At 40.5% G+C, this 72,089-nt stretch overlaps 1 protein-coding gene across 1 annotated transcript; it reads left to right on the top strand.

Moving 5' to 3' along the window:
* The first annotated feature begins 33,284 nt into the window (after positions 1-33,284).
* Positions 33,285-66,351, top strand: LOC138625674 (multivesicular body subunit 12B-like). The gene is made up of 10 exons (XM_069706764.1): positions 33,285-33,310; positions 34,894-34,995; positions 40,274-40,369; positions 42,222-42,312; positions 43,340-43,469; positions 43,603-43,707; positions 50,178-50,239; positions 61,275-61,330; positions 61,735-61,794; positions 66,000-66,351. Exons 2-10 carry the CDS (start codon positions 34,903-34,905, stop codon positions 66,039-66,041), a joined length of 735 nt encoding a protein of 244 aa, XP_069562865.1. The 5' UTR covers positions 33,285-33,310; positions 34,894-34,902; the 3' UTR covers positions 66,042-66,351.
* Positions 66,352-72,089: the final 5,738 nt, after the last annotated feature.

Below are 72,089 nucleotides of genomic sequence, written 5' to 3'. Positions count from 1 at the left end.
TATCAACATAATAAAATGGTGTTTATTAATGTACATACCAAATGACAAAATACTGATATTGAATGTATTTGCAAAATATTAAGTGACAATCCATTCTATTTATATTTCCAAATACAACAACTGTTTGTAGCAGCTAAAACATTATTACTAAAGCACTGGCTCCTCACAAGTGCCAAAACCTCATCATAAAAATCACAGCAATCACAAAACTTGGTTAAGACTGGAGTAAAATCGCAATATTTGTAAAATACTGAAAAGTCAACAGTAACTTAAAGCTATAGTGCGATTTATACATTAACATTGTTACATTCAAGCCTTTGGCAAAGGAGTTCACACAATGCAGATTAAGACCATCATCACACAGGCCAGATGAATGCATCCTGGGTATTCATCTGACCAAGCACGCCAATGAGCCGGCTGGCTTCCGGTTAGGCTTCTCTAGACTTGTTGGGGATGTTACTGGACCAAAGGAATCAAGTTTATAGACAAGTCCTTTCGCTGGGGTTGAGTCACTCAAAACAATTTATTGACCGTTTTGCAGCTGCTGCAACAACAGCGACGTAAAAGGCTATATGGCAGAGCTCATGACACACGCATGTGTGGAGAGTGTTTTTGTAATGACTCTCAGTGGCAGTAGGGGGAGACAAAAGTTCCGCACTGCAGGTTTAAGACAAAAGGATATGACGGTTTTCTTAAACTTGAACTAAAATCACAAACCTTCCATTACATAAGTAGATTTGCTGCCTAACCATACGTTGAAGTCAGGATGTGAACCAGGTCACTATTTAGTCCTATACACGAGGAAAACCATTGCCAGGGAACAAAATCCAGGCTGCAATTATGTTTTCCCATAAAACATAACTGGAAAAATAATAGGCTATATGCAGTTAAAAATAAAATTAACAAGGATATTCATTCACTATAAAAATGTTGTTAAGTGGCAGGTAACCTAATTTCCCCCAGTGTCAGTGTCTGTAGTTCTTCTCCATCAAGAGTTGCATCATTTTGTCTCGTATCTATACTGCAGTCGTCTGGAGGTTAAAATACTTTACAACACAAAAGTGATTAATACATTTAAGAAGAAATGCATAGCTGTTACAATAAGTGACATCCAGCAAATAGTTGTCCATTTAAAAAGTCCCTCCACTCAATTGACAATTCAGTTCTATACACTTGTTATTCCAACACAAATTGAGGCTTTAATCAAATCAAAGTTGAGCCACACAACCACCAATTATGATGATAGGTTAGCTTTACAAATCAAACTGTATACTTATGTTGGCTGAGTGTTTGCCCGATCAAACAGCACTTCATGAAATGCCAGTGAATGTCTGGAGTTTGCATTTATATTGTTGCTAATTAAGTCCAAAAACATGTCTGCTTTTGAAACCTTCAGATTTTTTTCCATTGTTTCCATATTCCCTCATATAAAGAAGTCCCCAATCTTCTAACTCCTCTTCCACACATCTATCCACCGTGTATCCTACATATTTACAGGGCAGCAGCAATAACAACTGTAAGTAATGTTGTGAGTTTTGTCTGGTTTGAATTAATAAGTCAGAGAAAATATAAAATATCTGCATGTCAAAAATGTAATCTGGAAATTTGCTGTATTGCAAACCCAGTTTAATTCACAGGTAGCCTCATGATAGCTGAAGCAGAAATGCAATATGTCATGCAAAATTAGTTCAGAGAGAATAAGTTTCAGAGGGAAGCAAAATGTTATGAGGGAGTCCATAATGGCAGAGGCAGCTTTATCTGTGCTGCTCTCACACACACTCTAATTACATTTCACAGATTGTACTACAATAGCTGCTGGTAACCTTTAGTGGATGGGCTTTTCAATAATGCAAAGTACACATTTTCATATCTATTTTTCCCACTGTGCTTCCCATTTATTAATTTGCTGAACACAATAAAACAAAGACTCCACGTAACGTGCTCCTTTGCTCAAAAGGCACTCAACAAGATAAAAACACAAAGCCATCTCTCCATAATGAAGAATGGGCTAGGATGCACACCAGCAGCATGGTGTCTGATGTTTCCAATTTGAAAGGCCATTTGGTTAGTAACTGTAAAACGGCTCCTATTGTTTCTAAAACTTTTTTGGGGTGTATTTATCTCCCTCTTCAAAATCATCCATATTCATGCCATGAATTACATTGTAAACCCAAATATTTACTGCATTATATACAGATAAGACTGGAGCATACATCAAGTTGAAATTCAAAAGCAAAAACTTTATGTTAAAGTACAACAATATTGTTTGACATTTGAAGGCAGAGTGCTCACGATACAAAAGTTAAAAACTGCCGGCAAAATCAACTTTTTGGACATTTGATATAATTTTAAGCGCTTGATGCGAGTGCATTTAAGGCGTATCCATTTTTTTCTAGTTTAATGGAAAATAAACTGAGCGCAAACTAAGATGCATGTTTCGAAGGGGTTATATTTAGTCATCTAATTAGTAATAGCTGTGCGTTGGTCGCAACATGAAATAAACCAGTGTGTCGACTCCCATTCCCTTTAAAACCAGGCGCTCTTGCATCTTGTGGGATTGTTAATATACCAGCAGATTTGCCAGGAAGTAGAAGAGAATGCTTCACTGCAGAGGAAACAGATCTGCTTGTGTTCATACAAGCACAGACTTGTATGAACACAAAAAAAAACAAGAGCCTTTCAGTCCCCAACACAGCTCTGTCTCCTACAGTTTATATCTGAAACTGCAGTCTGCAGTCTCCTGGCTTTAGTCTATAGAATACAGTGAGATGCACTTAAATCAGAGGTGAGTGTGGAAAAAAAAACAAACATGAATTACCAATAAAAAGTAAAGCAAAGAATCATTCAGAGCATCTTTCCAGCGAAGCAATCTGCAGGTACATTTATAAATCTCAGCAAAAAGACTGTTTTGTGGCCCTTGGTCTAACAGTTTGCCTCATACCACAAATAACATGTTCCTTTGATCCAAATCAACTATGGCAGCTGCTACAAGGGATTTTTAATTGAATGATTATTGTATTAAATAGTTGCTTTTAATGGAGCGTGCACCTCTGCAATTATTTCCGCTTTAAGAACCTGAACCCTGGGCAGGTCTTTACAGCCACAGGCATTTGGTTTGCTTCCAAATGAGCGGTGGCTGTTGGTGCAAAGTCAGCCTTTCACCTGCAACAAAAACATACACTAATACCGGACTGATAAGGAAACATATTTAAGCAAAGATTTATGAATACCCATACTGTGCGCAACAATTAAAAACACAGTTTATCCACAAATGCTTGGCCGTGACTTGAGCCTGGCAGCAACAGATTCACAGCACAGAAGGCCCTTTCAAGTATTACGGCTGTTCTGCAAGTTTAAAAAAAGAAGTCTAATAACTACTAATAGAACAAATCTGTGTAACTTCCCTAATCCTGTGATATTTTTCTCTGATAGGATCAATATTTGCCAGAACAGTTCCCTTATCCACACAGTGTGATGAAATATTGAACGTATGAAAGAGGTGATAATGTTAATCATAGTCATTTTCTAAAGCCAAGCACGATCCCAGATTATGGGATCATTTATGGAAGATTCTGCTGTTGTCTGAGAAGATACTTTCCCTGATAGCAGAAAGATGGAAATCCCACACGATCAAACATAAGACAGAAAGCCTCTTACAATATTGCAAGTGCAGTAAAGGAAGATTCAGGGCCAAATTTCTCTTCATTTTGACTCCTATCTATACATATGAATAAACTGAGACATGCTGTATATCCAAAAACCTCATATGGTCACATGCAAATGTTTAAATTCCGCGATAATCTTTCTACAACCTCTCAATCAAAAATCCGCAAGTGAAAGTGTGGAAATGACCCACAGTCAGGTAAAAGTGTGAGATAAAGAGCTACATCTGTCAGTTATCTGGCACAGCATCAGGCACCACAGTATTATTTAACATATCTTGGACACCATTGTACCTGTACTGTATATGTTTCACTATTTCTTCACAATTACTCTCACTTGGTTTTCTACCAAACAATCCTTAAGGCAACTTTCATTCAAAACCATGTATATTATATACACACTGAATGGCAATGTATAAAAGTCATTTGAGTTAAGTGATGTCAGGTTTTAGAGGATAGAATAACTAGAGACTAAACTCCAAGTTAATTGCCGTTACTATCCTCAGTGAAAATGGCTAGATGCTTGGGAATTTACTAAGAGTAGGTAATTATTTTCACATTTTCAGTCATTAAAAAATAAAAAATAAATTATATATCTTACACGAAACTACCACCAGAAGGTGGCGGTAATGCATTAATCCCATCTGTTATTAAACAACATTAGGAAAAGAAGAACATGGCGCAAGCAGGCGTCGGTAAAACATATTTTACATGTGACATTAGATGTCAATTCGAAGTGCAACTCCACAGAAAATAGAATTTTCATATGGAATTGTATTTTTGCTTGAAAATGCCCATAACTTTGCAATTGCCAAATCATATCAGTGAAAAAAAGAAAGTTGTATAAAAGACATCAAAGTCCCACTCTGTGTAAATATGCTACTGTGGAGAAGAGTGAATGACGAGATTTACATCCAGTGCTTGAAAATAAGCTGTCACATGACAGAGTTATAAATACTCTGGCTTTTTTCTTTATATATTTGGCACACTGAAGCAAATAATTCCACAACTACAGATAGAAAAACGGATATTTCTTATGTAAGTTAGAGAGCTTTAGGTGATTGGATCATATTACCTATTGCAGGCTTACTGTAGTTTTGGTTAAATTGCTGGGTTATGGTCTATAAATACATGTGTCATCATGCTTTCAACAAAATACTGCCATGCAAACATGTCCAGTTTGAGCAGACTTACTTTTCAGTGTGTTTTTGTTAGCTTGGCTTATACTGGGCTATCAGTCACCCCCTGGGGGATACAGCATGGCTGCTTATTTGGCCTACGTCTGTTTATTGAAGAGGTTGTTTTGTTTTTTTTACTCAGATAATAGCTGCCTCATGGATAACAAAGCATTCAATGTACTTATTACCAGGAGACAGCTTGCAAATTCTAAGTTGGCAAAATGTTAATTTTAACAGCCAAAGCCATATTTCAATTTTTACAGCATTGCATAAAAAAACACCTAGTTTTGCCAGGCTCAAACAAAGGTTGATTAAATGCACCAGTATACTGGATAATGGGAATAAATGGGTTTCACATTCCAGAGATTTGCCTCGCAAAAAGCAGCATCCTCTACCGAAAGCAATACTTTCACAACTGATCTCATGCTAGCCAAATACTCAGGAAGTGTTTTTCAATTTGTTCGAGTACCCCCACTCTTAAATAAAACATTCGTATTTTGGTGAACAAATATACCATTGATGTATACATAAGAATCAGAAATTTAGAATTTCACTGCATTGGCAAGTAAATAAGCCATCTGTATTGTATTCAACATGCCTGCGAGGCCATTGTGATGTACAGACTCACACATCTGCAAGAAAAGACATAGATGGGACACAGTACCATGGCTGCAGGGAATGAACAATCTGAAGGTGTTGGGCAGAGGCTCAGCTGACATGCTTTGGAAACTACGCGCATTCATGTGACCACAAAAGCCAAAGCAAGATTAAAACCACAGGGGACGAATTATGATGTCAAGTGAGAAAAAGAAACAAAGCCAACATGCAATCCATTTAGTGCATTTGCCTAAATTTCTCTTTTAGACAAATGGAAAGGACTGATATACATTCAATACAGACTTCAAATAAAAAGGTGGAAGTATATGGTGAAAACTTGAGAATGTTTAGATCTTTGGAGGTCCTGATATTTAAATCGGGTGGCCATGTTAGGTAGAGTGGCAGCCGGTGGAGCAGAGGTAACATTAAGCACAGACAGTATTATTTCCTTGGTACATATCTTTGGGTCAGACAGGACCCATTTCTCATTTCACTGTCTTTGATTTAATAATGCACCCATACTCTGGAAAATGAGGAACACGAGTGATCGCTTTCTTAGTTTTCTCTGAAGTTAGCTTGTCATCGCTCTCTCTCCTCTTTAACAGCCCTACCCAAACTTAAGTCCACCCTCTTCCCCCAGCCACTCTAAAATCCATCACCACACATCTCTGTCAGTGCCGGAGAGACTCGGGAGTCGGGTGCACTGAGTTGTCCATGCTCACCCAAGCACCAGTGGACCTGCGATGGGGAAATGCTTGGCTGCAGAGAAACCTGCACGAAATTAAATTCTCCACTTGGCTGACTAGGGTGACTCGTCCTGGTCTGCCGGCCTGTTCCTTCATTATTCCTGGGCTGATAACTGACTGAACGGGATGTCTTGTCTGTTTAATGCCAGCTCAGCTGCTTCATGGGAGGAATGGGCTTGTCACTCTCCACTATAACACACTGTATTACCATCTCCACTTCATTTATTTGGCTCAGATTTTGTACGCCCGTCAAGCCACCCGTCCTCCCCCCCAAAGACACTTGCAATTCACCACTGCTCAACCTTCTGCATCTTTTAGGAAACTATTCAAAATAACCTGTCTAAAATTTTCATTAAAATGTCATTTAGATGTCACACCGATGATTTAGATTGGAAACAATAAAGGTGACTTTAATTGTAGTTCTTCATACCCACATCTAGTTCTCTGTAAGTAGCAGTGGTTGGCTGATTCTTCTTCAGCAGATGAAAAACACTATCTTCTTGCATTAAGCAAAAAAACCAAAACAATAAAGTGTACCCACTGACCACAGCAAATATAAGCACAGAGGTTGCTGGTTGGTGCTGGAGCAGACAGTAAGCTTTGCTTCCCTGCATTTATGAGCATTGAGTTAAAGGTTTCTGCATGAGGGCACTGCATGATTGAATGTTGTGATATGGAAACACAGGCAGGCAGCCACTGTCAAAGACACGGCTTGCACTTGACCCCGCCAGCACTCAGCGTCTGGCCCCCACCACTTTAGAGGCTCCAGAAATGGCTTTCTCTATCCCAGATAGCTTTGTGGCATTTGCAGAATTAAAATGAGTATATCCTTTCCTAATGCACTGGTATGTAGTATACTAATCATAATTCATAGCCTTAATGTAGGCTTTTAAGTGCACATGGTGGTGTTGAGCCTTCAGTGCCCATAAAGGCTAATCAATTGCAAATGCTATTGTCTTATTGGCACGCAGTCGCTCAACGTAGAGCATCAAACATAATCGAAGGCTTTGCTTTAGAGCAAAACCATTTCAGAGTGAATAGTAATAAGTGTTTGGGAAAAAAAAAAAAAGAGAGAAATCAGTATTTGGAAGTCATTAAACATCCAACGCCCACTCCTTCTGTGTAACCACAAAGCCAATAGTATTGTGGGACAAAATGCTTTCCAATGTGACAATTGATTGCTTTTTGAGGTAGTTGTTGGTTGATTTCATAATTGGTATAATTTTTCACAAGTACATGAGTGTCATGCCATGATGGGCTTTAGAATCCTGGTAATGCAGTGGCCCGTAGTTCAACCTTAAGATCAATAATGTATTAAAACCGAGAGCTTATTGAAATAATAGAAGGGTTTTCGCCAGGGAAGAAAGGCAAGGAAAGAAAAATGCACCAACAAGAAGTGTTTGATTCTTCGCCAGGCCTTCGTTGTGAAGTGCATTGTTTTCATGCCAGTGAATTTACTCCAAGAAAATAAAAGGACGGAGAAAGTCTTAGTGATGTGAAAACTCTGGACTCGGTGTTATTGATGTAGAGGACAATGTGAGAGCAGCATAAAGCCGCACTTATTTCGGAGTCCAACAGAACTGCAAAACCAAAACTGTGAAAACAAACTGCTCATTTTTTCTTATTTGGATGGCAGTCAGCGTGTTGATGAAGTAAACGATCCCAGACCGTTTTGCCTACACAGGTCATTATTTGCAGAGCCTGATCAGTGTATAACATTTGGCAATCTGTGGTTCCCTGCTGCTATCTCTTCCTGTTGGATCTCCCTGTTTTGACAGTGTTTGAGAGAAGAACCCTCTGTGAGGTGTCAGGTGAAGACTATGTGTGACAGATTTGGAGGGGAAATCAAGAGAAGACAAACAGGCAGCTAAATGCCTGGGAAATGTCTCAGCGCTCAGACAGAAGGCGATAAGTGCTGTTGACGTGGACATGACAAGCTAGCAACAGTAAACCTCAGGACACGCAGTCCCACCGGAGGCCTGCGAGTGGACACGATTCTCTATGACTGCTGAATGTGCTTAACGGCTCTCATGAAGAGAATTAACAAGAAGTGGGAAGACACCCCCCCACCCACCCACCCACACCCCTCCTCGCCACACACACACACACACACACACACACACACACACACACACACACACACACACACACACACACACACACACACATCCAACTCCAACCACCTCTGCCTTTCTACTGTAAGCTCTTTGATGTTTCCCTGTTGCTCCATGACAGTCAGTTTTGGTTTTGATCAAGGTTTGATTTCTTGTGACATATCTGATACATATTATGAAAGCAATACAAGCCCTCAGAGAAACACGGTGTCTGTAAACTTTAACTGTTGCAGAGCAGTACGCTGAACGGGGCAACAACAGAAATGCATCTCCTTTTCACACTCGCCGCAAAAGAAGGTAAATCCATGCCTGAGAAGTCATACAAACGAAACGCATGTATAAAGTTTCCTTGTACTGATGTTGATTTCTTTTCAAAGTGGTTGTGGCTGCACGCTGTCATGAGAGTCTGACAGAGGAAAGGGAATATTGTGCTTTCATTCAACAACATTAGAAGAACCTGGCTTTTTTAACCAAAACCACCCGGTTTGACCCGGTATGTCAGACGATAGGTGGTTATCATCACACAGCTGTCCCAAATATCTGGGCTTGTAGGGGCCAACTAATCCTATTGGTGACCCTTTGACGTCACAGTAACATTAATAAACACGTGGTAAACATTGTGGCACGGTCACAGTTTTCTTTAGGCACCAAAACATTACGCAAGTTAACTTTACGTGACTCATAATAAATCAAAGTTGACATTTGTTTTACATTGATTTTCTTTTCTTTTCTTTTTTTTTACATGGGACACAAACACCAGACTCCAAGGTGAAAGCCCTGTACTTGATGCATCCAACCATCTCCAACCTGCCTATTTAGACAGGCTTCATTGCGCTTTATAAACTACTTTACCTGACTTCTTCCACCTGACTACCTTCATGATTACAACAGTGACTAGAGGCCGCAATTATAGCCTATATACTTTGGCTATTTGTGGCCTATTCAATAGTCTGAGAAAAATCAGATGGGGTTCATAAACACTTGGCAGCACAATAAAGAATCAGAATAGCATACACACTAAAGACTTTTTTTTTTATTTAGTGTTCAATTGAATTAAAAAAAAAAGCTCATTTGTCCCTGAGGGACAATTTGCAGAGGCACGTAGTGTGATCGACACAAATCGGATTAACAGGTACAATTTCATTAAATACATAACTGTGAAATTATGCTGAACACTTTATGATACTGGTATAGTACTAATAATAAAGACAAATATTATAGATATATATAATAAAAGAATATGTGTGCAGGTAACTATATTTCCTTTAATATTCTATTGTTTGTATTGGTGGGAGGTAACCAAGTACATTTACTTAAATACCGTACAATTTGGAGGTACTTATACTTAACTGAATATTTCCATCATATTACTTCATACTCAGTAAACCTGCAATAGTTTTTGGCCACAGATTGCCAGCATGCGAACACAACACTGACATATCAACATAGTGAATTTACAGATCAAGGAGTTACAGCTACATGACACATGCAAGTCTCTATTAGCTCTGTTTCTGGAAATATACATAAATATTTCGTTACTAAACTCCGACCCTGCATGGTTGCTAATTTTGTCTGTTTGCCATTTTTATGCAGGTAGGACAAGATGAGGTGTTTTTTTTTGTTTTTTTTTTGTAGATCAGCCACCTACTGCTGCTAAAACCAGAAATGGTGAGACAGACAGCTAAACAAAGAGCTGACTTGATTTATTTTTTTTGGTGAGTTTATTAAGATGACCACAGCAGCTGCATTATGAGTGCAGGAGATTTGGGTCAGAGGTGAGGTGCAGACTGACCGGGTCTTTATTTCACCAATAAGTAAACAGATGATAGGTATATGGTCCTGACAGCAGCACGGCTCACTAACATATTATGCAGGTAACGAGTGGAAGTGAAACAATGTGCTTCATTGCTGCTTCATTGATCCTGATAACATAAGAGGTGATACTGGAATAATTGTGGTGTACTATTTTTACAGTAAACTAAATAAAATTGACCAACTTGTCTGTATTTTCCTAAAAGTATCACAAAGAGAGAAAAAAGCCCATTAAAAATGCAAGTTGAAATGGATAGCTTGTTCGCAAACAAGAAAGAAAAACACAGGATGAAGGGAAGTCCAATATTCACTTTGCTTTGAATCTTCACCAGCTCCTGAACTGTGTTCACTAGCTTGTTGCTAACTGTGTGCCATTTATTTCTTGCCATGTAGTGTATAGCTGGTTTTACTAGCTTCTCAGCAAAAGAAAAGCTACCTGCTGTGACCACAAACGACACCATTAGAGCACTGAGAGGGAAACAAAACTGCTCAGTTGTCAGCCAGGAAACCAAAGCAGTTAGCTAAAAAAAAAGTCCTTGAAAACTATATGTAGCTAAGACGATACAGGTTTGGTAATAAGAGCATTTATTATCGCCACTTTAAGACAGAACTGTGAGTTCTATTCGTTTACTTTCAATTACAATTCTTAAATTGAAATACAATTCAACACTGTTCGTTTCGGAAATAAAACAGACACTATGTGGCTACTGGTGGATCTAACGTGCTTATTCTGCGAGCACCTTAATGCCTTTTCAATAACACCCGCACCACACAGCATCCACCTCAGATGCCACCGGTCCATCCAAATGTATAAGGCCGGGGAAAAAAACGGATGCATATCCTGGTTTGAAATGTCTGCCCCGAATTGTATGGTGAATCAAAATTGGGATAAAACATTTGAATTACAGAACACAACTGTGATGTCTGCCCTCCTGGACTGCCAGATCATGAATATATATTGCATTATGAAGATGTGATGACATTTAGAGCAATCACATTTAACCCTCTCCTCTTGTGCCTCTGTTTCTCCTCTCTCCACTAATGCATTTTGCAGCAAGGAATGCATCTTAAAAGATTCAGGGAGAAATGTCAGCCAAAGCAGACACTGCTTGAGAGCCGGGGTCATTTCAGAATTCTGGAGAACGAACGAACGAACGAACACACACACACACACACACACACACACACACACACACACACACACACACACACACACACACACACACACACACACACACACACACACACACACACACACGCTTCACTATCCCCCCTCATACCTACCCACCCTTTTTTTTTTCCTATTCCATTCTGTCTCAGCCCTCTTTCTCTCTAAATATTTCTGTTGGTTTACCCTTGTCCATGTGACTGTGTTGGTGGTAGCACAGATGCAATCCAGAGAGAGAGAGAGAGAGAGAGAGAGAGAGAGAGAGAGAGAGAGAGAGAGAGAGAGAGAGAGAGAGAGAGAGAGAGAGAGAGAGAGAGAGAGAGAGAGAGGCTTGACCAGTTGGGCGCTGTCTCCCACCTCATTACCAGATGCAAATGAAACGGGTACACATGTTTAATATTTAGTGGCAGCAGAAATGTCAGGCTGGCACAAGATGGAATTAAACAGCACTGTCAGCGCAAGTGAACTCAAGGCTTTCTCAGCTATTTCACTTCATATTGAGTTACTGTCACAATTTATTTCACAGCGGTGGGACGACTAGTGTGAAAATGTTCTGTGATGCCTTTAAGGGTGGAAAGGGAATCAAGGAAGAAGTGTGAAGGGTATTGTTCTGATGAGGCTTTGTATTTATTTCTAAGCTCTGTGACAAAGCTTTATTGTCTTAACAAAGCTCTACTATTCATCAGGCTTCTTTTTTTTTTTTTTTTTTTTATAGATTATAATGACAGCATTTCTGTTTTATTGGCTAGTATTGTGATTAAACACAAAAGTGAGAGCTGGCAACCTCACAATGTTTTTAAGTACAGTGATATTATGCACATTGGACTGCTGAGCCACAGACCTCCCAAGAGGAGGCTTTGGTTTAACTAATCCTGATGATCCATACCCATATCAAATGTGTCATCCAGGCTACGCCAATAAGGCATGAAGGACTTAAAGCAATGTGGCTTTGCTTGCTGCTACCACGAAAATAATATAGTAACAGCTCAAGAAAATATCATATGCTCAAAAACAGTAGAGTATGTTGTGTACAAAAAGATGTCCTTTCTGATTTAGCACTCTTGTCACCACACGTTGATGCATATTATCAGACCGAGGGCTAAAGCAAGTTAATGTTCATTGTAATCAGGATGGCAGATAACATGGAGACCCACAGGGACTTAATTAAAGATACTGTACATGAGACGTTTATCTTTGCAGCACTGGCTAAAATCCCCACAACGGTTTATCCTAGAAAAAAAAAAAAGGCCAGATGCAGATTCAAATATATGTTTAGTTGTTATTTAATGTGTGGAGGAGAATTATGAGTGACAAATTTGTATTCTTTTCAGGCAATTCTTCTTTGATCAAATCCTATTTTAAAATGGCTTGGTGAGAGGTGAGGTGGGATGATGGTCATGAGGCACAGTCAGATTAAAGAGAACGGGGACCTTGGAAAAAGGGAAAAAAGATGTATTTTGAATTAATTGAAAGCATTATCAAGGTATGAGTGAATGGGAAACGAGAAAGTTTTGCTGTGGACAGGCAGTCATTGAACTCCCACTGCCTTCGGAAAAAAAAAATAGGAGCGTTTCATTATTCCAAGGTGAAGGCTTTAAAACAGCATTTTAAATGTTACCCCGCTGTTCGAGATCATGAAAACCTTTAATTTCATGCAAATGAACAGCAAGGAGCATGGAGCTTAATGTAAACGAATGCTTCTTTTGTACTGTTGTAGAAGTGAGCCGGAGAGAGAGGCCAGCAAGAAAATTCCCAAGGATTCTTTAATTGCTATCTGAAATTATGTAAATCCCTCTGCTAGGCTGAGTGCAATTATCCAGCGCCTCTCGCTGCCAGCTTTACTAATGTCTAACAAAATATCGGTGGCTGACATTTAGACGTGGTAATGCAAATGAGAATTAATTTTTCTTCCAAGACAAAGGGCAGTCGAAAGATCACACCATTTTATACAATAAAGGCTGGAAAAAGTAGGTTTGCAAGATAACAAAACAAAAATGTTGATCAAGGAATGAGCCAAGCATTGAAGCCCATTTTGTATCAGTGCATCATCGTCCAGAAAAAGATTATTTTCCTCTATTCTGGACTATTAATCTATTTCTATTGCCACAGAGAGGTATGCTGCAAGTAGCAGACATTCATTTAGGCCTGGAATTAATTGCAGTGTGTGCCTCATTTTTAGTAATGATATGGGGAACCCTCCCTACTCCCCATTGTTAGAACATGCTCCTGCCATGGCTGTGATGTTGGACTGTTTGGGTCACATTTTTCCATTTATCTCCCCAGGTACAGAGATGGATGTAGGCCAGGCACTGCAGCCTGGTGAGACTCCCCTGTGTGCAGCTCAGAACACCTGTCCCGCTGCGCGTTGCCCCCCCCCCCCCCCAATCTTTACCAGGCCAAGGAGGAGCACCATCGCTATGTAACACTTTCCCCAAGCCACCGTCCCCCGGGACCCCGAAGGAGCAAGATGAGGAGAAACTTAGGGACCAGTGTTCACTGGGAGATCTGCCACCCAAAACGGCATTACTTAACCAGAAATCAAATTACAAGCTGCTGACATGGAGGAAAACTGGCCATTAATATTCTAGTATGGATACGGTGTGTAAGACACCCCCAGCTGTGAATATTCTCAGATGAAGGAAAAAACAATACATTGCGATACACCAACAAGTGCCTGTCTCGAGTTCTTCTACCACAACAGCATGTTGACAACAATTACTATGAGTGTTGTGGTAAAAAATGAGCAGACTAATGATGCACACTTGTAGTCAGTGCAGGTTGTATTTTGTGAAGTTGCCTTGGAATGACAAGCAATGACTATTGTAGTACATAATGATATGAAAAAGTGAAAGATTAAAAGTTCCCTTTAAGGGTTGAGAATATTATTCCTTCTGAGGCTGAACAAATCCTTATTAAAACAAAAACCGACAATTATCTGGAAACAAGGCCACTTTTCTTAGCTCATGAAAAGTTTTAGAGATACAAGGATTTCACAGGACAGCAACATCACAACAACTGACTATGAATGACAAACTACACCTTAACAGCTGAAAAGCAAGTTCTTGACTGACAAACTGTCATTTTGAGCCTCACCCATTTATCGTTTGGCCATTTTGAATCGTCCGATGTTTGCCCGTCACAGATGTATCAGTAGCGACACGTTGACCAATAGGTGTTGTTATGGATACAGTTTTTTTCAGAACATAATGCAGAAAAAGATGCTCTGGGCAATTTAGACATTTTTCTGCTTGTGTTTTTTTTTTTATCAAAAGTTTTAAATAATCATTACCTCCCCTTTGTAATGTATTGTTTTAGTTTTTCATTTGTCACAAGTGTTTGAAAGCAACAAAATGGCCAAATATATAGATATTCAGAATCTTTTTACTTCCCAATTACGATATTGACAGCAACAGTTCAGAGTCGGTCGTGCTCCACAGTCATTATGCACCTCACTTCAACAGGAAAACAAATGCGATGACACTCCTATATTATTTTCTAAACCACTTCCTCACAATCATTTCAGCTATCTGTTGTACATAATAATTTTGTTTTGCCTCCTATAATGTCAAGAATCTACAGTATACAGTATTGAATAAAGTGTCAAACTTTGACTTAGGGATTTTCTGATTTCCTAAATTACTTTTAAAAGGGCTGTTATCATCAGTCTGTTTCATACAGGGAACAAATCATCGCAGGTCACAAGAAATAGGCTTTGAAAATTCAACACATAGGACCTTTATTTTGTTTCGGAGATGGGCTGTCCAACAGAAAGCCTTATCCTGCATGCTAATGCTATCTCGGGTTCTGCACATACTGCTAATGTGCTGCATTTGTAGGTATTTACTATTGTATATAACCCCCCCCCCCACCACCACCACCACCACCACCACCACACCTCATATCACCCTCCTTCTTCTCCTCATCTCCAGCTCTCTAACCTCCATCTTCCCTGCCCCTCCACCACCCGTACATCCATCAGAGCGCTGTCATGGTAGAGGGGCTTCCATGCTCCTTCCTGATGCGGCCATCAAGGCCCTCCATCTAACACGAGCCGACACATCATAATAACAGTAAGAGGCCTTTCCTGTCCAGTGTCATGCTTGGAGAGATTAGTTCCCCTCCACAAAACCCAGGTAATTTGCTTTTGCTGAAACACATTTGTAGATCGTATTCTTTCAGGTTAACTAGTTCATGAGAAGAGATGAGACACTTGCTGCACACTGTTTGCTTCCTTAAGCCATTATTCCTCTCAGCCAATTTAAATACAAACCAAACAGCTTTTTTTCCCTGCATGTGTATAGCGTGAGTAGCTGAATGCATACATGTAGTACTTTAGCAGTTAAAAACATAATACTTTTTTTAGACATGTATTTCTATACACATGCATATTGTGTTTGTATGCATCACAATATGGAGGTATTCTTACATTTCCAAACATCCTTGGAATGGAATGCAAAATTATCATACAAAATACTTTGACTTTAGAGATATTCATTTAACGTATACTACTAGTCTACATGTTAAAATCACGTTAATTACCAATGAGGACTAATGTCATTATTTCCAACTGAATTACAAAGACGAACAGGTTTGAATATGTCACTGACTTCAAGGAACATAAATCCATCTGCAACCCTGAATTAAGGACTGTCAAATAACATTTAGTCTGGGCTTCCAAAAAAAAAAAAAAAAGAAATGGAAGCTTACGTTGAACACGATTTTGTACATAAGCTGAAATAAAACCCAAAAGTCTCTGAGCAGGAGTTCATTCCTGCAGGTCTAATGTCTATTTCATTCTTTATTAATCACCTGCACTAAATCCCCTCTGTGTATGAATGGGCTGTGCTCTGTGTCTTCTCACATTTGCTGCATGATCATATTTCATAAACACTGCATTTGAATTTTTATGTACAGAGTATGCAATATCCATGATAAACTGAATATGTAAATAGGTAACCTTTATTTATGAGTCCCTGCCAGAGTCGTACTCTTAAAGTATTACTTTGGATGATAAGATGGATAGACAAAAATGTTAGTTAAGGGAATACTTGTTTGGCCGTGGGATGATTGATAATTAACAGGTTAATCTATACAAGTTGGAGGTTATAATTCACCTGCTTTCATACAAGTTTTTTTCAAGGCAGAAAAAATAAATGATCATATTTGTAAATTTAAACCATGACTAAAAAAAACAAGTTTTAATCCTCCCTTCGAAAGAGACACACACACAAAAAAAATTGTCTTTAATGCTGCTAGCTGACTTCTATTAAAATGTATTGTACTGCTGTACAGAGCGGAGAATATCTACAAATTTATTTGAATGAATCACCCAGGGAAGTGCCTAAAACTAGTCAAGTCTCTGTCTTTTAGTCACACGTTTAATCCTAATGCATTACATTTCCAGGCTGTGAGTGCCTTGGAATTACCCGTCCCGTCCTGGAGGAGTCCTTTTTGTTATTGTTTAGAGAATGGTTAGCATGCCGGGGATGCTCCAAATACGATTTTACATCAACTTATGGAAATCCATTGTTCCTTGAACATTTCCACATACAAACCAATATATGCTTTTCTAAGAGGTCTAAGACCTCAATTACATCAAAGGCAGTTTGTCCTGCTGCTGGGCTGCCTGCTAAAGGGCTTAAACAACTGTGTCAATGCTACCCCCTTGTGACCGCACTGCAGCAGGAGCATTTCTGTGCAGCCGTCTTTCACTGCAAGAAAAACAGTCCACTACAATAACATGAAAAACAATCAACATATCGCATTTTAACTTATATGAAATATCAAAAAGGACTTATACAAAGAAAATAATTTCAACATTGCTTACTGTTTCAATACTGCCCATTATTGTGCCCCAGTAATTCTATCCAAGACACCTTTATTTCAACAGAGTCGGTGTGTAAGCCTCGTTTTGAAGGGCAATTGTCTGACGTCTTCATTGTAGTTTGAACTATGAAGCAGAGAATAATAAAGATAAAAAGAAAGTCTGAGAGATTCTATTTTCACAATAGGAATTGAAATGTGTCATCACAGCACCTATTGCATTTGTAGCTCCCAGATCTCTTTCATTAAAACCAAAGACGTCTAGAAAGTTGCTATGCTGACGTGCAGACAGATGTGCATGTCAGAGGCATGAGAGGGAATATTTTGGAGGGCACTCCTCCTGCTGTCCTAGCCTCGGCGAGAGAGAAAGCATGCAGTCTTTTATTGTATGGACTTGAAAAGAAATAATTAGACACGCAGATATATAATTCTGCAAAGCTGCATGGCTCACTTGTCACATGTGGCAGAAAGAAAAAGGGGCTGAATCCTCTGAAGTGCAGTTTGCCATAGGCCGCTGCTTTTATTTCCCAAGTTTGCTCTACCTTCAAAGACATCGCGTGGGATTGGGAAGTTAGAGCACCGGGGTTTGTCTTCTTTTCATTGTAGTGGGAGTCTTGGGAAGCAGGAAATAGGAAGGATTTTACAAATATTTGCATTTTGCTTGAAAATTAGTTCCATTACAAATGATGCTAAAATTACAACATATGTACAACAACCTAATGATATGACAGATGTAGGATTGTTTTAAGGCCAAAAAACAAAAACAAAAATCATCAAACAATGCCACATCTGCATGTTTTAAAACTATAATTATCATGCTAGCCATAATGGTGTCAAATTTAAATGACAAAACTGGTTGAGCTTTTCTTATAAACTCTGTAATGACAATGAAAAACACATTTTTCATCACTAAAAAGTGGAAGGAAGTAAATCAATCAGAATGGATATGCCAATACTAATAAGCACTGAAGCATGCCTGGTGAGACATTAGTGGTCTAAAAGTCTGCGAGAAAAACAGGCACCATATTCTTTTACTGTGGCTCCACATACAAAAGGTTTTAATGCTTTTTTTGTTGACCAAATAGTGTAGCAAAACAGCATATAAAAGCAAACCAACACAATTTAAATGAAAGCCTATGATTGCCTTGTAAACTACATTGTAAAAGAGATGGACGTTGGTTCATGTAACCCCAGTCTTCCTCCATAATTCACTGTGAAGCGACGTTGGCTGAGGCCATATTAGGGGGCTGCACTATGTTGACATCTCACACAGCCCCTGAGGTTAGGCCATGTCAATCACAGGACATGTGATTGCAGGAGTCCCCGCCTGCCCTCTCATTGACACCTCCCATTGACTTTCCTTCACGCAGATCACTGAGCCTAAACCATTTCATTCAGGGTGACCCACCGTCTCCCCCCACACACACTGGACAGGTTGATTTGTGCCTCGCTGGCAGGCTTCAACAGAGCTATGACTTTTATCCACTTAAGTATGTATATTTTACCTGACAGTATGGTTCCATCTCTCATTAATAGTCAGTGCACACTGGAAGGCATGGCTCCCAGCCCCATGCATGTAACAAACAATGTTCACTTCCAAAGAAGAGAAATAGTGTTTGAATTATTTTCTTCCCTGACCTTAGGTCCATGTATGTAAACATGTGACCTAATATCATGCTACAGCGATGTTATTTATGTCATATAATCATTTCAACTCCCTCAGGATGCGGTCGGCACACAAACATGACCAAAATACATATTTAGATTTATTTGTCTGCAACTGTCCAATAAAACATATCCTTTGCATTTCCATCTCTGGGCTTTAGTCCCAGTGGGAGTTGCTGGCTGAGAAATGTTGTGCTTTCAAGCTTCAGGGAACAACGATGTGAGCAATGTTCAGGGTGGGGGGAAAAAAGAAAAAAAAAAGTGGTCCGCTGCCTAAGTGTTGTACTATAAAGAGAGAAGAAGTAGGTTTTCACATTCCAAAAGCCTCCAAGGGTTTTTAGCTCCGCAGTGGAATGCGGGTGCAATCATCATCCTCATCTCAGGAGACACTATTGCAGCCTCTCAACCACTCACTCAGTCTCTTTGTCTCATATTCCTTTTATTTCTACATCTGTAACATTATTTTCTGGCTTCTTTTTAGTTTGTCCATCTCTTAATGCTCCGCCTCACCGAAACAAGCCAAATGAACGGCATGTTTTCTATCAAAGAGAAGCGTTTTCGAAATACCCAAATGAGCCTCAGTTATGTCATTGCTGCTCATGAAAATAAAATGCACAACTTTGTAATGAAACAAGTCGATTGTAAAAGCGGAATGAAATATTTTATGATGTGCTTATGAAGAAAGAAAAAAAAAAGAATGTCTTGATGAAAGCTGTGCCCTTCAGTGCATTGTGGATTTCATCCTCATGCCATCCACACATGTTTTAGGGTGTTTGTGGCAGCAGAGGCATCCCCTCGGTGACCACAGTCATAAATGAATTACTATAAAAAGGGTTACTCAAGGGCTAGATGGCTTTTACGTAATTGTGCGGTGGTGAAAGGGGGTAAGGGTCTTTCCATAAAATTTCAATAAATTGTGCATTTTCTCAATGACTTGTTGCCCCAGTGAACAGTATAGTAAGAACACTAAACTGAAAGAAATGGGGTGCAAATGCTGGCAGAGGCAATGCCATTTTGAAACATTAGAAAGGTAGCAATACGCTTTTATAGTATTTGCATATTTAGGCTTATTTAAAATGTCATTAGGAGGTCATCTGCACATGTGACATCTGTGCAAAAACTGACTGCTAAGTGCACCTCATATTCACAGAACATTACAGGGCCAAATGAAATTCAGGACCAGACTGCCATTCCCCCTTGAGTAAATCAAAACCCTTTCTTATTAAATATGCCTTTAAGTACAACACCAAGTTAACAATGTTACAATAAAATACACTTGTAGCTTAAATTGTCTCATTTACCACAGAAAATGTAAAGCAAATTCAATCAAATACATGTTTAAGCAGACTGTTGCCAAAACCGGTGAGCTCAACAATATAATGCTCCTGAAAGTAACTGAAATCCTATTTCTCTATGACAAAGGTTCCCAAACTTTTCAGGCCACTAAGTACTAAACAAAAGCTCTCAAGTACCACTTCTCACTGCAGAAACCAACAGTGGTTTTTCACTGATTTCACCATGCAATAGCCTCAGAAAGCCTAAATGATGATGACGACAACAACAACAACAACATCTCCAACGTACTGTTTCAAAATCAAAGAATGCATTTACAATTCTTACTAGAAAAGACGCCACCCAGCGACTCTGACTCCTCTTCAGGATTGAAATATTTGTTCAAGCTAACGTTCGCATTATGCAGTATCGGACGTGTTACGCGTTATCACCCAACGTTAGGCACAAACAATTATTAAATCTGAAATATTTAAAGGATTTACAACTAATTTTTACATCACTGTAATCTGATGTGTATATAAAATAACTGTTTTTTTTTAATAATGTGAAATTAAAGGAATTTAATTTTTTTGGACTTGGGCCAACTGGAGTGCAACTGATAGATATTTCAGCAGGGGTCTCGTGTACCACCAGGTGGAGTGTCCACAGTTTAGGAATCACTGCTCTATAACCGAACATGGTTGTGACTAAATAAGCAACAATCTAAGATCAAATAATGTGATTGTTTTGGGACTGTGGGGGTGTGGCTTGAATCGCTACTCCAGACGTGCATGACCTTTTCCTGTGTATGGACCCCAAATATACTGGTTGAAAAAATAGGTTTGAAGTTGTACATATATGCAGCTCAAATCACAATGCAAGCCATTTTTCAAACTCACTGATATTAAAACGTTCTTTACTACCTCTTTGAAACGGTTGGCAGCTGCTCTCTGGGTATCTGGAATATTGGTTTCTCCCACTTTCTGTAATTAGCAATGATCAAGAGGAATTATAAGCGGCAGTTAACAACATTGGACTCCTCAATGACCCTGATAGATGGTCAATTATAGTGATCAGGTCATGGCGTTTATTGGATTTAAAGTGGCAGTGATGGGCCCTTTTGGCCTAGTGTGGGTAATTATCACATTTATGCATGATTTAAGGCGACAGTGTATAACAAGAAAGACTTGACTTAAATTTAATCATTTTCTTATCTATGCATTTATGCAAAAGTTAACAATGGATGGCCATGAGTGGAATAATGCAGTGAGACTGGAATTAATGTGATATCCACGTACAGTAGAGCCACTGTGCGGGACACTACATGTTTGAGAGTGGAAGAGAATTTACTGCTTCGTAGAACTTGTGCCACTAAAGATTGCCCTGGGAATGTGTTTTTTTTTTTTTAGTACTTATATGTACATGAAATACATGTGTGTAATTCCCTTCAGTGTATCAAAGATGTGCTTTTCAATCACACCTAAACTGTTTTACAAAAGTGGTTGTAGTGCATTTTATTGTTACTTCAACAAGGAGCTGCATTTCCAACAAATGCTCAGAATAAAACATCTCATGGTCAACAAGCCTTTAGTTTTGCTAGCAGGGGAAATCTGCCAATTGAGAGAAAATGCTATACACCGATCACAGCTGTCGATACATTTTCTCTTCTTCCCCATCATCCATTATTCTTTGCCTGTTCTGCAGAAAAAGGCATGTCGCCACTTTTGCTCAGGCAGCCACAGACAGCTTTCTGAATCTAGACACCAGAGTATGATCAACGGGAAATCTGCTGCTCAGCTCCTTTGGTAACGGAGAGAATGCATCAGTGCCTTGTTTATTTACTTTTTCCACATGCCAGAAAAGGTCAGAGTCAGAGGATTATGCTGCATGGCCCAAGCAGAACTCAATAAAAGCCCAGCAATGAAAACAATATCATCCATATTTTAAACAGCTGGCACCAAACAGAGGGAGTCTTACACTAGGGTGCCAATTATTCTACTTCTCAGGGTTTCGCAGCAAACCACAGTAGCTCAGGTGTGCCTTTCAAATAAAACCATTACTTTGTGTTGTTTTTGAAACAATGGAGATATTTTGCCAAATCCGAGAGCTATCATTTACATGTAGGTGTATTTTAATCATAAACTGCTAACTAATCCTAAACACTTAGGGGGAAGTGCAGGTTTATTGGAGTTTAAATGCAGATGTTTTTCAGGCAGCGAGTGTGGTTGTTTTCATGGTCTGGGTTTGTTTTCCCTCCATGGACTTATTAAAGTCAGTGCAGCACAGTCTGTGCTCTATAATCCTGATGTATTATTAATCATGTCTTCCCGTGCAACTCCAAAAACTTCCCTTTTTGATTTTTTTTTTTTATCACATGAAAGTGCACTGAATTTGAAACAAAGCCAGGTCCTGGGTGACAGGATGCTTTATTTTCTTCCTGTTACAGAATTTTAAGCAAGTAAATACAATGGCAGCATTGTTTTGGAAATAGTTTCTGACACAATATGTCTTGTCAATGCACACTACAACATGTGTATGGAGATTGATGTTTCCAACATACACTGTTGAAAGTTCACTACTAGTGTTATTCAAAAGAGATGTCTGCTGACAGGCCAGGAGATATGTTGCATATACAAGAAATGTTATATTTGATTTCATAACTATTAGTGTTGTAGGATTTTCTAGCTTGGTTTCAAATGGTCATGTAAAGAAAAGTTTGCATCCAATAAGTCCTTTACTTTTCATTAGTTGAAGAGATTAATGAAATGTCATTATCTATACTAAGGGCCCGTATTTACCTTTTGCAGTAGCCTCAAGGAAAACCATGCTTGTTTCAAGCTTCAAGTTTTGTCCAAATAAATTAAAAGAGCAATTTGATTTGATTTTAATCACCCATAAATTGATTTTCATAAGACAGCCTGGCTAAGTCTTTCTCTTGTCGGAGTTATATTGCATCTTCTTTTATCATATTTGGTGATCAATAAACAACCCTGCAGCAATGCGGGAGTCGTCCTCACATATACCACACTGCCATCATAGCAGGTGCTCATGGCATTATTTTTTTTTTACCTTTTTTGCCTCGCATGGGTAAGATGATAATCCAAGCCTAGTCCATTGACAGACTGCAACATGATTCACTTGGACAGTGACTGACTGCACATCCAATTTGTTTCAACTCCACAGCAGCAGCTTATTATCTGAAATGCATGAGATGTCTGTGCATGAGAGGCGTGATCAGCTGGGGCATGCGCTGGGGCTGCTGGGAAAGTAATCAATAAGGGATTGTCTCTTGTAGTTTAGGCCGACACAATATGACAGAGCTGAAAATTAAACAGGCAGATATTAATAATAATGGAAATCAGAGGCTCATGGGTGAGAGCAGGGGGAGGGGCGAAACTCAAAATATACATCATGTTCGGATGTGGGTGTATGCACGCATGCAGGAGGGGGTGGAGGGTGGGTATACTTAGTGTTCTTAGCTTTTTTTTTTCTTCTCTGGAAATATGTGAAATATGAGACAGAATACAACAGCAAAGGCATTTTGTGTACATCTTTGAAAGTCACCCGACATGAAGAGTATTGCCGACAATTTTAATGTTAATGGTTCTTTTCTGACCTACTAGAAACAGTTCACTGACCACAATTATTTCAAACCTCCACGTGTAGTAGTTTTATGCTGTTTAACACAAGTGAACTTTTGGCAAATGTTTTAAGCCCCTTGTGGGTTTGGCATATTACTGATCAGCAGATGCTCATTTGAGATTGATGCTCATAATATGCAACAGCTGAAATGACTCAAGAGAAACCTAATCCTATGACTGACACAATCTTGACTGTCTGCATGCATACGTTATCATTTCATATGAACTTTCTCCGCTCCATGAGAAAATTTGGAATATGGCACAGAACGATAAGCATTCACACGTGATTCAAAGCTTAAGATTACAGAGACAGGGCATAAAAGTGCCTGATTACATGACGTAAGAGGGGTCATGGGCAATAAAAGAAACATGGAAATAAACTGAGGCGGCTAAAGAGAGATTCCCCTGCCTTGTCAATTAGCCACGGCAAGCCGTTTCTATTGTTTGAGCAACAAACGCGCCGTCCTGGGTGGGGGAGGGGCGGAGTGGGGGAGTTAACAAACTGCATTACAGGCCATTACAGATGCAGTGTCATTGATTATTTATACCCTTATAAAATGCCTGGCTCCCTGGTGGACCAGGCTTGCTTGGCTTGCTCTGATAAAATGTTCCCTCTAAATCACCACACCAGAGCAAACAACACATTCAAACACATAAGAGAGCGGAGTGACAAAAGTCCTGCGTGTGTAATAGATGTGAAGATGAGTGTGTGAAGGGCAGAAACTGTTGCGATAGCCTATCACAACATCTTATTAAACTAATAACTCTTCAACATCTATCCGATATAAATGACAAGTGTGATTTGATTAATTTTTAGTTGGCAGAATCTCCGTCTTGTTAGAAGTAGATTCCCTCCCTACTGGAGTTTTGTTCACGCTGGATGTTTTGCATTAGTTAGCAGGGGAGCAGATGGCTGCTACTAGCTGAGCTCACGAGGAAGTCAGCACTTTTTTGAACTTTCATGTTGTCGGTGTCGGCGCCGGAGCAGGACCTTCTTCAAACAGTCACCTCGCCATGGGAATATTCCCTCTCGGATATTAATGGTCGCCCTTGCCGAGACGACCACCTCAGCATAAAGCCCATTGGGATGCAGCGTAGCAAATGTCACACCTTTCACCGCCTTGCTCCTTAATGACACCACCCTGACATTGTGGCGCCTTCAAAAACTCAGTGAATAACATATATCAGCCGCTTAGTCAACTAAAACACTCGTGTAGTAATTTGACACAATGCCCTCTGAATGTTTGTTAATGGCATGATATACGGCTGCTCATGAAATACAACCTTCATCACACAGCTTAAAAGGTCCAAATGCCAGATGTCCTACGGCACCGCATGTTGAGAACCATGCAAGAAATACATGATGGTCTCGATAGTGACAAACGCATGCCAAATGAATTGCAAAGAGGTAGAGTAAGTCCATATTGGACACACTTCCCAGAGCACGGAAAGTATGAAAGAGAGGACAACATCTTGTATCATCTATCTTCCTTAAATGCTGAAGCCGTGACAAAGTGGATGGAGAAATTATGATAAATGATAAGACGTATTTAGTCAATATCTGTAATTCTCTTTCTTCTCCCTGCTGTGTTTTTAGCCTCACATTGTTTAGTTGAAAAGACACCCATTCATTTAAATTGCACTTTGAAGGCCAGATTGTGATCAAATTGAAATGGACATAGTACATGTTAATATCAATATCTCCATCTAGGAGATAGATTGTCAAGGTGCCTTTTTGTGAATTTATATCTTATTTACACTTTGAGTGGGGCGGACCTGCAGACCACACATTCGACTGTAGGTGTTTCTTCTCAGGAGCACCGCACATCATGAGAAAATCCTTTCCATTCAACTCAATTAAAACTATATAGCACATCTATTAAGCAGTTTAACATGGGGAGTAAGGGACAGGTTTGCATAAAATGAAAATTTTATTTGACTTATTAGTGACACCTTTCAGGGACGACTTTGGTTTATTACCATTAATTAAATGTATAACTCATCGCGAGGAGGGGTTAAGGATCAGATTTCAAGTTTTTTTTTTTTTCATCTGTCACATTAGTGTGCCTTCCGATGAAAAACAAACCCATAGTTCAATTGTACTAGAGACTTATTAGGCCCCCTGGTTATGTTTTATTGTTAAGCCATAATAATTATGACGGACAAATTACCTATATGGTCATTTAAGTTGGCTTGTTGATCACATATAGCATTTAAGACCACACTAATTGGATTCTGAAGTATAGTCATTTCTGCCATTCATGAGTCTGAAAAAATGTATCCTATTAGTAGGTGAAGCATTTCAAGGACTTGGATAAGCATGAACTGTTCTATGTTAAATTACCATGACAGAGATAATATAATATAAGAGGGGAAAAAAATATCTATTTTGACTGTTCATAGGTAAAGCACAGGTGTCCCAATGTTATGTAATTATACACAGACTCTGTTCTATTCCATTGACCATGTCACAGTAAGCCAGCACGCACAATACCAGGCAGGACCCTGACACTGAAAACAGAAGAACTCAATCATCATTTCATTGTTTACACCTGTGCTTGTCCTACTATGACATGCCCAAAAGTCTTTTGATAAAAAGAAACACTGCATGTCGGTACAATATAGCTTAGAAGCCGCTCAAAAAACATGCTCTCCATAACATAACAGCCATGTAGTTTAGATCAAAATGTTTCACAAATTTATAAATGACATATTTAGAAGTTTTTCAAAGAATAAAAATCCCTCATGCCTGAAAGTGGCTTACATATAACTCTAAACCAATGATTGATGAATATGCAAGTAGTCCCCGCCTCTTTCTCTATGCACCCTGTATGTGATGGATAAAAACCTGGCTGTCTTAATCTGTGTTTTCAGGTCTGTCACTGCAGTTCCAAAATGGAAAGACTCCACCATGGTGACAGCTTCTTGTGCACATGAAATGTCTTGTAGAATATAAAAAACACTATATGAATATGTTAACAGGGTTAATTACTTGATTTTCACTGAATAAGGACTTTAGAGAAAGAAACAAATGCTCTGGTACATACAGCAAAATTTAACTCTGCATAGTAGTTTAACATAAATGCACTGATTAGTCAGATAAAAAAAAAAAAATACAAGAAAATCTTATAAACTCTCTCACGGAGGCAAACGGTAGCCAGAGAAGTGTGTGAAGAATGGGGGTAACATGGTGATGGTTCCACACTGTCATTAGGATAATAGCAGCCCTGTTCTGAATATACTGGCCTTTCCAGACTCCTGGCAGGGGTCCCAAAAACAAGAGCATTGCAGCAGTAAAGTAATATCGAGTCCTTTTAGACAGAACTTCAAGCTTTATATTAACATTCTTAAATGGCATTTTTATGAGCCCCATAAATATCACTGTGAATACGACCTAACATTTTTTACCCCACTTTCACTCCCTAAGAAGTCAAATTCACACATTGGCTTTCACATTTTATCTTTTTAAAAAGACATTGGGCAGCGCTTTAAAGTGTAACATTAAGTTTTGCAGCCACAACACACCTTTTAAGAGCAGATACTCTGACATGTCAATGCAGGAACAGCACAGGTGTAAATAATGGCATTAATGATCGCTTTGCATTGTGGATGTTGGCTCACTTTGTTAATGATATTAATAACACCTGTGCTTCTCCTAATATAACAGGTCAAACTATCTGCTGTGACAAGGATCAATAAACGGCTCCCGCTTGTTACGTCATAGAGGTTAAAAGACTCTAGTGACCACTGGTCTTGTAGCCCTATCTGGCCTGTGGGCAAGAGGAAGTACTCTAAACTGCCAATAAACAGAGCAAGATGTGTGTCAGTGTGAGCAGCCCTGGGAACTGAAAGCATGACAGGAAGATGAGTGAAAAGTACCATGCAACACAACATAACATCCCCTCCAAGGAGAAAGACGTGATGGTGGTTCATAATGTCTTGTTACGCCACACGCACATTCACACACCTCACTCAACTATTCAGAATCCACACAGAATTTCAATTTCCTACACAACATACCAGAGTAACATCTAATTACGCCACTGAAGAATGATTGAAGGGTGCAGTAATGGCCTGAATGGTGACTCCGTGAAACACCTTGTTACAAACTGTTTCCTGGATGCCATCAGTCACAGTGCAGCGGGGATACACTACAGCAACAGGTAGCTGACTGTATACAGTCAAAGGAGCTCTCTGTGTGCTTTGACACACAAAGTTGAAGAGTCCAAAGGGAAAGGACGAGGACAGGGATGAGAGCAAAGGACAAGGGGATCATGCTGCCCAAAAAATGTTTGCAGACTGGATACTGAACACCGTTGTTGAGGTTACTATTTATCTCATGCCAGCCAAGTTGGCACGCACATCTGGCGCTGGGTACTTAGTGCAATTATTTATGATTTCCTCCAAGATTTAAAAGCTCTTCGCCCGGCCTTGTAATGCAGTAACTGATTGCACTGCTAATGTAATTAAGGGGAGATTATGATGTCCACGTGGCACACCAGATGGTGGCATTCACAGCGATGGGGGAAGGCACAACTGGCACACCACTGCACAAGGGCAGTGAGGCGCAGTCAGTCGGAGCAGTCCAGACTCCCCACCAGACGGAGGAAAGTATATGTGTGGATGTGCATGTGTGTGGGGTGTGCGCGCACGGATGCATGCGAGTGTACGGGTGTATGTTTGATGATAAGTTGAGTGATAAAGTGTAAGCTGATAGCGATGAGCATATGTAAAATACTACCAAAGAAATTACTTCCAGCAGGCGAGTCTTTAAGTGCACGAGATACATTCAAAAGCACCACAGGTCAAATGTACTTATATCATGGAAGGCTGTCATGTTATCTTTTGGTATTTCTAAGAAATGTCCTCTTTTTTTGGAAGTGATTTATTGTCAACTATAAGTGTGAAGAATTTCGTAAATGAATCTGACAGTTCATACATTCTCAACTTGTGCAATTCAGTGCTTTAGCCAAGAAAACAGATGGCATAAATGGAAAATTAAATCACATTTGGAAAAGCCATCATGTTTCAGGGAGATTTCTCCAGCCAGGGCAACAATGAGCCTCGACCAAACTGACCTTTAATTAGAAAAAAAGCATGATATTCTAAAGGCTTGCAAGGCTGTATCCTATGGGGGCACTAAGGGTAGGCTTCTTAAAGCTTGTTATTATAAGCTATTCAGGAGACACAGGGATTTTTTTTTTTTTTTTTATGCTTAGACAGAAAAGAGAGGAGGAGGGGGCTGAGGGTTATATATGAAATGAGACCTGCAGATTTCTACACAGCCCATAATGGGTTCACGCGGGTGACGGGGACATTGGGGCGCAGTAGATTTCCCAAGTTGAGATAGGGATATTATTACTCTCGGGGTGGCAACACAGAAATCTCCATCTTCAGTCCCCAGACTAGTGTCAGCAAATTACAAAACACAGTGAATGACCTTTACACGTGAAAAGAAAACCTTTGCTGTTTTTTATCATTTAGGTGCAAAGTCATTCACAAAGGTGTAATTTTGGTCAAGGGGCTCTTCTGTCATCCACTGATTACCACTCATGACTTCAACATTGTTAAGGCTTACTACAATGTGCGTGTGATATTTTATACAAGATAAGATGAGCCATTATTTATGGGGTCGACTGTAACCGAGATGTGTCATAAAGTAAGCGTGAACAAAGAAATCACAGTTATAATGAACCTTTTCAAAATGCCAGCTGTAATGCTATGTATCCTACACTGGCTGCTCCCCCACAGAAATCTGCCATGGCCATCATTCATCTTACCACACAATCCTCGGCATGCGTGAGAGAGAGAGAGAGAGAGAGAGAGAGAGAGAGAGAGAGAGAGAGAGAGAGAGAGAGAGAGAGAGAGAGAGAGAGAGAGAGAGAGAGAGAGAGAGAGAGAGAGAGAGAGAGAGAGAGAGAGAGAGAGAGAGAGAGAGAGAGAGAGAGAGAGAGAGAGAGAGAGAGAGAGAGAGAGAGAGAGAGAGAGAGAGAGAGAGAGAGAGAGAGAGAGAGAGAGAGAGAGAGAGAGAGAGAGAGAGAGAGAGAGAGAGAGAGAGAGAGAGAGAGAGAGAGAGAGAGAGAGAGAGAGAGAGAGAGAGAGAGAGAGAGAGAGAGAGAGAGAGAGAGAGAGAGAGAGAGAGAGAGAGAGAGAGAGAGAGAGAGAGAGAGAGAGAGAGAGAGAGAGAGAGAGAGAGAGAGAGAGAGAGAGAGAGAGAGAGAGAGAGAGAGAGAGAGAGAGAGAGAGAGAGAGAGAGAGAGAGAGAGAGAGAGAGAGAGAGAGAGAGAGAGAGAGGCATGTGTTGCACATTAAAACATTGTAAAAGCTGATGGTTTTCACAGTTAGCATGTGTTGCTGATATCTCCAGACTCTCAACGAGTGTTTCATCACCTATTCCATAATTAGACCATTACTATAGCAGGTGCACCTCTTCCCTGCCGCAGTTTTTTTTTTTCTTCTTCTTCTTCATCTTTTCGACTGACACCTGAGATTTTATATTATCAACTTCAGCACTGCCACAAATTCTACATAAAATGAGCGTGCCTGTTTCAGTGGGCCGTCAACACCTTGACGTGATAACATGTGTTGGTAGGATTATGTGCGCGTGAGGTGGGTGGTGGTGATGATGTGGGGTGTTAAGAGTGGGTGACAAAGATTATTGGAAAAAGAAATCTTCCCAGAAGCAAGTACATTTCTTTGCAGCTGATATCCACATGCAGCGAGCTGCAAACACAGTAAGCTGCTGTGCTATATTATCTGAAGAACACTGTTCAGCAGCAGCTTGCAGCAGTTGTTGTTCTGTCAACCATTAATATGTCCAAAGTTTTTTTTCTCTCCTCAGATTATCAACTCAAACTCCGATTTAAAGCAGTAAAGGACACCTGGGTTCAAATTATACAATAACAATTCAGGAGGGTCAACTTAAAGGGAACCGAGTACAGAGCAGGCACGTGCTTCAGAAAACTGGTCCTGCCTGATCACTTCCCTCCTGATCTCCTCCTGCCTACTGACCCTCTTCTGCTTTCTTAATACAGCAGCACATAAGTGTAAAAATGTACCATCATCCATACTGCCCACTAAGCCTGCGTGACGACCACAGAAAATACAGGCTGTATTATCATCTCTAGTCCTCACAAGTTTCAACTTATTCTTTTTCAGCACCAAAAAAAAAGTGACGGATATCTCCTCTTCTTATTCATGATAATTCAGTGAGTAAAAAAAAAATCTGAGTTCAATAAAATAGTCATACATTTAAACAAATACAGTTACTCAGCTTTCAGCACATGTGGTTTTCATATATATTTTACCAACCAGGTCAAATATCAATTCCTGAATTCCTGAGAAAAAAAATAAAGGGGTGCCTGTTATAAAAGCTCATATCAAAATGCCTAAATAAAACAGCACAGCCAAACAAAAACAACAACAAAACGATTCAAATGAAATAATAAACACTATATTGACGTTAAAAACATATCTCTGCAATAACAAACCCTCCATAGTCTCACTGCTCATGACTGATCTAACATTAGATAATATATGACATTTTACATTAGTAATGGTATACAAATAAACTGGCCTTGCCTGGTCAGCCATGTCTCAGTCCCAGCTGATGCTGCTTGTTGCAGTTAGCCGCCAGCTTCTTCCTGCTCAATCTTAAAAAAAAGAAATGTTTTGGTCCCTGTTTGGTAAATAATCCGCCGAACAACTTGTCGATCAACGCGTCCAACTACAGGCGCTAGTTGTTGACTTCAACCCGCCAAGTTTTGGTCCGTTTCATCCGAGTTTCGTCCGAGTCCAAAAAGAAATCTTAAACTCCTTCGCATGTTTGCGGCCCACATCCGTTCATGTCAGCGGAGACCTTTGACCCCTCTCTGACGACAAACTTCATATCCCGAAAGATAAAATAATTTGGAACGTGCGATATACTATAAACTACTTGTTTCAAATGAGATGTTCTTAAGATATGGACACTAGTCAAATTAAAAATACACGTTTATTTATTTACTTTTTTGCATTCAAAAATGCATTCAATCATCTATCTATCTATCTATCTATCTATCTATCTATCTATCTATCTATCTATCTATCTATCTATCTATCTATCTATCTATCTATCTATCTATCTATCTATCTATCTATCTATCTGTCTATGTATCTGTCTGTCTGTCTATGTATCTGTCTGTCTATCTGTCTATCTATCTAGCTATCTGTCTGTCTGTCTGTCTGTCTGTCTGTCTATGTATGTATGTATGTATGTATGTATCTGTCTGTCTGTCTGTCTGTCTGTCTGTCTGTCTGTCTGTCTGTCTATGTATGTATGTATGTATGTATGTATCTGTCTGTCTGTCTGTCTGTCTGTCTGTCTGTCTGTCTGTCTGTCTGTCTGTCTATCTATCTATCTATCTATCTATCTATCTGTCTGTCTGTCTGTCTGTCTGTCTGTCTGTCTGTCTGTCTGTCTATCTATCTATCTATCTATCTATCTATCTATCTATCTATCTATCTATCTATCTATCTATCTATCTGTCTGTCTGTTTGTTTGTTTGTTTAAAGTTAAAGTTAGAAACTAAATAAAAACACGATTTACCGGCTCTTCGGTTAACATCAACAGTATGAATGGAGGTGGTGGAAGTTTTCGGTCATATGAGGTGGCACTTTTCCCCTGAACGTCTCTCTCGAATTACAGAAGTGTTATAAATTTTAAAAAGGGAGAGCTGATCACATTATGTTCAGCCATGTAAGTCAATAAATACATCTCACTGTGTGGCCCCAGTGAAGACACCCAACCGGCATATGGCACCATGTCACAGAGCAGAGCAACACATCTTTGATTTGAATAAATTAGGATAATAGTTGCACAATGAAATAATTTATTTGATTGGTACGATGGGGGTAGAGATAATAAACCTGATGATGGGAAGGCATCTGTCGCCTGCTGGTGTTTTGGACAGTCTACAAAGAGGCTTTCAAGTTTTGAACTCAGAGATGTACATCCTATTGTTATAGCTAAGCTAATACATTGCTCTTTGTCTTACTTCTATCTGATTACAGTAATGACGTGATGATTGGAGAGACAAACAACTGTCAGGAGGCCTGACCTGTAATGATAGTTATTTAGTGAAGCACCACCATACTTAGTTAGAATAGCTAAATTGGATCACAGAAGTTATTGCAAAGAAATACACTCATTAGTCGATGTGGTATTACTGCCTTAGGCCTTTATTTTCTATGCATACACCAGTCAATCCAGCAAAGTAAACGGGCACGTTAAGCATTCATATGACTTTCTGATTTCAACATATTCTTATTTGCATCGTTAAGCATTTCCAAGTGTCTCAGCAAATCTGCAGATTTATGATTAGGACCATTATTTAAGATAGCCCACATTTAAATCACTTTTCAAAAGGGGTCCTGCGCAGCAGCTTACAACTTTTATTTTTATTTTTAATGAATAAATATCTACAGAGATCTTACACCTGGCACGCAACTGTCGTAAACACGATAAGTGTTACATTTTGGTTAAATAATGTCCGACACCTGACACCGGAAGCGTTTACTTCCGACAGGTTGGTGGGTTGAAGTCCGAAGTTGAAAAGGAGACGGGGACTCAACAGGACGACAGGTTTCAGCAGGTAAAAACAAAGAACACGTGGAGGACTCTGGTTTCTCGTTTTACATCTGGGTTTAACGGCCCAGAGAGATCGTGGTGGGGTCTCCGGTTATCAGTTAGTTCCAGTTAATTAATATGGCAGCCGGTCGGCAGGGTAAACATGAGCATATTGTAAACAAGCTGCAAGTTGAAGGTTAGCTGCAGTGTTCGGGAAATATACTAAATTACCTTTAATTACCTGTACTTGTAATAAAGGTGGGGGTTTCACGGACTTTGCCGCATTTAAAACGCCAAAATTGTGAAATAGCAATGATAAATGCTTAAAAAAAACAACCTTGGTCTTAAGTTCCAACAAAACGTGGTAAAACGAGCGAGCGACAGACGAGAAGGTTTGTTTTGTAATCAACATGGTACCTCGACATTTTTAATAAGACAACAGACTGGTACATGAAGTCGACTTGTGTGTCCCTGTGATGGATTTTCTGACCACAGTGTTTACCATTTAGGTCTAAAACGCTGTCTTAACCACTCGTGGCTATATGAATATTCATGAATGACGATATGGACTCAGCATTACGTCACCTACCTTCTGCTCCATGTAGTTGAATAATATAGCTGTTCTGCATTATGGATGTGGAGATCGAGCCTCAAGTCCACCACACTCACTATAAACCCGTTGTTCGATATACCAGTCATACAATTCAAGTTTGTATTCAAGGTAGGGATGTTTTCCTCTGGAGATGGAAATACATTTGGATGGATTTTTTTTTTTTTTTTTTTCCCCTTGGTCTGCCCGGATGAGTCTCTAAGCCTTGATGTTGTGCTGGGAAAAAAAAACAAAGCTCATTTTGAACAAATTATTGTTACAAAGAGATCCTTCATTCTATTAGCTAATTTGCTATCCTGTTTCATTTGAATAAGTACAGCTATCCAACATTTGTTAAAGAGACAGCTGTTTCTGGAGCAAATCCCCTAATTTGATCAACTTAATTGCAATAGATTTTGTAAATATCAAGATTGAATGCAGCAACTTTGTCAGTTAGTACAAGAATGCTTTAAACCTAATCTAATAAAATTGCGTAAGGGAACCTTTGTAAAGCCACTTACCCTGTAAAAGGCTTGCATACCCATTAGGCAAAAATTCCCTTAGACAGGAATAGATAGCAATTGATTGGGACTTCCTTGAAAATATGTGATCAGTCCCCCTAATTTGTGATTTGGTGAAGTCATTGGGTGCTCTCCAAAGGCTGTTTTGTCACTGGTCTCACTTGTCATTTGATCCTGGATTAGGCGTCCACTTTTTCTTCTAGATCCTAATAAGCCTCATCAAGTAGTCAATAGTGTGGCCACTTTAGCCAAGAAAAAGCCTGTCCATTCTCCATCTAATGACTATGAAGGGTGCAATGTTCATTTTGATTCACATTTTGTGCATTTATTCAGTGTTTTCTAATTTAAAACAATCTCTTTTCCTATTCAACTGTATAGTGGATGTATCTAAAGATGAGTTTTTGAATAAAAAAAAAAAAAACAACTGTTGATCAGTTTAGTATGTTTTCTCTGATGAAATGCCAAAAGTGTGATGAGGCTCTTCTGCCCTTCTAACAGATCTCCGACATGTCTGAAGTGAGCAACCAGCTATCTACAGACTCCATCTCTGCTGTCGGAGTAGTCACTTCACTCAGCAAGGCCCCTGACGGCTACTATGTTGTGAGTAGAGATGTCCTGAGCCAATGATAATTATCGGTATGAGGGCTGGTCCGGGCATATGTCATGTTGATATTGGCTAAAGTAAATCCAATACTTTCTTTGCTGTATTGTGCTGTGTTGCCCACCTCTGCCTGTTTGTGTTGCCGGGTTGCTCAGTGACAGCCGGAACTTTACAGTACAAGCTTTTTGCTGCATATGAGGGTGAAAACTTCAATGTCTGAATCAAAAAAAAATATTCAGACATACATTACATTTCATTTAGCTGACGCTTTTATCCAAAGCGACTTATAATAAGTGCATTTCAAACATGAGGGTACAAAACCCAGAACAACAAGAATCAAGAAAGTACAATATTCTTCAAGAAAGCCAAACTATAAAGTGCTATATACATACAGGTGATTGATTCTGTTGTGGCATTCAAATTGGCAAAAATTATCAAATTTATCATTATAGAAAGATCAGTGTAAAAAGCATTCAGCTGATTATCACTTTCACTGTTTAAATGATGGTACATGCTGCTAATTGACTGTAATTCCATGAGTAACTTAAAGAAAGGCTAAACTAGAACATGCCTGTTGTTTAGGTCATGTGCTCTCTGTAGTTTGAATCCTGCCAAAGGTTGTTTATGAGGTAAAAGAGGAATCGGGATGTAACACTGCTGTACAACTGTGAGTATTGTGAGATCTCTTATCTGCAGCTGATTGCATCACATCTGTTTCTGGAGCTGCATTGTTCCAGTTGAAGAGGAATTGGACTTCTTATTTTGAACCAGAGCTTTCAGTATCTTGATCAAATATAGCTCAGGAAAAACAGGGTGGGTCAAATTTAGAATTTTATACGGCTATTATTTCAGTGTGTAAGATACATATTTAATCAACATTAGCGTAAATATAAGGAATTGGATTGGACGGATATTGGAGATACCCAATAATTTGAGGCTGATCAGGAGTGTGCCCAATAAAGCTCGATCAGGACGTCCGTAGTCATATTTGGTTGAACTGTAGGAGCTGCAAAATGTTTTCAAACACAGTTGAATTTCACAGGCTTATATCAAGCCTACACTTTATAGTATCTCCTTTTCAAAGCACAAGTGCAATAAAAGACTTTGCAGGAGTTTCCTCTTAGACTTTTCCATCGCAGTTTAAAATGTTTTTGCCAACATTATGACAGAGCCAAAATCCAAATTGTCAATCAGTGGTGGAAGGTCTAATCGGAGATCTAATAAAGGTTTTGTTTTGGCTCTCTGCTCTTGCTGGTACTTGTAATTGTTGAAACTGATTGTGTAGCATAATGCACAGCCAGGATGTTGGCAGCCTTCCCTAACTGTTAGATGACTTATTCATTAGGTTTACTTTGATGATTAGGAGGATTCCCTTTATTGGTTGCCATCAGTGTTGTAGACACACCAGAGGGAAGGGTTTAATGATGTTTGGTAGATGTCCATATCATTTAGGTTTTTCCCCATGTTTCCTTTATATACAAGTCTCACAGCAACTTCAGCATTAACAGGAATGCGTCAGGATGTGAAGCAGTGCAGGATAGGTTGGCTCATGAAAACTTTTCCTAAATGAGTTGGGGAGGGGTAAAAAAGAGAAGAGAGTGTATAAGTTCAACAAAGCACAAAACAAGCTCAAGGGCAGATCTCTCTTCCTATTCAGTCCTCTTTTGTTTTCATCCTTCGCCCCCCAAACCCTCCCTCTTCTTCCAGTTTCCATCTCTTCCTGCTCCACCCTACACACCCAGCTTGTTCTAATCTCTGGCAGATGATGGTGGGTTGGCATCAGAATGGAGCCACTGGCAGGGAAACTGCATACACAACACACGGCAGTGACAAACGGAGAGAAACCCCATCAGACATCCTCCTCTGCTGCTCCAGTTCATCTCAGTGGATGTGCAAATACTGCGTATTGCACATCCACTGGTGCAGCACACCAGCAGTTTTAAGTTTGGAAATAGTTTACACTTACTTAAACAGGAAACTATTACTGCAGTTAAATGCGAGACATTAAATGCCTTTTTTTTTTTTTTTGTCACCAAGTTTTTTGGATCATGATTTGGATTTTGACTTTAAACCACCACAAAAGCAAAGATGCATGTTCGTGTGCTGCTGCTGCTGCTGCAGCATGTCCATGTGAGTGTGACAGAGTGTACCCACGTTGGGCATCTGCTTTTGTAGACGCATATTACTCTCTGAATAATGTGCCCTTAAAATAACAGTAAAATACTACGCCACTGACTTAAGACCAGATATTACCAGCAATCACTTTCCGCTGCCTCAAGATAGTAATGCAGCAACAACACACCTGACCAAACACACTTACAAAGACACTCCCGCTAGTTGGTGCTGCTTTGCTCCGGGTGGAAGATAGTGGCCTCGGTCTTGTCCTTTTATGATGTAAATGTGTTTTTTGTTTTTTTGTGCTTCTTGTCTGTCTTGACACATTTGTCCCTGACAGGATAGCTTGTTTGTTGGAAAACAGGGTTACATTCCAGATAGCTTAGAGTCTTTGGGAGGGTTGTATTTTGAGTGATATAATTCACTCAACATTAGTTTTTCTGTATAAAGTAAAATAAAAAAGAAGATAGCCTTGAGGGTAATAACATGCCAGGAATAAAAAGTGAAGTACAAGTCAGTCTCCAAGATAAAATTCAAGGCCTTTCAGACTCTGAAGCACTATTTCATATTTATTCATCCCATCTTCAAGAACATCTTTTGAACATCACTATGGGGTCTTTCATCTGCAGACTTGAAATACAAACAAAAATATCAACACTCTTTATCGGCCTGTTAATGCACCACTGAGGAGGGGAAGTCTCAGGATATTAAGCTGTATTGATTTTTTTTTTTTTTCATACCAGAAATCTTTTCAAATTCCTCCTTAACACTGACTGCTCACCATACTTACCATACATTTTATAGAGCAGATCAAAGGGGCTGATTACCTCTTTTGCTCTCTGATACGGTGCGCTCACATCTCTGAACTTGAGCAGGTTGTTCCAACACAAGCCCACATCAAACGCTGTTCCACTGGGATCAGGAGCTTTGCCGAAGCACCAGCAGCCACCCAACATCAAATAGTAGACTCCTGCACACTCCTGCTCTGTGCAAGGGTTGCAAAGAGGATATGCCAGCAAGCTGTTTCCCCCCAGCTTTCAGCTAAACTAATTGCCCCCGCACCCTAGGACCCACTCTACTGCACTTAATGCACAGCCATGAGAGTTACACAAATCTTGGCTTTCTTGCTGCGATTCAGATATTTCCCCAACATTTTAAACAATAATTTTAAGTTATTTTTGTCAAAGTATCTGCAGCTTTAGTTCTTTAGTATATATTGTCAGAAGTCAGTTTATTTTCAGTTGAAAGATAAGACCTGAAACATTTTATCTTTCCAGCTTTTCTGTTCTTCTTTGAAAAGTCTGTTTGATTCCCTGTACCCCTCCTATTTCTTCTTCACCTGCTTTCACTCTCCAGAGATTTTTGATTGTATGCTTTTATATCTTTGTATCCACAGCTGTACCTCTCAGTGCTTTCATAGCAACTTGCTGGTGGTGTCTGTCTCCAGAGATGGTTCATAGGAATATTCAAGCACCCCCCTAAAGACATGTTTCATAGGTGGGCTTTTTAGATCACTGCAAGCTGAAGATTTTAGGAAGTGGCAGTTGAATCTGTCATTGCGTTTCAAATCAAATGATACAAGCATGTCTCAATATCAGAGCTCTGATATCTGTTATCAGACATGTGACATTCTCCTCATTGAAGTCTGTGTAATGACGGAGCCATGCACACTTGAAAGTATTGCGAGGTAAGCCACTGCAACTTTACACATGCTTTTTGTTGCCGTGGCTCAGCAGTCGGCGTTTCACATTCAAGCTGCGTCGCATCCTTGCTGCCGGCGGCTGTGGCAGGATGATGCCTGAGGTGCCTCCGAGGAGGACCGTGCCCTCGTTACTCCTCAACTTGACTTTGGGTTTCACAAAGCGAGCCCTTTGTTTACGCTGACAGAATGCGCTGGCTACTGACCTGGAAAAAGTGGCCAAGACGGGTTGTCTTGTAAGGAAGAGGGAGGCTGGTGATGTATAGGCTCCTTCTGGGACCTTTCATGGAACTGCTGTTGGAGACGCCCCGCAATCCCTCTCTCCGCTCATCTTCTCTTCTTTCTCTCTCTCTCTCTCTCTCTCTCTCTCTCTCTCTCTCTCTCTCTCTCTCTCTCTCTCTCTCTCTCATCCTACTATCTGTCTCCGTTCCCGACTCCAGTCTACGCTCTCATCCCATCGAGTCAGTGGTGGTTTTGCATGAATCTCCCCATGCCATGTTTCCCCCCCCACCCAGTCACCAGGGTCATTCATCATTATTGTCAAGGGGGTAATGTGTGTGGGTGGGTGCAGAGATCTATGACTTCTTCATTTGAATGAACCTCATTAGATTGACTCTTCTTTGTAAAGGATCCCTTTAGAAAATAACTCTGGCAGTTATTTAGGTGATTCTCACATGATAGGCAATGGAACATGACGTTTCAGCCAAGCATATTTGCTCGAACGATGGAGGAGTCTCTGTGATGCAGTCTGCAGGTTAGATTTTGCTTTATCATTCTGCCCTGCGTACCTGCATTTACATAGCAATGTCGTGTAGGACCTTGAGCTTGACTTGTGGTGCCCACATGCTGTCAATATGATGCAATCTATTTTTTTTACTGACTCTACTGCTCGTTTACAACTATAAATGGCCCTATTGTACAAGGGCAAACTGCTCAGGTCTTTGGATTTAGACCTGTGCTTTAAATTCTCTTTAATTTATTCTTGGAAAACTTGTCACCTTAAATAATTGAAGTAATGCTATTCATAGTGCATGCGCAGTGTTCTCGGTTTACCTGTGTGTTGCTCAAGGAATATCACAGCAGGTTTATTAAAATAAAAAAAAGATGGATTCCATATTTACTCCACATATAATCCCTGCTTTCCCTTTTAAGCACATTGAAGTTTGGTTTCCTTATTAGAGCAGATCCTTGTCAGGGCATCTTTAATCAGCCTGGTCCCAAGGGATGATATTTTTAGCCACCTTTTTGGAGGCTAAGACTCCTTTACCCACGCAGCGCACTAATGAGATGGAGCACGAGTGTAGGCAAGCGTTAATTAAGGCTAGTATGCAAAGGAAGAGGCAAAAGCAGCATGCTCATGGCATACATACATTAACTTTATCCCACCTCCTGCATGTTTTTTTCTCTCCTTGTTTTTTTCGCTCTTTTTTTTTTTTTTTTTTTTTTTTTTTTTTTCCACGTAGGTTGCACAAACAACAGATGGCTGTGATGCCGACCTGTGGAAGGACGGCTTATTCAAATCCAAGGTCACCCGCTACCTCTGTTTCACCAGAAAAACTGTAAGCTTGAATGTAAACTTCTCCCATTTCCCTTTGAGTTCTTCACCGACACCTCATCTGCAGCGCTTTTTTTTTTTTTTTCCTCCACCAGCAGCTATTAGCCGCACTCCTCTGCCACACAAATATCTTCATGCACTTTGCACTTTGATCAGTAAAAGTCCCACTTAAAAAGGCCAGCATTGGCAGTGCAGTTTTAAAGTTTTTACATATAATGGATTTGCATGCATATTCCAGATGAATAATATCACAGAGATATTTTTCATATTGTAGGCCCTCCTGAGGGTATTATTTATGTTTATTCATGAAATAACAATGAGCTGTATTTTAACTATTCCAATTTATTCAATCAACACTGTCCCTGTAGAGAAAAATGGTTCTACCAGTGATTCTTGAAAGCTGATGCACATATAACTTTTGAATATGAAAGTACTTTTTTTTTTTATGGAAGAAATTACACCACAAAAATCACATTCAGATTGTTTTTGCTGTAACAGCTCCCAATTTGAGCAGCCATGACTCTCGTGTGGCTGAAATGATCTTTGCATTTTATTTCTTATAATGCTGTTGGGTCATTTTTGGACTCATGCCTGCAGCCTACAGCTGATGTGTTTCTGCTCGCCTGTCAGCTGCACTGTGGCCATAAATACGCCTGCTTACATCGCCAGGATTATCAACCCGTCCAACCTCGGCTCATACAGCTTACTATTGGCTGTCTATTAATTAAGTTTCCCGGGGTTGCTGGTGGATAATGCCGACAGTATTGTAAACAAAACCTGCATTTTTTTGCTATTACTTTGCATCAGCTCAATTTTAGGACCTAATCAAGTCATATTTTTCTCACTATGTCCTCTAAAAGCCAGGCACCTTGGCAGCGGCTGCCTCGTGCCTGAGCTCAATCTGGCCCTCAGTTTAGTATATAGCATACAAATAGCCTTTCCCTAGTTCCTGTATATTATCTTAAAATGTGTGTCCACATTGTTTTAAAGACTTTGACACAAATAAAACATGACAGAGCCATCAACAAAGGCTATTTTGTCTGCCAGTCAATGGAGCTCCCACTGTAATTGTCTATGACAAAAACAGATTCTGTAAAATTAGCCCCTGAATTATGTGGGGGGAAGTAAATAGTTTGCGATTTATCATACTCTAGTTTGGAGGTAGATAGCTCCTTTTGTCAGGTCCTGATGGAAAAAATCTTTCCCCGCCCAAAAAAAAGGGAAAACACACACACACAAAAAAGGCTTCATGCATAGTAATAACATTCATCCATATTCCTCCTTACGTCAGTATAAAAACTATGAATAAAAAATGTCTCTAATGGTAATGACTGTCGGGCAACAGTAGCAGTGGAATCCAGGCTTTTTCGGACGCATCAAGTCACGCCTGGCTCGCCCCACTCTCTACTGCCGCTGTGTATTATTGCAATTTATTATGGCAAAAAATGAAAATGTAATGGGAGGCAGGGAAGAGTCATGCTTGAAAATGTCAACTACACAGTCCCTGATTATTTTTAACTAGTCCCATTCTGTTGATCAGACTGCCTGTTCTTGTCTCCCATCATCCCGCAGCTTCTCACCAAAAGGTTGAGAATGATTACAAGTTCAAAGATGCATTCTCTCGCTCCAAAAAAAGCTATTAGAGAGTAATTACTTGAGCTATTTTGTCAACCATTCTCTTTAGAGACTTCCTGAGCTTTTAGTAAATCACCAACTCTATTATCTCTACATTTTCTCCCCTGAGCCCTCCAAAAATGACTAACCTTTTCTTCTTCTTGCTCTCTTGTCCTTTTTGTAAAAGTTGAATTTGCATATGTGGTTTTAAATGTCTTGCTTTTGCTCTCCATATCCTTCAGGGGCCTGCTGTAGTCGTGGACCTGAAGCTGACTGACATTAAGGACACGTTGCCCGAGTTTTTCACACCTGTGCAAGAAACAATGGACACAAGTAAGTAAACAGTCAATACCGACCACAGGCTCCCTCCCTTCCCCGTCTTGCTTTTTCACTCTCCGACCAGCTTATGCGGAGGTCCTCAGGGGCAGCTTTGCTTGAGATAGTGAATGTTTTATGGGTGCAGGTTAGCTTAATTTATGGCAGACTGTGGAAATAAAATAAACATTTTGCCCTGGAGGTACAAGAGAAGAGAATCATGAGTCATTGTTTATCTCAGCTGGAGCTGTGCTTTTCTTTATGAGGGGCTTATTTATTTATGTATTTATTTGGGGAGAGGACGAGTGGTTGGGGGTTATCTAATATTAATGAAATGCATTCCCCAATGCTTTAGTGCTTTTTGAGTGCTACGTATTTTCCCCCCCCCCTCACTATCCATGCCTTGGAAATGTAATAATATTTTGGTGTGGGGAGTGAGGACAGCTTGTTTATTATTTTTATTATCATTGCATTTGCACTAGACTTTCTAGTGTTGCAGGGGAAATAAATGAGCGAGGCACAGATGCAATATAAGAAAGCATGGGAATGCTTTTTTGCCAGAATGAAGAAAAGAGATTATGTTCTGTTTGGCCATGTTGTAATTTAATGTTTTATTACTTTATGTGAATCCATGTTTAATGTATACATGTGACATTATGTATGAGTCCCTATCTACAATATCGAGTTGAAATCCCTGTTGTGCACTAAAGCTGATGGAGGATTCACTTGCTGCTGTCATTTTACCGACTAAAATGATAAAAACGATAATAATGCATGTGAATTTTGTGGCTTTCCAGTGTCCAGTCATTTCCCTTTGAGCACAGCAAGTCACCCAGACACTGATATTGGCTCATCTCTTATTCTGAGACTGGTAATGACTAAATAGCAAAGTACACATGGGATTTGTGAATATATATTTTCTCCTAGAGGTTGTAAATGTCTATAAATCTTTTTCTTTTTTTTAGCCTGAAACTCAGAAGAGACAGAAGTGAGTATTCAACCACCAATTCTTTTCTGACACCCTCATGTGTGCTTGACTCATCAGAGGAAGCTGCCATGAGGAAGAGGAGGCTCTGTGTGAAAATGAGCCCTCGTGAGGCTGTCGCGACAGCTGTATGTGACATCCAGATCATCGCAAAGTCCAAGTACCATCTTGTTAACTACACCTGTATAGGGTGAGCTTGTTTGACACCGGGAATGAATGAAATCATACAATGACTCACTTTGTCATTTGCTGGTAGGATTACTAACTTTGCTTTTTAAAACTTTGTGAAACACTTCTCCTTTTTTTTTTTAATCTTTACGCAGTGAGATAAACAATATGGGAATATGGTATCGTGTGGGAGATGTGCCTCAGCATCAGTCGTCCCAGAAAAGCACAGCTCCAAGTGACGCCCTGCCTGACACAGCAAGGTACCATCATGCCACAAGATTCAGCAGTGCAACTTGTAGTTCAACTTTCCTCCATGCTTTCCTTTTTATTTCCCACTCAATGTACTCGTGAGCTTTTGTTACTCTTCTGCACCGTATGTACGACAATGAAGACACAAGCAATTGATCACTCCCGGCGCAATCTGCCGTAAAGGTTGTAGCTGGACAATGAGGTAGCGAGGGTGAACCGGAGAGACAGGCTAACTAGACAGGATCCCCTGAACAAGAACATGAGTTCAATGAGGGCTAAACTCCTGCTATTTGCGGTGTGTCCCAGGAGGGCAGAGGCAGGTCGCTGCTCTGACTGAGGTGACAGGAGTGTTGTACTGTGCAGACAAAGAGGAGGAGATGTAGCCCAGAGAGGGAGCGACAGCTGCAGAGGAAGGGAGGAGAGCTCCAAGATCTATGCCATGCTGGAATGTTTGTCCCCTCCTCATGCTCATGCTGCTCCGGCTTCCTCCGCCTCAGGCCGCCGAGTGAATGGAGCAAACCTTTGTACTGTGTCCAGATCAAACAGCTCAATTATTTATCACAATGAAGAGCTGGGGATTTCCACAGCAAATTGTAAATAAACAATTGAGACTCCTCCTCAGTGTGGTCCTGCTGTGGAGAGGGAAGCTTGGCACGGGGCTCTGATGTCTTTGCCAGGTTGAAGTGCTATGTTCTGCCATCCTGTGCCGGGGCTGAGTAAAAGCCACTTAAAAGCCACAACAGGCCAGAGCGGCGGATGCCAGCAGGCATATTGAAAACAGAGCTTCTGTTCACATGGCTAACGCAGTGGGATGAAACAATAAAATGGACAGCTGCGGATTCAAAACCCAAGCTCAAACTGGGTCGAGTTTTGTGACTCGTCCATATTTTGGAAGTCGATGGTCAATAATCTTTGATGTGTTGGAAGTAATGGCGAGCGCTCAGGCCCATGTGCGCCTTCCCAACTCTTGCCGGTAATCCTCAGTCCTTTTGAAGCCCACTTTCAAGTTGGTGAGGCTCAGAGGTTGGAATAAATTGCACCTCGAAGCGACTCACACCCCCCTCCCGATGCCTGCTGAGATCACAGGCTGCTGTTTTTGTATTAACATTAAAATTCATTCCACAGTCGAGAGTCTTCTTTTGAGAGTATTTCCATCCGTAATGCGTTGACACATAAGGACAGGACTGTGGGCAATTTACACAGTGGCAGTTCTTTGACTGTTTATTTCTGTGTCGTTACATGCACTTCAGACAGCCATACATAAAGCTATAAATAGTTCTCTAATTTCTTTAAAGTCACAGATTAGATAGTTTGACACAGAGATTTATAAACAGCCACTCAACACACTCTGATTCTTTAAGTAAGTACAGTACCACAGTGTAACTGTCTGTGCAGTATCACACCACTATGCTTTATTCATATTCAGCAGGAGGAATTTCTCTCCTCCATGCCTCCTTCAGGCTATCTATAACAACTTTATGGCCTTTGGAGAATAGCACCTCTTAAATTTAAGTGCTCTTTACAGTCAGTGGAAAAGATGTTTTAAATACAGTCAATAATGTGTAAATTTTTAATGACCCTTATAATTTTGAAAGCTGCAGTGATCCTTCTCAAATGTTACGTTGCCTCGGGCAGTAAGAGCTTGTTAGAGTTGTGTACAAACGTAAACCACAAATCAGTTGGGTTTTTTTCAGCAGCAGAGCGCTGCGGTGCTCAGTAACTGCAGCGCGTTGCATCATTATGGGATGCACACAGTTATTGCATCAAGGCTAAGGTGTTGTATTTGAATTGTTTTTGTATTGTTTTGTCAGCTGGAAACAGGGTGTTTGCAAATCTTGGAAAGTTTTAAAAAGCTATTCAGTTACCTCAGAGAGTCCTCAATTTAATTTACAGAAGTCTTAAATGCTTTCTCATTTTTACGCTGTAGGCAGTAATGTTAGTTATAAATTTGTGTCTGTGTTATATTATGAGCTGTCAGGAGATGTGAAACACTTACAAAGATTAAGATTGTTGCAGTGAGTTGGAGTGAGTTAGAGTTTTAGTCAGCACCATCAGACCGAAGTACTGTCTCTACTGTTAGCCTAAATATATAGGTGAAAGGCGTTTTTATCAAAAGCTTAAACTCGATAGAATTGTGAGAGCAATTAATGATTGTTTTAATTATTGGTTAATATGCTGACTTTCTTTATTAATCAGTTATTGATTAAGTGGATCAAAAGTAAAAAAAAGTAGAATGCACACAGCCCGTGTTTAAAACTCAAAGAATTGATTTACTGTCATATATGACGAAGAAAAGCAACAAATCCTTACATTTCCAATGCAAATCGAAGTGATTGAAGTTAATAATTGAATATCATTAGATGCAAGTCAGTTTTTTTTTTCTTCTTTTAACTAATTGGTTTGCAGCTCCTAAAACATTCAGTCATTTTTAAATGATTAATCTGTCTTTCATTTTTTTTTTTTGCTAGTTATCCAGATTCTGGTTTCATTCATTAAATTGATTACATCACAAATGAAGTATTGTTATTTACTATGGGGAAATACAAAAAAATAAGTGATAATTAACGATGATTAGTGATAATTAGGGCTGGGCACAGAACTTCGATACTTTTATGGTACTCACCGTATTGCTTGTGTACTCTCTCAAAAATACCTTGTCCTCTGGACCAACTTTCAATAATAAGCTACAGCCGCAATTTACTTATTAACATCTATTAATTGCGGCTGCAGAAAACATCCTGGGTTACACTCTGCACCTCAAAACAGAATCAAGATTTGTACCGTGATGTGCAATCTCATTTTCTTTTACTTAAGATAGACTTTACGACATTTGTTTGAGAAATGTATTGTTCATAAACCAGCATCAAAAGCGTTACAATGATACCCAGCCCTGGATATGATAATAAAGAGTTGATTGTCCATCAAACTTTGGCTAGTATGATCATTAATCATAAATTAAAATGCATATTATGGGTTATTCAAAATAACAGAAAGTATTAAAAAAAAAAAAGTCATACATTTAACTCTGTAAACCCAGCAGAAATGCTGTAAAAAGAAATGCTAGAAATTAGTAAAGGAATAATTACTTTCCCCATTCAGGTATGTTTATTAGTTGAAGTAAGATTAAAGATAAACACTAAACTGAAATAGTTATTTCTTACTGGCTCAGGCTGTTGCACCATATTGAGCCACTAAAACTCTGGGTAGAGGCCTGTTGAACCGTCTGCTGTGCAAATGCGTCTAAATCTTGTGTTTAATGTCTCCTTATCAAGTTTGTCTAAAGCATTTCAACCAGCAGCGGCGTTTTGTTTTGATTCATAGCTGCAGCTTGATGTCAACCACTTTGGCTTGTTCTTTGTCAAGACAGACCGTATCAGCAACTCCCTGACTTTATAATGTAAAAAACCTGCACCATCCGGTCAGCCTTTTAATGTGTCCAGTAAAGTATCTCCCTCCTTCCTCCTCCTGACCAATGCTGCCATTTGTTCTCCTGATAAAACTGTCATTGCTGAGGCTGATATCTGACCTCTACAGTGACTGCTAGCATAAATTAGCCTTGTCCTAATATTGCAATTTCTTTCGCCTCACTCAGAATCAAGGTTTTTGACATTTCTCTTAGAAATTGTACACACGGACACTTTTTAAATCAAACTGTACAGTGATAAAAATGTCAAGGCCCGGTATGTTTTTTTTTTTTTTTCATTGCATAGCTGGCTTTTTTGATGACGCACAAAACCCGGAGAGCCGTCAGTGTCAGAATTGGCATGCATATCAATACATTTTGGATTGCACAGTCTTCTACCTGTGACACTCCACACATTGCTGCAGCTCTGCAGGAGTATTATATCAGCTTTCATTGCACGCTGGTTAACCAAGACTTCCCACTGCACACGACTCTTGAGAGAAAGACACGCCGTGACTGTCAGTGTGTGGTATGACAGATCTCCTGTCTGAAGAACAATCCTTCCCAGCTCAATCTCGCTCATTACTTTGCGGCGTTCAGAAAAGTTGCAAAAAGTGGTGGAGATCAAGCAACAGGATGCAGAGCGGTGCCAGGAATGATCGAATGATCAGCTAAGATCTGATGGGCGCAGACTATTCAGTGATTTGCCACCAAAATTCAGAGAGATCCTCTTTTCAACACCTGACACTGAGCTTAAAGGAGGATAATGATGGGTGAGAAAGCAGCTCCCACAAAGCAGCACTGTTGGCACATAGAGGAAGGTGTGGAGATGTTGTCACGGGAAAGGCAGGATGTGTGTCAAAACAAGAGCTCCCAGCTCTCTGTATCGCAGCTCCGGCTCTTCAGTCAGTGATATTACTCTCAATCTCATCTTACCTCTCCGCTGACTACCGCTTGTCTGTCCCCACTGTCTCTCCCACTTTCTCTTCTCCTTCCTTCCCCCCCTCCCCTCCCCTCCCCCCCCCCAAGTATACAACTCTTTTCCTTATTCCACGTGGGACAACAAAAAAGAATTACATGCACAAAATCGTCTGCATTTTCATATTCATGTTGTCAAGTACTCCTCAATGTTGTGGTTTGCTTTGCTCCACTAATATGATTTTAACTCCGGCAGATTTCAAGGGAACATAATACTCTTGATCCACGTTGTAATTGCGTAAATCTTTCAGGCCGTGTTCCCAGTTTAACTATAATTTGATGAGGAACTATGCTATAATTGAATATTCAAATTAGGAATATGTGTCAATATGGCTCTCCTTGCCTGAAATGAGGATTAATTGTTGTCAAAACTCCAGTGGCCAACATAATACGAGGCCCCAACACTGCTGTTGATTAGCAAATCCACTTGCCATGTTTTTGTTTTAAGAATTAGTTGTCTAATTGATTTGCCATATGTTACCCTCTCCAATGCACCTAAAATTGTATTTAGAAATCACCAATTTGGATTGAGACAATTTTGCGTTTTTCAAACAGATGGGAAAAAGCAGCCCTGGAGGTTGCCTGTAGAAAAGCATTTCATGAGCATGTTCTTTTGTTTGGGGGGATTTCAAGTACCATTTTCATTTTTTTCAAATACATAGATAAAGAGACAGACTTAATGCTTTTCTGTTGTCTTTGTTTCTTCCGAGTACTAACGTAACAACACAAACACAGACAACTTTAAAAGACATTTAAACCATTTGCCTCCAGTTTATCAGTCCATGGCATGTCTCGGGGCTTTTGAAAGATGTGTACCTTTCTTCCTCAGCAGTGGAATCAACCTTTGCAAGGTAAAAGAAGTCTGCGTTGAATATGGCAATCGTTCCCACAAGATTGATGCCAACCTTTTAAAAATTCACCATTGGCCTGGATTTAACATGGCCAAATGCTGATGTAAATGAGGAGGAGAAAAGTCGACCCTTTCATTGCAAATAAATCTGAGTTGCAGGCTTCACCTCATAAATACCACAGCCTGTCACAAGTCTTGTTTTATTGCTCTTGATGGAAATTATTGCATTTATTTATCTCATCCGAAGAGATAAGGCTTTGAAAGTCACAACTCAACACACGGCACCTTCAGAAAATGCAGATCTGCCTTTAGTCTTAAATTTTAGATTTTTTTTTGTGGATTTTTACACCCCCTGTAAGTGAGGATTGATTACCCATAAACACACCAAATACAGAACATGATACACAAAGCACACTTCATTATTTGCAACGTCACACCTGCTTACTCCCAAAATATGTCTCGTATTTGTTATAATTTAGCACTTTAGTTTCTGCTCCCTCTAACAACAAACTTTTATGTCTCTTTGTCTTCCAATCACATCAATTCCCCTTTTAATGATATCGCCAACTGCTTTGCATTATCATTATAAGATCGTTTGTTTTATAATGCCATTGTGGAGCTCATTGTACCTTCAGAGCATGTCATGTTATTCAGCTCTCTGTTAAAGCTGTGATTTTTTTTTTTTTTTTTTTTTTTTTTCCCCTGCTTGCTGTGGATTTATCGATCCGTAGGGGTGAGTCACAGGGTGTAATTCATGATAGCTTGATTGATGAGGATTTCAATCTTATATGGTTTGTTAACTTCAACTGCCCACAAAGTGCATTCTGTGCTGTTTTCTGTAATACAAGGCCATGAAGCAGTGGGGAAAAAAACTGACTTCCCTTGAATAATGGAATCTCTCAGTTCCCCCAGAATTAACAAGATCCTGCTCCAAACCCTACGTTAAAGGTCTGTTGAAGCCCCTGGGCAGCCGAGGCACAGTTTAACTTCAACCATATTTCTCCTCTTCAGATTCAGCCGGTTATTTCGTTGCTCCGTTTTGCTTTCAGACAGTTAGGAAAGCCTTTTTGTTAGAGGGAGAGTCCTTACTTTTTATTCTTCAATACATTTTCATCTTATTTTACATTTCCGAGGCATGTCTTAAAAAACTCTTCAAAAGTTTACATGCATTTTTTTGTATGTTTTTAAAATAATCGTCAATACAATAGTATTGATCAATTGACTGAACATTGTTGCTTTTGTTCTGCCAGCAGGAGGACCATGAGCAGGCCATCCTATGAGCACCAGAGCAGTGGGAGCTACACCATGACAGGTAAAAGGTCTCACACTAATGTATGCAAGCCAGTACACTTTAAATACTGTTTATATGTCACTATAGGCAGTTAACTGAATTTAATAGTATTGCTGCGATTGTATTAGCTTATTAAACTGCAGCTCTTACTTTAAGGGAAAAGCTTCATTTAAAAAAAAAAAAAAAAAAAAAAAAGTTAAAGTCTTATACTAATGTTGCACTGCATGTTTTTACAAATGGTTTCTTCTCCGCCTGTGCATACATGTAAAACTAGCCCCTTTGGTACTTGATCTACAAATGCTGTGTGTCTAGATGTTCTCACTGATGGATACTATACAGAGCTTTGCTTATCTCAGTGAACGGGACTTCCCAGAGGAGCGCAACATTACACTCAAAAGAACATTTAACAGCTGTCAAAGATGATCCATCACATGCCATACTTACATGTGTACCTTGCATGCACTGGACGAATTCCTTTCTCTTTGTCAAGGAGAAACTCAACAACAGTAACAATTGCCCGTGACTAAAACAGGGGGGAAAAAAAGGCTAATTCGTTAGGAAACAGAGCTTAGGCATGACAGTTTCAGCGCCGCAGAGTCAGAGCCGGCTGAGACGCTCCAGCCTTTAAAGAGTCTGTGTGTGTGTGTGTGTGTGTGTGTGTGTGTGTGTGTGTGTGTGTGTGTGTGTGTGTGTGTGTGTGTGTGTGTGTGTGTGTGTGTGTGTGTGTGTGTGTGTGTGTGTGTGTGTGTGTGTGTGTGTGTGTGTGTGTGTGTGTGTGTGTGTGTGAGCGAGCTGCACGAGGTGAATGAGGCAGGCAGGTTTTTATCCAGCTGGAGAGAGACACCATGTGGTGAGGATTCCTCCTGCTGCTCCAACACAGGCACACCCAGCCTATGGCCATGTTACACCTATCCTGTTTGATACAAGTCAAGTATTCAACAATCCTTTATGTGAAATGTACAGTTCATGAGTTAATTTTTCACGACTTCATTTATTTGAAATTTGTAGTCTAAAAATTTATGTTGACTGTGAAAAAGAAAGACGGAAAAAAAAACGTTGTTTAATTGAGAAAATGACTTCCTGATTAATACAACACGCTGGTACAACAGTCATTTTTTAAGCCAGGACAAGAAGGTCCTGAAGGAGCCGACATTAACACACAGCTGAACGGTTTGTGGCATTTGGTGTGGGATTCCTCCACTGGGACGGGGTTTGATTGACAGTGAGGAACATGCACATACTGTACAGAGCGCTGCCAGCAGTCATCATTTATCTTGTGCAGATGAACAGACTCCCCCTCCCCCTGCTCCCCCCCCCCCACACCCCCCCTTCATTAGCTGGTCAGATTTTAAAGAAAAGAGTGTAGTGGAGTTAGCCTGAGATGGTTCTTGCTTTATTACTTGAGACTGTGTACTCGTCAGCCTCACAGCATCACTCTGTGAAGAGAACGCAACTTCCCTTCATTAACAATGTGATAGCCTGCAGACCAAGTGTGAGGTCGTAGCCGACAGCCTATTTGTGTTAATTGTTAGCATGGTGGTAGCGCTGGCATGTGTGTGTGTGCGCGTGTGTGTGTGTGCGCTGTCGGTGCAAGAGCGCCTGCGTGTGCACGAGTGTGTGTGGGCTGACAGCTGGCCAGGTTCGAGTTGGTCTAAAACCATGTGCGCTCTGTCAGGGTTGTACAGGCGCCTTCTTTAGGATTGATGAATTGCCTGCTTTCTTGATTAAACCCTCCGTCACTTCCCAACAAAACAAAAACCCCAACACACACACACGCACGCACGCACGCGCACGCACGCACGCACGCACGCACGCACACACACACACACACACACACACACACACACACACACACACACAAAAGAAACAGGCGAGTTGAGGGGAGGAGAGGTAACATGTCTGGGAAATCTGTCATCTGCAGTCACGTCATGTACAGATGTGATGTGCAGAAGCTTTGACATTTATTACCAGAATATTAAAAACTAATTCACATTTATTTTGCAGCCCCTCTCTCACTTGACAGTTCAAGCTCATTTGAAAAGTTATCAAGTTTTCATAGCAGCTCCAACCTTTTGCTTTTCTTCACAAGCGTTGCTTTGATCCATGCCAAGTCCCTTTGGCAATTAGGTCTAATATTCATGCATTGACAGAATCAGGATATTTTAAAGGTAATTACAGGTGCATTCAACCCCGTCTGAAAAGCATACGTCTAAAACTCTAAAATAAAACTGTGACGTCTGTTGCTTTGCAGTCTCTCCTTATTCCCTGCAGAACAACATATAGTATTCAGCAGGCATCCACCTGATAAAAAGGTAAATGTAATAAAATGTAATACATTTACATATCTACAGAATTAATCAAAAATAAATCCTGACATTGGCCCTGATCTAACATAATATGGAAAGCAATTATTTCCCTATCCATTAGAGGAACTTCAATTAACAGACACGAGGCAGTTCATCCTTCAGAAGAGGAGGAGGAGGAAGAAGAAGAAGAAAAAAAAATAGGAGGCTCAAAATTAACTTGGGTTTGCAAAATATCTTGGCAGGATGACAGTGATTTTTGATTCTCAGGAAACAATATTAGAATTCTTATTAAACTATGTGCATCTGCTTTTAATTTGCTGCAAATAATTGGAAAATGCAATGGAGCTTTCCAATTAAAGCTCCACTTTATGCTGTTTAATAATACCCTCATAATATTATAGCTTATGAAATGACAGGTGAGTTGGTGTATGAATAAAACATAAAGCCCTGTAATAAGAGACAGAAAAAAAAAAACGAGACAGTTGTTGGGGGGCTTTTAAATGCTCGACATAATTTGCATATATTAATCTCCTCTTTTCAGCCTTATCAAGTATTCCACTGTATTTGAAGTTAAAATAGTCGTGACAGGCAGGGGTACGCTTCGTTTTTCCAAGGATTTATTACTTGTATAATTCTGGATCTTTAATAAGCCAATATGACTGATCCTCTGAGTTCTGTGGAATTTGGTTAATTGTTCCAGATGGTGCTCACTGATTATGCAAAATTACTTTCTTTCTCCTCTTTTTCCCCCAACTACACCATTTCTTGATTGACTAACATGGAGAAAAAAGATTATTTTTGGCGCCGCACTTTCATTAAGAGGGTTCTCATCAGGTTTCAAACAAAAGTTCCATCTTATCTCCCTGTGTAGTTGTGGGCGAGGCCGTGCAGAAGGGAGGAGATCAGCCGGCTCTTATCTCAAACCGTGATGGATCTCAGCTGCTTCTGCACCGCTGGTGTTATATTTTAGAATAACACAATTCTTTAGGCTGAGGGATTAAAAAACACGACCTCTGGATAGTGACACAGAAGTTATTATTAGTGTATGCCGTTCTCTTCTTTCTCCTTTTTCTCTCCTCTTTCTCTCTTCTGAGAGATTGATGAAATGACCAAGCATCAGGGTTTGTCCTCCACTTGCAGCTCTATCCACAACTCACTAACATTCTGTTTTGCATCAGCTAAACTGAGCTGAATGAATCATTTATGGAAGTGTTATGGGGGAGGTATGGGCAGATTTACTGCCGCGCTTTTACTTTAGATGGAATGGGATTTCTATGAAACCGATCTTGATGTCTGAAGTAATGCCAAAACTTACATCAAGACATGAAAGGAATGCTCTTAAAACCCACGTTTTGCCTCTTAATTCCCCTGGTCAGCAAAAGGCGAAACGGAGAGAGAGGGAGAGAGAGGGAGAGGGAGGGAGAGAGGAAGAGAGAGAGGGAGGGAGAGAGGGAGGGAGAGAGGGAGGGAGGGAGGGAGGGAGAGAGAGAGAAGTTCACAAGGAGAATAGTATTTACATATGCACACACACTAACACGCATATTCTGAAACTACTCTCAGTGGCTAATGATATAAAGGAGTGCTCAATTCTCTAATAATAAATCTACGGCTTATAAATTACTCAGTGTTTAAATTTGCTTTAATTCCGTGTTAAGTTTCAGCTATTTGTGCTTTTTCCATCCTGACATGGCAGCATAGTTTCCACGTTTTGATGTGGATACTGCTGAACTAAAGTGAAACATTGACCAAAAATCACACCAACGTGAAATGAACACAATTCTATGCTAAAGAAACTGTGAAAACAACATAGAATTATTGTCTGTGTCGTGTGATTCTCTCTTTTTTTCTGGATTGTATTCTGATCTGAACTCAAGCTTTGTTTCCTTTTTCGCAATAGAGTTTGAGCAGTTTGAGATATTGTGGGATACGCTTCTGTTATATTTCCTTTAGTTTTTGTATGATTCTGGAAATAATTAGTGTGTATTTAAAAAAAAAAAAAAATTCTAACATTGATTTAACAGAACTAATTCTTTCAGTCGTGACCGACTGAATTTAAATACAGCTTTTTATTCGGTATAGTGTCTGTGTCCAAAAGCACCTTTGGATTCTAACCGGTGTAACACCGTTCAAGGAACTCCTTTTGACTTTTATTCAATTTACATGTCAGTAATCCTGTTGTACAATCCATGTTTTGTTGCAAAAAATGATCGATCCTGGTGTGATGGTGCCATTAAGTATCGGAGGATCAATCCTATATAAATCCTAATGGAATTTTTGACTGGAGCCTGAAGGCCCTGTGGCATTTTTGGACCTTTATTACAGTCAAATAAGGGACTTTAAATGGCTTTGCATTTGCAGGCCAGACTGGACTCTGGAGTCTCATCCCTCATTGCTTTCTATCCATCCCTGAGATAGAAGCAGTGCTCCATTAGTTTCAGTGTCCAGACGTGGACAGCCTCAATGGATGGGCCTGTCACGGCTCCCTCATTTGCCCCATGTACAGCAGGGTTTTGTTATCACACATCTAATTAGAACTTGATAAAAAATATTTCACAAAAATCCAGTCATTAAATATAGTTTAAGGAGATTTATGGTCAAATATGCCTTAAAGATCTTTTAATGGCTCTGCTGACTTGTTAAGTTTGTAATTAATGATCTTCTAATACATACTGTGGTGTGATTTAGAAAGCACAATGAGATTCTGGGAATGAAGTCGTTTTGGAAAAGGGCATCTGGGGCTCCCAGAAGCTGTATTAAATGGTTCTGCTCAGACTGGTTTTCTCAGAACCATGAAGTCTGCTGTGAAAAAGTTCAAACACATCAGTGTCTTTACATTGATGAGGCCGTTTTAATGTTCGGTGCAGGGAATAGTGCCTGATTATAAAACAGTTGCTTGTCATTTTATAATAGTCAATTAGTGCGTAAAGAAAAGTCGTTGGCTCCTCTGGAGCAGCCTTTTAATAGTGCATAGTTTTATTTAGGTAATGGAAAATGTTTATTTTTAAAGTCCACTAGTCCACACAGTGAAAATAAAGAGTAAATGCATATATATCAAACTGTAAATGCATTGTACTAATACCAGTCTCCTGTTTCATCAGGAGAGTAATGGTGTCCTTATTAGCATAATTAATGACAAATGGCAGTGCAGCATTGGTGAATTGGTTCTAGGGGATGATAAATTGGTGGATGCCCAGGTTAGTGGCTGCCAAGGAGGCCTCTTTGGCTGTCATCCCTCCTGCTTCCGCTCTGGCACAGTTCATTACTCACCGTGTGAGATGCCACTTTACATTGCCTGGTACTGTGAGCATGGAGAACTTAATAATGCCACCCACAACCACATAGGGCCTGCTGCTCTACCCACAGTCCAGAGGGCAAGTAGCTCAGCAAGGGCTCGGGGTTGTGGGGAGCAGGGCTACATGGGAATCATCTCGTGCAGCTGCACTGATCAAAACAGATCACGTGTCAGTCACTACTTCAGGGGAGCTGGGGCCATATGACCCAGTCTCCAGTGCTGGTGAGTGTTTCTTGTTAGGATTTCTGGGGCTCGCCACATCCCTCGCATCATTACGGGTTAGTTTGCCCACAGAACCGCTAATTAAGAGGGGATTTGTGTAATTGTGCCTTCTGCTGCGTCCCATCCGGCACATGCAATTTACTGTCAGCCCTCTGCCAGCTTTTACACTTGTCCAGAGAGGCGTACCCCATTTATACACACATTCTGCTGCACATTTACCAGCAGCCACAGCTGGGGATCAATGCCAGTGCCATGGCAGTGTCTTAAAAGACACTGTGCTGCTGATTAAAGTCTGATTGTCCATTTAATTTCACGAGCGCCCTCAATAGCCAGCCAGCAAAAAAAAAAAAAAAAAAAAAAAAAAAAAGGCTGCTCCCAGTCTTTCTCTAGTACTGACGGAAGAAGAACCAAAACAGGTCCTCGCATAGGCTCAGTCTGACCTCAATCTAACTTGCATATAGGCTTTATGAAGAAGTTATTACACGTGTACACTCCCCCTCAGTGCAGCAGCGTTTGTGGCTGTCTCGCCGTAAGTGTTGCTGGCTCTGCCCACTTTCTGGAAGACTGATGGGCCAGCGCCCGACTGGGACTGGCTTCTGGCTCCCTACCCACAACTAGATTTCAGGGGCTGCTTGTCACAGATGGAAAAGTAAGTGGGTCATTGTACATAAGCTTGCCATTTTGCAAACTGCAAAAAAAAAAAAAAAAAAGTGAACTTTAACAATGGTGAATTTTAAATAAATCAGTAATGTATTATATATGCTTATTTGACAATATGTTCCGTTTTGGTATTTGTCATGAAAAACGTAACTGTTCACCTCGAGTTAAAAAAGTCAATTTCATACATTCGATTTTTTTGCGTTTACCTATACTGTATTTTAGGAGAGTAAAGGGTTTGGGCGTTTACATTCAATGCAATATTCATTCAAATTAATTTTGTTTAAAAATATCCATCAAAGTGGACCAGCTTGTGTAAAATAATTCAGCTTCTTTCCCCTCCACAGTTTCTCTCCATAAGTCTGAAGTGTTTAGCAGCCCCAGTCATTAGTATGTAACTACTGGATCTCTTGCACAGTACTCTTAGCATTCAGAAAGCTTTTAAACTTGTTTACATTTTTGAACATTTGAATGAAATTAAATTAATATTTTAGTATAAATGAGCTGACTTGCTGTCAGGAGATTTGCAGCAGTGGCTTCCACACACTACAGTGAGATTTGGGAAACGAGCTGCACACAGCCGGCAGAAACAAATAAAAATAGATTATCAGAAACCCTCAACATCATTTCAGCGCATGATCTATTTTAGTTTCAATGTTACATGGTTTTTAGAATGTTAATTGACTCGCCAGTAAACATTTAAATAATTCAAAAGTTATACTTCCACGTTTGCAAGTGAGATTTTTAATACATTGGGAAGTTCTTTTTCTTTTTTCTTCCACCCGTCTGTCTAGCGTGTTTGAAAAAGTGGGGAAAAGATAAAAGAAAAAGAATGGGTTTCATAGAGCCATAGTCATTAAAAGAATCTGAAAATAGCAACTCGCTATCATCTGTTCTCATAGCACGGGTCAGGAGCTCTGACACCTCCAAAATTCCTCCTGTCAGGGTAGGGGGCCATTTGTATTCTCTCTCATTAGGCAATTTGACTAATGACCTGCCGCGGCTGCAGAGCTACTGAGGGACCCGGAGCCTCGCGCCCTCTCTCTTGCAGCAGCCTGAACACACACCCTCTATTGGAATGGCACAGATGGCATGCCCGGGCGACAAAATAAACTACAATATGTCTCCGAGATGCTGTCAGGCCTGGGCACTATTTCTCATGTCAGAGTGGGGCTAAGGGCTGTGAGTGGGCATAGGGGGTCCTCCTCCAGCTCCTCTGTTCATCTACTCACCATTATCTGCAGAGGTGACAGAGAGCGGGGTCTGCAGCTAGAATAGCATTTCCATGGTCTGCATAAAGAATCCGGCTCAAATTGAGAGTCACATCGACAGGGAAGGTGTTGCGATGTCTAGCCTGGCTACACGTAGGGAAAGGCAGCATCCAATTGTTTGGAATATGAAATACAGCAGGTTCCAAATAAAGCTCCAACCTATTTTGGACCTGCTGTACTTGTTATTTTCTTATCATTTTATGGTACTAAACAATGGATATCAGCTCAATCATGAGTAAAAAGTTATAATAGAGGTTCACTGGCACGTTATTGCTCTGACGGTGACTTTCTCACTTAATTCTGGTGCGAGACAGATTCACCCAAGTAATCATACTAGACAGAGATCAATGCAATTCTGCTGAATTAGTGAAGTGTAAAATAAAAGTTCATCAACATTCCTAAAGTGCTACTCTTGAGCTGTGGTTCAGGTAATATGGGGTACGCTCGATCACCCACGCATATTTTCCCATCAGTCAGTGTCGGAGCACAACTCGCTGTGGTTTATGTGTTTGTGTGTGCTGTGCCTGTGTTGTTGCGTGTCCATGTCTGCCATGAGCCCTGGAAGTGTGCAATGTATGGTGCTGCTGAAGTCCTGGGTGACAGTGCATCCAACAATGGAAGAGTGAGGGATTAGTGCTCAGCCCAGCGTACGAGGGAGCCCTTCCCGCCCTGAAACAGCCATTCATCTGTGCCCAGGGGCTGGAGATGACAATGCAGCCATTGCTCATCGCACCTGACGGAGCCATTAATAAGGCAATGATCCACACGGGGCCTGTGCTGACTTCGTTCTTTACACTACAATCACTCAAGCCACAGGGTCCTCCTTACTTAACGCCACCTCTGCGCTCGCCGTCGTCGTCATCATCATCATCATCATCATCACAATCACAATCATCATCATCACAGTCACTGTACCAAAATTCCTGCCAGATGTTTTCGTATTGACTCTACTCACATACTCCAAATGCCAAATAACTACCCAATTCCCCACCCTGCAATACACTCTTGAGGTAATGGACTGTAACCTGGCCATTTGAGCGGCTGGAACATGCTTCATACTGGGATTCCTGGTCAGAAGATTGGATTTACATTATTGTTGCCCTTTGCACCTTCAGATTTCTCCATAGAGCAGCATCCATTCCTTACCACCAAGTCATCTCCTGTGCCTCTCCATTTGTCTGAATGTAAGATAGCCTCTCTAGTATAGATGGTGGAGGAATACAAAGTGAGATCTGGTTTTAAATGTAATCCTTGAGCAATAAAGAAACTCTCTGGCCTTCAGCTCTGTGCATTCATCTGTCCGTGCCACGCAGATCCATCAGCGGCTACAATCTCTGCTTCTCGGTGCTGGCTATTGATTCTAATGTATTCTCCCTGCCTACCTCTGCCTGGTGTTGGTGCTCCCAGCGACACAGGAGTGCATGTTTATTCACTTGCAGTTATGTGCTTAAACAAGCCATCATGCCTACCCAGTCGCACGCTCTTGTTTGCTCCTTCAAATAGCCACACATCCAAAGCTGCTGCAGCAAGGCAGACAGCGTGACTCTGGATTCAACATCTCTTGAATGAGTGGAAGGGAAGATGAGTCTAAACAAGGAGTGAACCTTTCAGTATTTTTTTTTTTTTTGCCTCTAGTAATGGCTGTGTCTTTGGGTTGGTACATCCACCACCTTTAATCAGGCTCTGATATATCAACAACTACTGGCTATATTATCATGAAATGGTACAGAGGATGAATCCTGAGGATTTTGATGCACCACCATGAAGTTGCCATTTATGGTTTTGAGTGAAATATCTCAACAACTATGTGATGGATTCCCATTGAACTTGGTACAAACACTCTGAATGCCTTAATGTTCCATCATCAGCTCAATTTCTTCAATACTTTATTCATAACAGATATGAATAGCTTCAGATACAATTTCTTCAGCTCCCATAAGATAGCACTCCACACTTTATATTGTGAACACAGTAAACCTTTAACCTGCTTCACATCAACCTGTTATTATTGTGATTATGAACATGTAAAAATGCTGACTTCAGCATGTAGCTAAAAGCACCTCTGAGTCTAAGTGCAGCCTCACATAGCAGCTAGCACGGCTTTACTGCATTTTTACTATGGCAGATGATTGCGAGCCAAGAAGCTAAAAAAGCTTTCCTGTGGTCATAAGGCTGAGGGTCAAGCTTTGATTACAAAGATCACATTGTACTACACTTGTGTGCAAAGTGCCAAACCATGGATCAGTGTAATAACCAAGAAAGGAAAGCAAGTCACATAAGTGTCAAAGTGAGGGATATTTTAGAATTTCATACTTTTAAATATTGCTGTGAACAGGAAAGGCCAAAAGCAGTGTCAGCTCCCAAACGATGACTCATGAACAGCTTCAGCTTACATTTATGAGTTCCTTTTCCTGTGCCAGCGGCCTGATGGACTGCGGGTAAGAAAACACCAGTTAGAAGCATGGCCTTTTGATACTTGGGGCTCCTGTTGGAGCCAACGGCAGCAAGTTTTGTGCCTCCAGATTTGGGAGTTTTATAATGAAGCCGAGCAGCTGCAGTTTTCCCTTCAGTCTGCAAACGAGAGGCTTTGTGTCTCTTGTCACCCCGTGTTAATTTGGGCCCTAATGTATTTTATAAACAAAGGGCTGCTCTCTAGCCTGACAGTCGTGACACCTTGATTCCAGTGCAGGATGCATGCAGAACGGGGTTACACCATTAATAATCAACTGGCAGCCATCACACCATTTTAACCACGATCATTATGATAAAGGGCATACACTTAATTACAGGCCTGCTTAATTATAGCTCTGTTGAAGCTCGTTTGTTTGGTCAAATGCTAATTATACCACCACGCTCTTGGCAAGTCCTCATTTCAATCCACTTTTTTTGCCGGCTGAACAGTGTGGTTTATTTTCATGCAAATTTGATATCTGGTGAATGTTTTGTCTCTCTTCTTTCCACTTTTCTGTGCCTAGTGTGAGTGTGTCTTTGTTTCGGAGGTGAACATCCCTCAGACAAGACGGAATCGGGAATAATCAAGAGTAATTAAACTGGAAGAAGGCCGGGAAAGGGCTGGGTTTGAGAGAGTGGAGGTGCTCAAATACAGCAGAGAATAAAAAAGCCTTTCATCTTCTCTCCGTAGACGGAAGGAGGGGAGGTGTCGGGGTGGCTGGGGATGTTGATAGCTTTGCTGTTTTATAATCCCACATTTAGTCTTGTGGAAATACTCAGGATCAAGACTAGGGAGTAGTATATTTCTGTATAAAAGTCCAACTTCAGCTGTGTTTTTTCTTACTTTTTCTTTGCAGCTCTGGACGATGTGCCCTTTGTGATCTCTGAGAAGTTTTCTGAAAAACCCACAGAGGTAAACATTCTTTGATGATCTAGTGACAAAACATGAAATTATTTCTCCACTATATATATATATGTATATAAAATAGAGTGGTAATGAAAGTTCCTTCTCTGATAACCTCTCTTCAGGTGAATACCACTACTTTCCTTTCCTTCCCTTTTCTTTCCTTTCTTTCCCTTTTCCTCCAGACTGAGTGATGAATGAGTGCAGTCAGGCAGAGCTGGCTCAATGCAGTCCATTTGGCTGGCTGGCAGTGGTTGTCACTATAGCCCCGTTTGTATTGACACAGAGAGGGAGAGGATTAAAGATTTTAAGCATGCTTACTTAGCCATGAGCCTAACCGCCATGTTTCTTGTGTGTTTTTTTTTCTTCTTCCTTCTTCTTCTCCCTCCTCCTCTCCCTGCTTTTGATTTCAGATGCAGCAAGTCAATTTAATGGGCATTACGATCAAATCCCTGGCAGAGATCGAGGAGGAAGTGAGTAGAGGCTGCAACGCTCGGCTGCCGCTGACGCCGCTGGCCCAGAATGCAAAGCAAACGGTCTTGGGGTTGTAATTAAGTGTCTGAGACAGCGAGGCCCTGTTGGCTCCACTAAGCCCCAATTGAATAAAAGCATGGCCAAGCTAGGCAGCCATTCTCTCTTAAAAGCTTCGTCTCCTGTTCCAAAACACTTGACTTTTATTCACCGATTCTTCCCTCAAACAGCTCAATCTAGTATCTCGCACAGAGCCGTACACATCTTAAGGAGCCTTTTCTGGTCCGATTCTTCATGTTTAACTTTTTAAGTTTCCAATCAGCTTTGTAGTTAAAAAGTTAAGAGATCATGTAGAGCAAATAAAAAGCGCCACAAAGTCTTCCCAATTTCTGATGAAACACTGTAGCCTAGAGGCATTGGTAGGAAGAAAATCATCTGTGTGCTGCTCCTTCTTTAGAGCTCATGTGTTTGTGGGGAGAAAGAAAGAGAGTCAGTGTGTGTGTGTGTGTGTGTGTGTGTGTGTGTGTGTGTGTGTGTGTGTGTGTGTGTGTGTGTGTGTGTGTGTGTGTGTGTGTGTGTGTGTGTGTGTGTGTGTGTGTGTGTGTGTGTGTGTGTGTGTGTGTGTGTGTGTGTGTGTGCGCTTTAAAGAGAGTGACAACCCCCCTTCTCTCTCATTAGCACGGTATCTTGGTATCAGAACTGCCAGGAAGTGACAGACCACTGTAAAAGAACAGGTGCTGTTGGGTTTGAGATGTGTTACAGAGCAAACACTCCCTCATCAAACCATGTGTCTGTTCTGCACTCTGCCTCTGTCTTCTGTCACATACTATCCAAATCACACAGAGTCGCCATCTTGTCATATGGTCATCTGAATGAGGCTCGTTGTCGGCGCAGGTATTAATGGCATGTACATGTACAGTATGTATATGTGTGTGTGTGTGTGTGTGTGTGTGTGTGTGTGTGTGTGTGTGTGTGTGTGTGTGTGTGTGTGTGTGTGTGTGTGTGTTTGTCCGGGATGGAGACAGGCTGACTGCTCATCCTATATGTTCTTGTCTTTTTTTCTTTCTTTTTTTCGCTTCTTCCTCTTTTCTCCCATCCTCCTTCCTCTCCTCCTCCTCTTCCTCCTCCTCCTCCCTTTCTTCTCAGAGAGTGTGATTAGCAGGAGGACACATGGTGAGCTGAGCTGGGGAAGAGAAGGGAAGGGCATGAGAAATCATTAATTACAGCCGCGCTGGAGCTGATGAAGTAAATGTGAGATAGTGTAACACACAGGATTTAGTGAAGTGGACGACAGCACAAGATTAATGGTGGGGCCAGGCTGATGAGGATGAAGTCACAGCTTAGCTTGATAATTAGTTTCCAAGTGGAAACATCCCTCACCATTGTGTTATTTTTACTTCTCTCCTCTTATTATTATCCCACACTGATATCTGCAGAACAAGGGAGAAATATAGTCAGTGATTTTCTCACAAACACGCTGGAAATATGCTGTCTGCAAGTTTTCTTGTGTTTCTGTATCACTGTTAATTTAATGTCCGATATGTCTGCGCTCAAGGCTTCTGAACAATTGTCAGCTCATTCGTTGCAATATAAAACAAAAAGTACTGAAATTCAGAAAAAGCTGTTTTTAGTTTAAAATTGTCCTCCTGGTTTTTTTTCTCCGTTTTTGTGTAACTCTCTTCTTCTGTTGTCCAGAAGAGGGGGGGGGGGGGGGGGGGGGGGGGGGGGGGGGGGGGGGGGGGGGGGGGGGGGGGGGGGGGGGGGGGGGGGGGGGGGGGGGGGGGGGGGCACTGTCCCTGCTTATCTGTAGTAGATTTTTTTTTCCCCCTCTGCAGAAACTAGAGGCGCTTTCTGCACCGATTCTAATTGCCTCGTTTTTAAACCCCATTAAAAAAAAATATAGATTCATGAAAGAGATGTACTTTCTAGAATTATACATATGCACATGTAATTGAGGAAAACTGTTGTAATCACAGCCACAGTTGCAGATAAGACCATTTCCTAACAGGCATCACTTAAGCCATGTCTCAGATGATGTTGGTTCCAGCAATTAGGCATTCTTTTCATTTCCCAAATGACTCGCAAAACTTGCGGATATTATAATTGCTTTTAGCCACGCATATCTAATTTGTGTCTTTTTAAGTGTTAATTAGTACGCGATTTAAAGTGACATCTTTATGTAGTTTACTCTGCTGAAAAATGTTGTTGGCGGCTGGCTAATGATTTTCTGAGGGAGTATACTTGGGTGGAAAGAAGTGTGTGTGCCCATATGACAAGATTTTCATTAGCACCTATGTATGATTGGTTTTTAGTGCTTGTAGGGAGTTATCTGTGTGTGTGTGTGTGTGTGTGTGTGTTTGCGTGTGTGTGTGTGTGTGTGTGTGTGTGTGTGTGTGTGTGTGTGTGTGTGTGTGTGTGTGTGTGTGTGTGTTTGCGTGGGTGTGTGTGTGTGTTTCCAAATGAATGTATGGAAGGACAGTACTGTACAGGGGTATGTGCGAGGGAGAGCTCCAAATAGAGGTGGAATTAATGAAGACAACATGTCACATATTTTTGGCAGTGGAGCAGGGACAGGAAATGAAGCTCGGCTCGTCTGGGTGACTGCCGCCCATGTTCCAGTGTGTCACTGTCCTGTCAGCCTGTGTGTAAAACTGGCAGACATTGATACATGCTCTCCCTGATAACACCCCATTCCCCCATCCATCATTTACACACACACACACACACACACACACACACACACACACACACACACACACACACACACACACACACACACACACACACACACACACACACACACACATGTATACACACATATACACGTACACACAGGAATATTTATTTACTGTGCCAGATGTTGGAACAGAATTTGTGTGTGTGTGTGGGGGGGGGGGGGTGGTTTCACAAATAACAGGCTTGTGATATGTGACAGGTTTTGGGGTAACTTGCAGCTTGCACTAGATGAAAATCGGGGAAGGTGGTAGTCTGATCCAGAGAACCTAGTTTCAGCCATTGTGGCTCCACAGCTTCTGTTGCAGATTTGGAAACTTATTTCAGTGATCATACAGCATCACCTAGTGCTGTGTTGCAGTAATACAACTGCCTAACTTGGTGAAGAGTCACAAAACTTCACTGTTCAGCCAGTGGAACGAAAATATCCTAAATGAATGAACTTTGTCTTTTTTAATATATGTATGTATGTATATGTGTGTGTATATATATATATATGTGTGTGTTTTGGAGTTATGGAATAGATTTTGGAAAAATGGATTAGAGGAAGTTGCTGGGAACTGCTAACGTTTTGGAGATGCACAGAACCAGCCTTTTCTACTCGAGTACCGATTCATAGTAATAATTAAGGGTCTCCACTGATACCAAAGACCATTGCTCATTTCCCCCACCCCCCCAAATTGAACACTTGTATACGTCAGTGAGTCATTTTTATGACAGGTAACTCGATGGCAAAGATTCATGTGGCCCTAAACCTGGATGAATGAAGCTGATTGTGAATGCATTAACTTTTATAATAACATTTCCAAAGAGATCATTATTAAGGGGGATCTGTCACATTATAGCCAGCAGGTCTTTCTGTATCAGGGCCAAAAGCAGTCTGGCGTTACCTTTTGACACTCATTAGTTTTCCTTCTTTTTTTGTTGTTGAGGTTTTCAAAACAAAACAAAACAGACTTCTGGCACTAAAAATTCAAATCTTTACTCGGTGAAGTAACAAAGGGTGATTTTGTTCCAACAGAAAGCAATTAAAACTTAGTTTTATAGTCAATAAAAATGAATAGAAATTACAGTCTTTCCTGTCCTTAATACCGCATAAACCAAAACTGTTTGAAGCCATCTTGCCTTATAAATTGTCATGTTCATGCCATGCCACAAGGGGGCAGTGGTTCTTTATATTTTCCTCAAACTTTACTCTTGCTAAGTATCTATTTATTCTGCTTATGTATGCTTGTGGCTTCCAATAGACTAAATATTATTAAGTCAATATGTTTTTAATCTATGGTTAAATTCCTTCATCTGCAGTTACAAAATGTAACTTGTGTGTCTGCAATTTTTCTAATGATTTACTTATATTTTTAGTTTCGATTCATATTTAATATAATGGTTGGTGTTCTGTTTTTGACCCTGCATTATGATTTCATTCATCAGTGTGTGCTTCCTCTTCTTCTTCTTCTTCTTCTTCTGCTTACAGTTCCACTACAACTTCAGCACAGAACGAAGCGTTGCTCAATAACTTCCCACCCAGTCCTCTCCAGTTGACAGAACCACAACATCTGGAACAAAAGGGATAGTTTGTAAAATAATGAACGAATGAAATTGGATGCTATGTAATTATAGACAAAAAACACATTTTATTTTATTGGATTATTTTGAGAGAATTAAGTGCTTGAAATATTTGTGATAATGTATAACTTTGTACATTAACGAGAAAACTGTTTTTGAAAGTTGCTTTTCTAAATGTGTGTTAAATTTGATCTTTCTTAGATAATCTCCCAAAATGTGATTTAAATGTATCATGCTGAAAATAAAAGTAAGTAATAGTCCTCAAGAGATTTATTCATAAAAGTATGTTAGCTGTGACTCACATTTTGCTCATCAGAATAACAGGTCCGTGCTGACAGTGAGAAGCAGTCGGGAGGACTATAAGGAGCAGAGAAGCAGCTTCATCACACACAAACAGGCTCCTCTGATGTTCATTTTCCAGCTCAAGCATCTTTCCATCAAAAAGGCCATCATGAGCAGCGTGCAGCAAGAGTGAGCCGAGCTCAGAGACACAGGAGCACTTACCCCAGACACTCACCCACGTCAGCAGTGACACTTCTACTGAGTCAGCTCTTTAACAACATTAAATTTCACTTGTGATAAACACACAATTTTTCCAACCTGCAGCGTGTTGCAGGGACATGAGTTGGAAAAATTGAGAAAATCTTAACTTTTGCCTGCAGTTTTATAGAATCCAATTTTTTTTCTGAATGTCCAAAATACTAGAGCATCTTTATTTACCAATTAGATTTGTTTTTTCTCTTTTTAACAACCTGATCAACAGCCTGCTGCCAAATTAAGAAGCAGAATTCACACTTTACTAAAACATCCCTGTCCTCTCACTGCTCACATGTCGTTTGCCACTAATTAAATTGTGAGAATCCATTTGCACATTTTTGCAGGTGTAATTGAAATCAGAGACTCTTGAATAGATTAATGTCCCTCTTGTTAATTAGACTCTCCTCCTGCTATGTTTGTGAAGTTGTGGAATCTGCTAACAGTGCAGGGTTTTGGTGTTTTCTTCCTGACCAAAAATTCCTAATGGCTTTTGATATTCACAGGTGTTTAATGAAGCGCTCAGCGGATGACAACCCGCTGTGCGTGTGTGCGTTAACTCCTCGGTTCTGCTGCTGAAATCAGAGCGACGGCCTGAGGAATCCTCTGCAGAGGGAACAGCTTTCACGCTCCTTCATGAAGGTGACACTCATGTCAGTGATGCCCTAGAGCACAGTGACAGGTTTCAACAGCCCTCCTCCCTGCTGTGTATAAAGTCCATATATATATATATATATATATATATACAGTATGCCATATGTATTCCCACATAGTCAGTACAAGCCATAGGTGGAGCTGTGTTCACTCTTTATTTTCCAACAGTACTCTTTTGACTCATATATGGGAAAGGAATTTTAAATAACATTTGACAATTTTGTAATTTTTTTAAATTTTATTTTACTACTTATACCAACTACTAAATCCATTATGATTTTCTATGATATCCTATATTATCAACACATCTAATGAAAAGACCAAAACCTACGTGGGATTTTAATACCACATATTTGTGTTATTATATTTTTCATTACTATAGAAAACCTATTATAAAAACAAGATTAGAATGACCATTGGCTCTGTGGTTTAAAGGTTACTGCCACAAACAGCCTCCTGATGCTGTAACTACTTACTGAAGCACCATCTGTCTATTAATCTACAGCTGAAAACAGTCTGCAGCATCTGCTCAATTTACTCCTGTTTGGTTAATGTTTGCTAAAAAACTGGTGTCAAAAACACGGCGGGAAGTATTAGAACAGCGGTTCTCAACTAGTGGTTTGTGACCTAGCAGTGGATCGCGGGGGCATTTTGAGTGGGTCACTGATATGTGCGAGGAAAACAAAAAGTTCAACCTTTATTTTGAAGTCTTCAGAACTTCTGCCACTGCGCTTTTATTTTGGACATATGTGTAATGACAAAACAGTAATGACAAAATCTAGCATAACATCAGTAGTTAGCTCTCATTTGAGCCTTCGTAAATAGGTTTATGATTAGATAAGTCTGCCTTTATATTAATTTCAAAATAAATCTGCCTTTTTATTTCTTATTTCATAAAGTGTATTTTAGTTTCTTGAAACTTGATGAGCCTTTTTATTTCACTAGGTTTTTAGCCCTTGTTGCACATTTTTAAGTGACATTTTAACACTGCATGAAGGCATTGAATATTACTGCACAATTTTTTTTCTTAAAAATTTTCAAAGATGTGGGCTCCGACATTTTGACGAAGAAAAAAATTTGAATCCTGAGGCCAGAGCAATTAAGAAGCACTGTTTTAGAATATGGGCTACTGTGTTGTTTGTTGTGGTCTTATCCTGAAAAGTGATAACAATTACAAAAACATGATATATTGCCATCTTTATCCTTTAAAAAAAATGCCCCTTTTGACGGCACTGTAACATCTTAGTTTTGTGCTCAACGTGAGCAGCACTGAAGGTGTTGCTGTTGCCAGAGATGGACAGCAGGGAGAGAGTGATGTTAGCTCTGCAGTGTTTTAGATGAGGCTAATCACCAGTTTTGCTTTCAGAGTAAGAGAAGCAGTGATGCCAAACCCTCCAGATGGGCAAAGAGCAGCGTTGCTCTCAGAACCGCAACTCCTACATGAACCCTGCCCATCAAAAAGCTGCCTCACATGGTTTCACTTTTCCTTTCACTCCACTTTATGATATGGAAAATAATGATGATTTTCAGAGACCACACTTTGAAATTAAAAAGGAAACAAGCTTTTTTGGACTGCTGTAGTATACATGATAGTGGAGTAGTTACTGTAGGAGCTGCTGTCTCTAAGCCTTTCACATATGGCAAATCTGTTTCGAGGCATCTAACCTCTCTTGCTATCTCTTTCCTACCAAGGCCCACTCTTGGCTCCTCAGTCACCGCTGCTGCGTTGCCTAGAGGATTTGGCTCGGCTGAAGTTGAACTGAACTGCAGAGCAGCACATCAAAGCCCCACCCTCTGTGAGTCCGCCAGATGTCCCGTGGTCATTTTTAAACTCACACCCCGGCGCATGACATGGAGCAGTGTGTAAGCATGTAGACAGAGGTAGATGGGCCGCTTGGAAATTGGAAAAGGAAGCCTGTATTTATGAGGTGGTTTGAGGTGCTGTGTTAAGACGGGCTTAGCCTGCCACTCTCCCTCTGACAGCCCTGTTTCCCCCTGAGCTGGGGTGACCAGAGACAGAGTGAGTTGAAGGAGTAAAGGCAGGAGGCCTGTCAAAGCAGGTCCAGACCGGAGCTGGACCCACGCTGAACACACTCTCATGCAGGTGATGCAGCAAAGTACATTGGCAGGAGATGTAAAGCCCCATCTAATGTTCACTGGAGTCATATTTTCATTATAAGAACAAACAGGAAACGTATAACTTGTGTTTCCATCAGCCTTGTGCATGCTGGCATAAACTCAGCCCTCATGTTCAGAAAAAGCTTGTAAGAAAAATGAGTGAATGAGCAAGATTTTTTTTTTAGAAACGGAGATCCTCAGATTGTAAGCGGTGAAACACTTATCGACCATTTTACCGCTTACCTCCAGTGGTCTCTTGTCTTTTTGTTCCATGTTGATGTCATCAAGTGTTGCAGTGCCCCACTGAGGCTGAGAGCGAGAGGTGAGACGTGTGGTCTTCTCCGTACCGCCACCTTAACAAGCTGCACTCAGAGGGGAGCCGCACATCAAATCTGTCTTTCTGTACCTCAGCTAGAGGTAAGATGAGTGATCTCCCAGAGCAGGCATCCCCTGTTTCCTCCCCCACACGGCGGCTCTCCTCCCCTCTCTCTCTCTCTCTCTCTCTCTCTCTCTCTGCCACGGCGGCCAGCCCATGTGAGTCAAATTATTGTAATTGAGCAGGGATGGAGTCGGGTGTGAGGTGATCTCTCTCTTCGCCCCTTCCCTCCCTCTCCCTCTCCCTCTCTCTCTCTCTCTCTCTCTCTCTGTTTCTCTCTCGGATATTTCGGCACATGTTGTGAAATGACCGGCTAGCATCTTTTCTTCTTTTTTTTTTTTTCTTCTTTTTTTCTTTTCTTCCTTCCCTCTAACACTGCCTGTAACACAGAAATCAATTAACTCCTTTCAAGTCAGATCAAAGGCCCAATACACCGTCCAGGTCTGTCCAAAACCTGTGGGACAATTAAGTCTCGCTTTGGACAGCGCCCAGGCCGGACAGATGAAGGGAGGCTGCTGCCACTGTTCATGTACGTGTGAAGCAGTCGTAAACAAACCGGGAGTTATTGGACAGGACCTCAACGAGCATCCCCCCCCTAATTTACCACTTAGTTGTGCATTAATTTAGTTTAATAATAAACAGCGTGATGGTTTTGATTCCTCTGCTGAGGACATCATGACAAAAGGAAAAGTTCAGCATGTATTTGTGCAGATGTTTGTGCGCTTGCCTGCCTTGAGGCTGACATGGCCAGGTACCAATGACCCCTGGTCACAAACATGCAAAAGGCCTCCCGCTCCTCCTACATGGGAGCAACGCACTCAAGACTGACTCAGTAGTTTCAAGACTACAAATGATCTGTGTGGTTGTTTTCTATGTCTTTGTTGTTGTTTTGTGTGTCTTTGTTGTTGTTTTGCATCTTCGCAGATATTTTATGTCTGCAGTAATGTTGTTTCCTCGTAGTTGATTCTTCTTTCGCATCTTTTCGGAACAGTTTTGCATATCTTTCTATTCCCTTTTGCTTTTTGTGTTTTTCAGTCATGTATGTCTCTGTATTATTTTATTTATTTTACGTCTCTTTACGGTTCTTGTGATGGTAGTTTTAGGATTATTTTTAGTCCTCTTGCTTATCTTTGTTTTCATTGGGTGTCTGGCTCATTTTGAGTCTCTGTGTAGTTTTGTTTTTTTGTGGCCTTTTTAGCATCTCTTTGTAGTAGTTTTAAATTTCTATAATCAGTTTTTGTCATTCATATCTTTGTGTAGTCATTTCACAGTTGTTTTGTATCTCTATATTTATATTGTGTCTGATTGTGCTCATTTTGTATCTCTGCTTTTTTTCCTCTGGTTGTCTTCAGTTTGTGTATCTTGATGTTAGTTGTTATCTTTGTTTGTGGTTTTATGTTTGGAGGTCGGGATTAGTCACACCGAGTTTTATTATATTGATTTCTATTTGTTTGGCTCAAGCATCTTGCATCCCCCTCATTTTGAGAAACGTTCTTAGTTTTATAAGTATCGGGAAGAACTTTAAATACATCCATTTTCATTCATACTCTGACTTTCTTGGTTGTCGAGGTGTCACCTCCCTTTTCCCTCATGTTTTCCAAAGGGGAGGAAACATAGTCATTTTCTTTGTAATCATTTACTCCGTGTAGCTGTTTTGCATCTAAGTAGTCTTTTTGTGTCTCCCTCTGGTTTGCTTGTCTTTCTGTAGCCTTTTTTGCATTATTGTTGTAGTTTTGAATCTCTTTGCAGTCATGTTATTGTCTTATTCTGGTCATTTTTGTGTCGTCGTATTTGTTTTGGGTCTTTTTGCAGTTGGTCTGCATCTCTTTGTGGTCATTAGTTTGCCTTTCTAAACAGAAATGTTAAACCTCTGGGCCCGTGCCCTGTGGGAGTCCCGCTCGGTCACGTCTCTGTCGGCGCTGTGGTGACACAGCATAGCAGTGCGACATCAAACTGGTCAGACACGGGGGAATGAATGGAGTTTTCGTCCACAGACAGGTGCACTGACCCTGTCCACCCTTGAAGGTGCCACTTGCATTTTATTGGACATTTATGGCCAGCCAGCATTTTTTAACAGCCACCTGGATGCAATAAAGGGCGAGCTCCTGAGCTCTGGCTGCCCAGAGGATTTCCCAGCAGCTCCCGGGGGACCTCTGGCTAGTTAAGATGTTTATTAAGCTGAAAGTGGTCCAGTGGGAAAACACAGCACTTCTGAGAGATTCGGGCCAGCAGTTTTCTTGTTAGTCAGAGCGCTCCCCGGAGGATTGGGTTTCTTTTCCTTTCAAACCTCGGAAGGAGGACAGGGTCAGTTCACAG

The sequence above is a fragment of the Brachyistius frenatus genome, unplaced genomic scaffold (genome assembly GCF_029030835.1).
Source record: "Brachyistius frenatus isolate BFR_SWC_R1_liver_20210118 unplaced genomic scaffold, ASM2903083v1 Contig_64, whole genome shotgun sequence".
NCBI classification, from domain to species: domain Eukaryota; kingdom Metazoa; phylum Chordata; class Actinopteri; family Embiotocidae; genus Brachyistius; species Brachyistius frenatus.
Note: the sequence above shows the minus strand (reverse complement) of the source record. Positions and strands in the feature narration are given on the sequence as shown.

Excerpts from the sequence above, each read along its gene's own strand:
- LOC138625674 (XM_069706764.1), top strand. The coding sequence starts at position 34,903 with ATGTCTGAAGTGAGCAACCAGCTATCTACAGACTCCATCTCTGCTGTC. Across the intron at positions 43,470-43,602 it reads GTTAACTACACCTGTATAGG|TGAGATAAACAATATGGGAA; the intron begins GTGAGCTTGTTT and ends ATCTTTACGCAG. Across the intron at positions 50,240-61,274 it reads TGGGAGCTACACCATGACAG|CTCTGGACGATGTGCCCTTT; the intron begins GTAAAAGGTCTC and ends TTTTCTTTGCAG.